A 72,089-nucleotide genomic window follows, 5' to 3' on the forward strand; every position below is an offset into this window, starting at 1 on the left:
AAGTGACTTAATTTTTATTTTTAAAGTTTGACCAAAGTTTTGTACCTTGCACCAGTACCTTGCATCAGTAATTATAAGATCTGTTTATACACATTGTTCAGGTTCAGATATATGCTTGTGAGTTTTCTCCCTGCGGAGAAATTATCACCCCAGTTATATACTCTCATCCTCCTGCCACTAAGTTACATCCTCCTGCCACTAAGTTACATCCTCCTGCCACTAAGTTACATCCTCCTGCCACTAAGTTAAAAGAAACTTGGCACTTGCATAATAAAAATGTATTATAGAATTATTATTTTTAATTACAAATCACTAAATAGCTTAACCACGAATATAATAAAACTTCATCAGAGATGTCTTCATCGTCATGATTCATCAGATAGAAATGAATATGAAAATATAACTTTGTTAGCTCATCAGACCATATATGATAGGTCAATGAAGGTGAGACAGAAGTAGCAGCTGTGTGTAGCTGTGGAGCCTCAGCTGCACTAGTGTTGACATATTAGCATAGTCTCTGTGGTACCAATATATTTTCTTGTCAGTGTTTCCAGTGGTGATTATGTTTTATCTTGCTGACCTTGATCCTTGTATTATCTACAATCGTGTGACATCTTTTACCTTTATGAGCCATTCACGATCTATTGACACCTTTCACACTGAATTCTTTAAAAAGACCAAAATATCTAAGGCTCAGAATGGTCAACTGCCTCACATGAACCATTTCTCTCCTGTAGCACACTGCATTCTCCTGTATAATCAAGGCCCACATCTATCTCTTTTTAGTCTGGAGATAAAATAGTTAGTAAAAAATATCGTGCAAGACCCTTACATTCAAAGCAACATGTTAGTCGTGTGCATGAACACTACGAGTGTCATCTTCTACGGCTCTTAGATACTGCTCGGGCAAACTTACCTAATCATGTTGTAAGATTATACCATTAAACAGTATGTGTAAATAGATACATTACTACCTTCTCTTTAGTATTGTACTATTGCAACTATTATTTTCACAGAAAAGCTAAACCCACCTTCTCCTTATAATAAAGTACAGTATAAGGTCTTTCCGATGCCTTAAAAATCAAGCAGAATCATTGCCTACACAACACAAATTTTGCCATTTTTATTGTTTCCAAAAAATTGCAGTACATGTATAGAATTTTATATATCAATGTATAAACATGAGACTTTTTACTTACTTGTACTGGTAGCAGTTATCATAAATTGATTATGTAATTATCAATAAAGATAAACACAAATTCTAAACAGTGTACAAATAAGAAACCAGAAGATAACTGCTACACAAAAACTATTAATTAAATCAAAATTATCACTAAGGTTTGGTCAGCCAACAGGTTAAATTTTAAGCTTCTAGCTACAATTTACTAATAATTTTGAGAGTTGGGATATGAAGACATTCTAGTAAAAATTTTGCATTTAGCATGCATTAAGAGTCCACAAGAAACTTAAACAAGTGACCAAATATTCTGGAGGTGAATAAGAATATGTAGAAAATGAATCTTAAAATAACATATCTGGGAAAAATATTTTAAAATTCAGCACTCGATAACATCAAAGACTTTACACTCACACTGCACAGGCAAGCCAAAACTAATTCCCAAATAAATTCTGTGAGATTATATTTAAGAACAATATCTGAGAGTCTCAGAAGAGGTGATGTTTCACTCTGAGGAACCTCACTCGTTGGCCACAGTCCAGCCCATTCAGTACTACCTCGAGTTAACCTCCTGTATCAGTATTTCTACAATATATTTATTCATTAATAAACTTTTACTTATGCATTCTCACGTTAAGAACATTTTTACAATAAAGAAGTTAAGGGCATTTTTATAGATATACATTCAGATCTTTAGCCAATCAGGGAGGCTTCGCAGAGTTGTAAAATGGGATGCACGCTCGTTCATGCATAACAGTGGGCTGTATTTGGCTAGAGTACTTTAAACTGGGTCTCAACAGCTTCTTATAATATTCACAAGTGGTTCATTTATAAATCATATATGTTGAAGTATAAGCAAGCTCATTTCTTTAGAAACAAAAACAAAAATAGCAAACTAAGAATATTACAAGAAATGGTAAATGCAAACCAACAGTCTTTTTTTGCATCTTGATTGTTTACGTACAGTATGATGTTCGAGCTCATTTTATATAGTGGCAGATAAAGGCTAGAAAGTATGCTTTTACCATCAGCAGTGATGAGACACCAGGCAATAGTGGCAAGTGTGCACTACAATCTGTTGTAGGATGCAAACTCTTCAGATGTACAAAGCCAGAAGCACAGCCCCTTTGTATTATTACTGCAAATGACCTGACATCACCATACAAGCAACTTTTAGTTTCAAAGCCCTGACCAAACACAGTCCTCTTTTATAATGAAAAAGTTAAGTTATAAGCATGCCATGAACTACATAATTGATACAAGCTTTATCATGTGGTCTTAATGCCTCTGACTGCTATGGCAGAATTCAAATATATCCATGATACTAGTAAATATTTCTCAGAATTAACAGCAGAAATACATTAACCCTTTTATTGATTTTAGTATGTATGTATGTATGTAGTATATATATATACATGTATATATACTCCATTATTTTGTCCAACCCCTGTATATATATATATATGTCATGCCGAATAGGCAGAACTTGCAATCTTGGCTTAAATAGCAATGCTCATCTTGCCATATAAGACAAGCGAAAATTTGTGTATGTAATAATTTCGCCAAAATCATTCTGAACCTAACGAAAAAAATATATTTAACTGTGTTTTGTATTAAATTATCATAAGCAAATCTAAAATACATATATATATGTCGTGCTGAATATGTAAAACTGGTCAATTAGCAAGAACTCATTTAAAATTAAGTCCTTTCTAAAATTTTCTCTTATACGTTTGAAGATACATATTTTTCATTAAAGTTAATGTAAAAATTTTTAATTTTGCTCCAAAAGAATCTTAGAAAACTTACCTAACCTTATTATAACAAGCGCAATTTATTTTAGCCTAACCCAACTAAATATATTTTAGATTTGTTTACAATAATTTAATACTAAACAAACACAATGAAATATATTTTTTTTCGTTAGGTTCAGAATGATTTTGCCGAAATTATTGCATACACAAATTTTTGCTCATCATATATGGCAAGGTGAGCGTTGCTATTTAAGCCAAGATCACAAGTTTTGCCTATTCGGCACGACATACATACATACATACATACATACATACCAATATATTTATTTTGATAAGTAGTTTCAATCTACCGATAAGTACATATTTGCATAATTAAGAATGGCTGTGATACTCAACACAAATCTTCAGATGTGGATTCAATACAGCCATTTTCCTTGTTTCAAGTGTGAGAAAAGCTTTAAAGTACTGTGCCACTTTTACACATATATAACTATTTGTGGTTAAGAGTTAAAATGTCTACATTATTGTTTTTTAAATCAGTTTCAGTCCACATGATTAGCTGTCAGTCCTCTAATTCAGTTGCAAAAGAAGAATGCATTGTCATTACTGTAATTTCAAAGCGAACCAGAGACAGAGTGATAAAGTAATAGTACACAAAGTATATTTTGACATGGTATAGCTAAGGAATAGAAACAACAGAGCTTGTATCTATATCAAGAGATGTATTTTCAATGTATCAACATGGAAAAGGAAGAAACAATGAAATTATTTGGCCTTCCATTGCTCTTTCATTAAAGCCCCATTTTTGACTGGGTATAAATTATTTATCAATATAAGAATGTGGTAGCTCCCTCACCCACCACATAAGTATTGTCAACATATTTTCATCTGTAATAAACTGGAGGAGACTGGACTAGATTCATCCTACCTTTTCCCCAGAAAAAGTCATATTAGTCATAGATCGGGGATCCATGCATACCTAAATCCCAGAAAGAAAGCACAAGCCCATTATAGTATATGAGTTATGAGTTATGTTATGTAAGCAAGAAGCATAAGGAGTGGAACAGTACAAAGACTGAGAGCGAGAGTGAGAAAATATTTGTTGATAAATAAGGAATGCCGTTGTGCAATGAGTAATCTTGCATGACACAGTTCAAGGTACCTATGTGAAATTCTTGTCTGCAACATTAAAGACTATAGCAAGTTCACATGTATATATATATGTAGTATATAAAAACAAAATAGCATCACCAAAACAGGCTAAACAAGCAAACATTAGAGTGGTGTTCAGGGAACCTACACAACTCATCCTTGAGTATGCAGTGTCCGTTTGGAAACCCTTGCCAGATATGAAACACAAACCAAAACTAGAGAGAGTAAAAAACAAGTGCATCAAGATGAGTGCTTGCATCGAGGGTAAGAAAGGGTTCTTGATCCAAGAAATTAGAGTTCTCCCCTTTCTTAGACTGAACATGATTACCTTCCATTCCTCAGGTGCTGTATGGATTTAGCATTTCCTCGTTAATAATAAAAATAAAAATAATAATAATAATAATAATAATAATAATAATGAATCAAACAGAAAGTGGAGACATGATTCATGAACAGAAATGTTATTTTAGTGCCAGGAATGTCTACATTATTTATTTTGCACACTATTTTTAAATTGGCATTTTTTAATTTTGTGTAAAACTGGCCAAATTACCATCTGTGCACTTTATAACATAGTTGTAATAGTTAAATGGGCAGTTTCTTGTGCTCAAACAACAGAACAGAAGGCATACTAGTGAAATAGCTAAGAATTTGGTTAAATGGAGCAAGGGAATTAATTTAAAATAGGGCTCAAAGCAGGCAAAATCGATTATGCATAAATTACTCCCAGACCGCTAACTTTACACCTGCATAAGTCCTTAAGTCTTCCATCAAATTTTGTACTTTTGGTGCCATTATCACTGCCTCCAGCCTCCTTGCTGCAATCTTTAAAACCCATGCTTCACACCCCTATAAGAGTATTGATACTACTATATTTTGATGCATTCCCATTTTGCCTCCATGGATAACATTCTGTTTCCATAGATGCCTCAATGCACCACCCACCTTTTCCCCCCCCTTATCAATTCTATGGTTCACCCCATTTTTCAGAGACCCATCTGCTGATGAGTCCAGCCTTCCATTACCTAAATTTTTTGTTACCCTCATCACCTTCCTCTTTCCTAAGAATGTTCACTTTCAATTTCCATCTTGTACATACCCTCCCAATTTTTTCCACAAACTTTTGCAACTTCTCTTCCGAATCTCTCTAAAACCACCACGCCATCGGTAAAAAGCTACTGTGACAACTCACACTCTTTTTTATATTCTTCATCTTTTAATCCCACCTCTCCCCAACACCCCTAGCTTTCACTTCTTTAAGAACCCCTTCTATAAATGTTACACAACCATGGTAACATCACACATCCCTAAGGCCTATTTTTACTGAAATATAATCTTCCTCTCTCCTACATGGCCTAACCTGAGCCTTGATATCCTCAGAAAATTGTTAACTGCTTTAACCCCTTGACTGCCGCAACCCCAAATCCTGAGGTGTCTCCTGGTGTTGCAAAATTTCTGAAAAAAAAAAAATCTTTTGAAATGATAGAGAATCTTTTCCCGATTGTAATGACACCAAAAGAACAAAATTTTATAGAAAACTGACGGAATTACACTCTCGCAAAGTTAGCAACCTCGGTGATATTTACGAATCGGCGATTTTGCCCACATTGAGCCCTATTTTTGGCTAATTCCATTGTTCCAGTCGACCAAACTCATAGCTATTTCTTTAGAACTCAATTTTTTCTATTAATTAAGCACAAGAAACTGCCCATTTACTGATTTTAACTACTCAATAACGTGGTCAGAAATTTGCAATTTGGCCAATTTTACGAAAATTAAAAAATATGACAATTTCAAAATAGGGTCCAGAATGAACAATGCAGACATTCCTGGCTCTAAATAACATTTTCTTTGTTCATCAGTCATATCTCCAGGCCTCTTTGATATTACTCTTGCTTTCTATTTTGAATTTTTATTCAAACAAAAAATAGAAGACTTACTGTTATGCAGACTACTGCAATATTGTAATAATTGTATAAATGTCAACCCATTCATGACTGCATATTAGAATGGCTACTTGGACATTTATTGGAAAATGACATCATTTGTTTACTTTTGAACATTGGCAAAAATCAAACATTTCCCCGACTTTGAGCTCCACTTCAAGGTTTTTTCATAATAAAACCAATCAAAATCACCTCTATTTCTATAATATGTTTTCCATTCTATCAAATGAAACCAAGAAAACGAGAATACAACCATAAATACTATACGAAAATAGACCACAAAGTCGGCATTTTAATTAAATAAAACGTTCGTGTTTTTTTTCTCATTATGCACTGCGTGCTGCAGGATATTTTTTATATGGTGCACACTGACCACACAGACGTATTCTCTCACATGTGGGCCTACCAGCTTTCTCCTGCTTGATTTGAATCCGCTAGAATTTATGAGTATATATACGTCAAACACGGTGGTTCGTAAGACGTATATATACGACTGAAACAGTCAAAGGGTTAGGTAACCTACCACCTATTCTAAACACTTGCAACATCTGCCACACTGTTCTTATCTACCCTATCATATGCCTGTTCTCAATCCATAAATACAATGAAAAGTTCCTTACCTTTATTTAAGCACTGCTCACTTCAATGTAAATGCTTGGTCAACACATCTGCTACCCTTCCTAAAACCTCCTTGTTTCTCTGTGATCCTACTCTCTGTTGTAACTATAATGTTTTCAATAATAATAACTCTACTGCTGAGTATATGTATTCAAAGTATACACAACAGTGAATATACAGTGTATGTACATAAATACAAAATGCATGAATACATATGCATATTCAAGTGTATGCATGTACTTACATACATATACACATGCATGCTTTTTTTTTCAACCAACCAACCATATCCCTCGAAGGCAGGGTGGCCTAAAAAAAAAAAAAATCTTTTTAAATTTAATATGCCCACACATACATTTTTTTTAACATGCTGGCCGTCTCCCACCAAAGTAGGGTGACCTGAAGAAGAAACACTTTCATCATATACACTGTCACTGTCTTGCCAGAGGCGTGCAGATACAACAGTTCAGATGTCCCTCCAAACAGCAAATATCCCAAACCCCTCCTGTACTTCCAACTTTCAGGACTCTAAGTCTTGCTAACTGAGTACATACATACATATATACATACACACAAATGTGTACATAATCGTATATTTTGCTGAATTAGAATTTTATCATCGTCCACCACTACTAGTTTTCTTTAGCATTCATCAAGATAGAAGGGCCTGGGTATATGGAATAAAGCCCTTGGATACCTTTCCCAGATTGCAAAGAAGTTAAAATGGGATCCAGATCCTGAAAGAATCCAAACACTTCATATGACAAAAAGAAGAAATACTAAAAAGCTTTATTTGAAATAGGAATATACAGAATACATGATTAAAGTGAGGGAGAAACTGTATGAAATTTAATACACATCCAACAATAAAATTACAATAAAAGCTTAGAAACAGATTTGTGCTCTATTCTTTTCTTCCTACTATGTTGATTTTTATTCTCTTGTAATTTTTGAACAGTGTCTTCTTCCAGCTTCTTGAAGAATGTTTGTGAAGACCTGACTACGTTGTGCTGCTTCCCCTCCAACTGTGAAAATAAACAAAGTAGTAAAACACGCATAAAAACAAATTACGTAGACACATACGGTGCACTCCATGGGGAAGTGGAGAAGAATCCTTCCTCTGTAAACTGTGTGTGTCGTAAGAGGTGACTTAAAAACCTGAGAACAAGAAGATAATAACCCCTTCTCCTGTATAAATTACCAAATGTCAAACAAAGAAAAGCTTTATGAAAGCATTTCTTTTTTTCAGATTACCCTGCCTCAGTAGGAGACAGCTGGTGTATTAAAAAAATAATATACAGTACAGTGAAAACAACCATATATGAACACAGACAAGAAAATTTCCCTCATATGAAAATAGCACTAGTGAGGTTCTATCGAGATCAGTAATTACTATAATAACAATTTTAATCTTATGTATACAAATGATCTGCCAGAAGGAATGAAGAACAATGTGGATTTTTGCAGAGGCAAAAGTCTAGTGCAAGGTAGGAAATCAGAATGACTATAAAACCTGTCCTACAAGAATATGTAAACAAAGGAAATGATTATAGACTGACTGATAAAATCTTGAAAATAACTGACAGACAGCAGATCATCAATGGAAGACCACGTAAATGCAGTAGTGAGAAACTAAGTATGCTATGCAGGCAACCTTCTTTTAACATTATAAACAGGTTCCATAAAACCTGCTTAAAAACAATGGCTATAAAAACAGGAGATGGCCTCAGTCAATAAATACTTGTGCCAAAAATTTATGTTAATCATTTCATCTTACTCAACATATACTACTAATATATACTATAAAATATATAATATTTCACTATCATTCACTATTGCTGCCTTGCAAGAGGTATGTCAATACTACAGTTCAGCTGCCCCTCCAAACTGCAAATATTGTCATCCCTCCTTCAGAGTGCAGGCACTGTACTTCCTACCTCCAGGACTCAAGTCCAGCTCTCCAGTTTTCGTGAATCCCTTCACAAAATGATACCTAGGTTCACACTCTACGAGCTCCTCAAGTCCCAAAAACCATTTGCCTCCACTCACTCATATCTATTGAAAAATATTTTGTACATGAGGCCAGAAAATACTACAAGATAGCCAGTCTCCTAAAGAGTGTAATAATTAGCTGCTACCTGATGACTCTTATGATCACCCACTCATTAAAAAGAAAAAGTTCAAACAACATTTTCTTACATGCCCTGTATATACAACACCTATTTTCTCTGTTCCACGATTCTGTTGGCTTTCAACTGAGCAATTGTTCACTATGCTTGATGGTTTTACCGGTGCTCCACCATTATCGCCATTTTCATGCAACAAATGTGTAAGGGAAGGATGAATGATACAACATTTAGAGCTATATGAACGGGACCCTCCTGTACATGCCACTTAACTGCAGCATGTCCTCTATCCAGCCCACAGATCCAGGAGTACTTAGAAGTTTGAAAATAAAATATTGCTACAGTATTGCATGACTTTCTAAGTTTTAAAGAAAAATTTTTTAACACACCAACCATCTCCCACTGAGGCAGGGCGACCCAAATATGAAGAAACAAAAGTTTTTCTTCTTTTTGCATTTAGTAATTTACACTGCTTCGGCAGGAAACGGCAGACGTGTAAAAAAAAAAAAAAAATATACAGGAGGGGTTACTAGTCCCTTGCTCCTGGCATTTTAGTCACCTCTTATAACACACATGGCTTACACAGGAAGGATTCTTCTCCACTTTTCCCATGGAGTTTAAAGAAATTATAACCTACAAAACATTTCAGAAAGACTTCGTTAAACATGCATTTCATCACACTCTGCAATCCCAGGAAAGTTTAAATACACCTATACTGAGGATTGCCAATGTTTGCCAACTGTCATAATACAGGCACTGCTCCTGATATTGAAGGGTTCCATGCAAATTCAGAGAAAGCGGAAATGGCTGAGTTAATGAGCTAAACAATGTTCTTCAAGATCCAGTATTACATTTTATATCCTCTCTAATAATTAAGATTAACTTACCAAAGGTTAACATTTAAATACAAAACACTTACCATTTTCACTTGTCCTGATTTAACAGCCTTTTCTATGACTTTCATTGTGGATTTTGCGTCTAACTTTCCATCTGTTCCAGCTTTTTTCAACTTCTCTTGCAACTTCTTCTGCTGCAACTTGGACCTTTTCTTCTGGTGAGATTTCTTTACCCGGCGGTCACGCTTTTTATCTGTGCTTGTGTACTCGGTTTTCCCTCTTAGCTCGCCATGAACAGGCTCTGTCATAATACAACACAAAATTAATACAGAACAAACATGTACTAATTAGAGATGGGACAAGGCCAAATTTTTTGAAGATACTAATACTCAATTTTAGGCCGATACCAATAACAATACCTAAGGCTGTGACTAGCAATTTCTGTCCTTTGAACACTAAAATAAATTAGTTTTCAAGTACTTGGTATTATTAATTTCACTTGCATATTTAATGAGGAATATAGTTACTGCATGTAGTTTTGACCTTGATGTACCTAACAAGCTGGAATAAAGTGCAAGATAGGAAACACTTTTCAGGGAACCCCTGAAAAGTATAAATTTGGTCACTAAACCTCAACCTATGGTATACTCATGCGCCACATAACAACATTTCAGTCAATGATGAACCGCATATACAATCGTGGTGTAAATAAACCTACTGCGCTGTCAACTGTATAAAAAAATAACGTGTACAATTATGTACAGTACATAATACTTGATGATGAAAATAAACAACTATGTTACTGGTTTATGTATTTACTGTAGTGGACTTTTTATCGTTATTCTAGAGTAGCATTTCTCAACCAGGGTTCCCCAGAACTCTACAGCTCTGCAAGCAGTCACTAGGGGTTCCGAGAGAAACAATGATAAATAGGCTAATCATATATAAATTCATTTTTGAGTCATTTTTGTATTTAATTTTTATATTCGCAATTTTACTATACACGTACGGCATATTCTTGGAAAATTCGAGAGTACAGCCTCTCCTCACTTAGCGACGTAATCGTTTACCAACGACTCGGACTTACGACAGGCTCTCAGACCAGAATGCACACCTAAATATAGTGCCCACAAAAAAAATCTATACATTAACATTTTTTTGACAATAAAATGAAAAAATGCAACTTAATGTATGTACATGCACACCTACGATCCGACTTACGACCTGCTCGACATACGTCCACTCGACTTACGACCGTGCTGGACTGGGCTGGGCCGGCTGATGCACACTGCTGTACAATATTTGACAATACTCACGGCGGCAATGTGTCATGCAGGCAGCATCAGTTTGAGTAACCCTGCCCTATCAGCAGCATCATACTGTATTAACTGTACTAACTGGACAGTAGTAAATTTCACCATGGCCCCTAAGATGAAGTCTGAATCTTGCACTGGAGACTGTGGCAACAAAGGCTCTTACTCTCGAACTCTCTATTTGTTTTCACTGTTGCACATAAACCTGTCTGTATCTGTCTGCCTGTATATCTGTCTGTATCTGTGTGTGTCTGTTTATCTGTCTACTAGTGTGTCTTTCTGTCTACCTGTGTCTGTCTTTATGTCTACCTGTGTCTGTGTCTACCTGTGTGTCTGTCTTTCTGTCTACCTGTGTGTCTGTCTTTGTCTGCTTGTCTGTCTCAGAGCCACTCATTAAGAGTGTACTTGGTCTTGAAGACGCCATATTAATAATGATAATAACAATAATAATTTGGCAATTTTCTTCTTATTCTTTTTAGTAATCTTTACAGGAAAAGGGGTTACTAGCCCATTGTTCCCGGCATTTTAGTTGACTTTTACAACACGCATGGCTTACGGAGGAAAGATTCTTATTCCACTTCCCCATGGATATAAAAGGAAAAGTAATAAGACCAAGAACTATTAAGATAAAATCAAAGAAAACTCAGGTGAGTGTGTATAAATAAACGTGTACATGTATGTGTAGTGTGACCTAAGTGTAAGTAGAAGTAGCAAGACATGCCTGTAATCTTGCATATTTATGAGACAGACAAAAGACACTAGCAATCCTACCATCATGTAAAACAATTACAGGCTTTTGTTTTACACTCACTTGGCAGGACGGTAGCACCTCCCTGGGTGGTTATAGGAGGGTGGGGGCAGGAGGAAAGAGGAGTGATTGGTGGAATGATGAAGTAAAGGGTGTGATAAAAGAGAAAAAGGTAGCTTACGAGAGGTTTTTACAAAGCAGAAGTGTTATAAGAAGAGCAGAGTATATGGAGAGTAAAAGAAAGGTGAAGAGAGTGGTGAGAGTGTGCAAAAGGAGAGCAGATGAAAGAGTGGGAGAGGCACTGTCAAGAAATTTTAATGAAAATAAGAAAAATTTTTGGAGTGAGTTAAACAAGTTAAGAAAGCCTGGGGAAAGTATGGATTTGTCAGTTAAAAACAGAGTAGGGGAGTTAGTAGATGGGGAGAGGGAGGCATTAGGTAGATGGAGAGAATATTTTGAGAAACTTTTAAATGTTGAAGAAGAAAGGGAGGCGGTAATTTCATGCACTGGCCAGGGAGGTATACCATCTTTTAGGAGTGAAGAAGAGCAGAATGTAAGTGTGGTGGAGGTACGTGAGGCATTACGTAGAATGAAAGGGGGTAAAGCAGCTGGAACTGATGGGATCATGACAGAAATGTTAAAAGCAGGGGGGGATATAGTGTTGGAGTGGTTGGTACTTTTGTTTAATAAATGTATAAAAGAGGGGAAGGTACCTAGGGATTGGTGGAGAGCATGTATAGTCCCTTTATATAAAGGGAAAGGGGACAAAAGAGATTGTAAAAATTATAGAGGAATAAGTTTACTGAGTATACCAGGAAAAGTATACGGTAGGGTTATAATTGAAAGAATTAGAGGTAAGACAGAATGTAGGATTGCGGATGAGCAGGGAGGCTTCAGAGTGGGTAGGGGATGTGTAGATCAAGTGTTTACATTGAAGCATATATGTGAACAGTATTTAGATAAAGGTAGGGAAGTTTTTATTGCATTTATGGATTTAGAAAAGGCATATGATAGAGTGGATAGAGGAGCAATGTGGCAGATGTTGCAAGTACATGGAATAGGTGGTAAGTTACTAAATGCTGTAAAGAGCTTTTATGAGGATAGTGAGGCTCAGGTTAGGGTGTGTAGAAGAGAGGGAGAATACTTCCCGGTAAAAGTAGGTCTTAGACAGGGATGTGTAATGTCACCATGGTTGTTTAATATATTTATAGATGGGGTTGTAAAAGAAGTAAATGCTAGGGTGTTTGGGAGAGGGGTGGGATTAAATTATGGGGAATCAAATACAAAATGGGAATTGACAGTTGCTTTTTGCTGATGATACTGTGCTTATGGGAGATTCTAAAGAAAAATTGCAAAGGTTAGTGGATGAGTTTGGGAGTGTGTGTAAAGGTAGGAAGTTGAAAGTGAACATAGAAAAGAGTAAGGTGATGAGGGTATCAAATTATTTAGATAAAGAAACATAACTACTACTACCTCTTCTACTACTACTACTACTACTACTACTACTACAACTACTGATGAAATTAAGACATATGTGCGGCGTCTGGTTGTCTTTGTTGTGGACGTTTCGCCATCCAGTGGCTGGCTGGATGGCGAAACGTCTACGATAGGGATGCCCGGGTGTTGCGCATGTGTCTTAATTTCATCTTGTTGGTATTATATACCATTCCTGTACTACTACTACCACCACCTCTTCCTGCCTATATATAGCCGTCCTGCCCCACTTCTGGTTAATGTGACTGTCAATGGTCCAAGTCAGACCGAAACGTCGTCGTAAGCTTCTCTCTTTTATGTGCGGGTTATTTGAGTATTGGATATCAAATTGGGGAGGAGGAGTATGGAAGAAGTGAATGTTTTCAGATATTTGAGAGTTGATGTGTCGGCAGAAGGATTTATGAAGGATGAGGTTAATCATAGAATTGATGAGGGAAAAAAGGTGAGTGGTGCATTGAGGTATATGTCAAGACAAAAAACATTATCTATGGAGGCAAAGAAGGGAATGTATGAAAGTATATTAGTACCAACACTCTTATATGGGTGTGAAGCTTGGGTTGTGAATGCAGCAGCGAGGAGGCGGTTGGAGGCAGTGGAGATGTCCTGTCTAAGGGCAATGTGTGGTGTAAATATTATGCAGAAAATTCGGAGTGTGGAAATTAGGAGAAGGAGTGGAGTTAATAAAAGTATTAGTCAGAGGGCTGAAGAAGGGTTGTTGAGGTGGTCTGGTCATTTAGAAAGAATGGATCAAAGTAGAATGACATGGAGAGCATTTAAATCTGTAGGGGAAGGCAGGTGTGATAGGGGTCGTGCTCGAAAAGGTTGGAAGGAAGGGGTAAGGGAGGTTTTGTGGGTGAGGGGCTTGGACTTCCAGCAGGCGTGCATGAGTGTGTTTGATAGTAGTGAATGGAGATGAATGGTATTTGGGACCTGACGATCTGTTGGAGTGTGAGCAGGGTAATATTTAGTGAAGGGATTCAGGGAAACTGGTTATTTTTATACAACCAGACTTGAGTCCTGGAAATGGGAAGTATAATGCCTGAGCTCTAAAAGAGGGGTTTCGGGATATTAGCAGTTTGGAGGGATATGTTGTGTATCTTTATACGTATATGCTTCTAAACTGTTGTGTTCTGGGCACCTCTGCAAAAACAGTAATTATGTGTGAGTGAGGTGAAAGTGTTGAATGATGATGATGAAAGTATTTTCTTTTTGGGGATTTTCTTTCATTTTGGGTCACCCTGCCTCGGTGGGAGACGGCCAACTTGTTAAAAAAAAAAATAATCATAGGGAATATATTTAGCGAGGTCTATACAGCACCAGTGTGAATTATGTATTTGTGTACCAAAAGACAACCACAAGTTTCACATTAGAGAAGTTAATTTCATTATCTAAATTGGCTTCAAAAATAACATTTCCCTTGACTTATATATTTGTTCATATGACATTTTGCCTTGATTTATCTTATGTCTTTTCAGTATTGTCAATAAATGATTAAGTTATTGTAGTAGTTATTATCAGTTTTTGTTCTGTTTATATGTGTTATATATGATAATGGTTATTTATTTTTGTTTTTCTGTTTACAGATATGGTTAATTTTTTGGTATGAATGAAAACCTCTGTATGAGGTCTCTTGAACAAGCAGTTTGATTTCAATTTTTTTTTTTTTTTTTGCATTGTCACTAAACTTGGGAAAAACTAAAGTTATTTTTTGTTATACTGGTTATCAGAAAAATTTTATTATATTTTCCTTATGAACTTTAAGCTTATAAATGAGGAAGAAAGATATTAATAGTGATACATAATAATTTTTATGTAGGAGTTCCCCGAGACATGAAAATTATTTCAAGGGACCTGCAAAGGTAAAAATGGTTGAGAAACGCTGTTCTAGAGTGTACTTTTTCTACTCATAAAGAAAAAGTTTACCGCAAAACAGCATGTCATGTTACGCAAGCCACAGCCTCATATATCTTGTGTTTACTCCGTTTCATGACAGCTTCAGTTCTTGTGCTTGATTTAATCTTGTGTTGTTTTGGTGCATTTTCTGTTTACAAGCAAATCTATGATGAAAAAATCAAACAAGCTATATAGCCTAGGTGTGTAGTAGGCCATGCCATCTAGGTTTGTGTAAGAACACTTGATGATATTTGCAGAACAATGAAATTGTCTAAAGACTCATTTCTCAGAATGCATCCCAGTCATAGTGACAAATGACTGTACACTATTAAAAGATTTATACACACATTAAAATCTCACCTAGTATTTCTTGAGGAGCTAGAAGTGTGGCATCACTGGCTGTTACAGGAGTGGCTTCCTCCACATTAATAGCTGGCAAGTTACTCTGGATCTTCACCTCTGCACAAGTCTAAAATATATATTACTCTTAAGACACAGGAAAAGATTATGGAATAATTATTGCACATGTAAGATGCAATCTGCAGCTTGAATTCACATAAAAACAAAATGAATTAAGATTACAGAACATCAATGTTATTTAGGTATCAGACTGCTCTTTCCACTCAAATTTTCCACTTCTTTTTTTTTACTTGCCGGCACTCACACTGTAGTGTATTTAAATAAAAATAAAATACCTGTTTGGGTGTGTAATGGTAGTTGGCAAGGGCATCAAGCTTCATAAATAATTTATCCATCCTCTCTTTTATCTCCTTGTGTTCCTGAAGCTCTTCCTCTTCTTGCTCACCCTTCTTTTGCTGCTTCACATATTCCTATGAAATTATAAAATATTGGTAAAATATCCAACAGAAACAAAAATACTCCTTGTCAATATATTTAATGCATACAAGGTTCTAGTAAATGTCTATACTAACAAATGTGAATTGTTTTAAAATATCAATGACAATCTAAAGTTAATGGCAGATAATCAGAACAAGCCAGAACAATTCATAAAACATCCCTATAACAAATTATGTTAACTCCTTTATACAAAAACCTCCAGCCTTCTTGATATATACAAATATGTTGTCCCCTTTTCCCAGAGTTAAGTCACATCTTCCACCAAAATTCTAACTCTCCATTATCATACTCAATATCCCAAACCTAAGCAAAGACTCCCCATCATTCATACTCACTCACTCACTCACTCACTCACTCTCTCTCGCTCTCACTCACTCTCACTCTCACTCTCACTCACTCTCACTCACTCACTCTCACTCACTCTCACTCTCACTCACTCTCACTCTCACTCACTCTCACTCACTCACTCTCACTCACTCTCACTCACTCTCACTCACTCACTCTCACTCACTCTCACTCACTCACTCTCACTCACTCTCACTCACTCACTCTCACTCACTCACTCTCACTCTCACTCACTCTCACTCACTCTCACTCACTCTCACTCTCTACCCTCCTACTCCTCCCAAATTACATATATTTATATATCACACTCCATTATTATATCTTTCAAAGATTTCGTTTTTCTTGACTGCCTCTTCACATTCAGATCATGTAATAATTCATTATCTCTTGAAAGTATTACATGCAAAATGAGATACATATATGGATCCAAGAAAAAAGCTGTACATCTTAAGAGTTCCAAATAATAAAACTATATTTCAGTACAGCATTCTGTTACACACTTTCTTGCAAGATTGAAGGCATACCCTAAGTATGGAATATACATAATTAAGGGCTCCTTTTATTTGATCTCATCTTGGAGGCTGAAATGAGGACCAGACATATTACTGGCATTGTCATATATATGACTGTCCATGACAGTTCTGATTGGCAATTTTGCAACTTTCCAATGAACTGGTCACAGATTTGAATAAATCCTGAGCCTTGTATTCTGGGTTTTTAAAAAACACCCAAGAATTTCTCTGTGGAATTCCTACCATCATAAACATAACTGATAATAAAGGATAATTCATCTACTTGTGAAATTTCAGATGCAGAGTCTACACCAAAAGAGTAATATTTAGCAGTTTGTCTCAGTAAACTCATCTTAAAAAATTTAACTCCAATAACTTTCAATTAATATATTCATAACAAGTAAGTTTAGGCAATTAAGTAATACTTCCTGAGTCAACATTACTATAATGTTTGATACCTTCACACAAGAAAGGGTCAAAGTCTGTAATCAGCTTTAATAGCATCAAGTAATTACATGGCCAATGAGAGGCAGGATAAATTGTTCACTTGTACCCCAGAATGCTTCTCCTCAGAAAGTAATTTAATGACTAAAAATTCAAGTACATCTCTCTAGAATTCTGAACTATTTCTGCTGCTAAACAATTACTTTATGGTCAACTTTACTACAGTGGACCCCCAGATTTCGTAGTCATCGGATTTCGTAATGTTCGGAAATCGTAACGTTTTTTCGGCAAAATATTGGCTCAGTAATCATCACTGAGCTCGGTAATAGTCATCCATCCTGAACATGTCCGTGTGGCGACAGTGGTCTGACACACCATTTACAGCCAGTGTGCCATTGTTCATCAGCCAGTGAGGACGATCCCGCACATTCATACTATACATTTCGTATTACAGGTACCATTCAACTTACGACCGAGTTCGGTTCCGACAAACCAGTCGTAAGTCGAAATGGACATAAGTCGAATCTTACTACTGAACATCAACATCACATTTTTGTAATGACTTTATTTTATTGTTTTATTTTGGTATTTCATTTTTTATTTCACTTTTTATGCTGTTAGTACTGTATTTTATACTGTAAGGTTTAGGATAAACACTGTGTACAACACAAACAGTTGTTTATTTCCCAGAAATTTGGCATAGAAAACACGGTCGTAAGTCGAATGGTCATATGTCGAGCAGGTCGTAAGTCGGATGGTAGGTGTATTCTATTCTTTTTAGTGCTTGCAACTGCTAAATAAGCCACCATGGACCCAAAGAGAGCTTCTAGTGCTAGCCCTTTGGTAAAGGTGAGAAACACTATAGAATTTAAGAAAGACATCATTGCAAAATATGAAAGTGGAGTGCGTGTGGCAGAGCTAACCAGGTTGTATAGCTAATGTTATGCAGTCGATAATTTGTGAAAAGGCAAGGCAGTTGCATGATGATCTCATAAAGAAAATTCCTGGAACTAGTGCTGACGTTAGTGATTTTAAGGCCAGCAAAGGCTGGTTTGAAAGATTTAAGAAGCACAGTGGCATACACAATTTTAAGGCCAGCAAAGGCTGGTTTGAAAAATTTAAGAAGCACAGTGGCATACACAATGTGGTAAGGCATGGCGAGGCTGCAAGCTCTGACAAATATGCGGCTGAAAAATATGTTCAGGAATTCAAGGGGTACATAGAGGCTGAACAATTCAAACCCCAACAAGTGTTCAACTGTGACAAAACAGGCCTCTTTTGAAGAAAAAAAAATGCCAAAGAGGACCTACATCATGCAGGAGGAAAAGGCACTCCCAGGACACAAGCCAATGAAAGACAGGCTAACTCTCATGTTCTGTAGTAACACTAGTTGGGATTTCAAAGTGAAGCCTTTACTGGTATATCACTGAAAAATCCCAGTGTTTTCAAGAAAAACAATGTCGCCAAGAGTAAATTGTGTGTGATGTGGAAGGCAAACAGTAAGGCATGGGTCACGAGGGACATTTTCCTTGATTGGTTCAACGAAGTGTTTGGCCCCAGTGTGAAGAAATACCTCCTAGAAAATAAATTGGAACTCAAGTGTCTCCTGGTAATGGACAATGCTCCTGCTCATCCTCCAGACTTGGAAGAGCAAATGGTGAAGGAGTTTCGTTTCATCACGGTGAAGTTCTTGCCCCCTAGTACCACTCCTCTCATCCAGCCCATGGACCAGCAGGTCATTTCAAACTTCGAAAAACTGCACACCAAAGCAATGTTTCAAAGGTGCTTTGATGTGGCCTCAGACACTCACTTGACCCTAAGAGAGTTCTGGAAAGATCACTTCAGTATCTTCCACTGCATAAACCTTATAGTTAAGGCTTGGGAGGAAGTGACTTCCAGGACTTTGAACTCTGCTTGGAGAAAACTATGGCCAGAATGTGTCCAAGAGAGGGATTTTGAAGGGTTTGGGGCTGACCCTGACGAGCCTATGGTAGTTGTAGACAGTACTGTGGCATTGGGGAATTCCATGGGGTTGGATGTGAGTGGCGAGGATGTGGAAGAGTTGGAGGAGGACCACAATGAAGAGCTAACCACTGAAGAGCATCAAGGCCTTCATCAGCAACAGCAACAGACCACAGCTCAGAAAACTGCTTCAGACGAGGTGGAAGAGAGATGGAGGAAGGTGCCTTCTTCAAAGATTAAGGACATTTGTGCAAAGTGGATTGAGGTGCAAACATTTACGGATGAGCTTCACTCTGACAAAGCTGTTGCAAGCCGTGTTGGCAACATGTACAATGACAATGTCATGTCCCATTTTAGGGAAATTTTAAAGAAACGCAAGATACAGACCGCTCTGGAACACTTTTTTGAGTGACAGGGGTCCAGTGACAGTCCTAGTGGCATTAACAAACAAAGAGGGGAAGTAACCCCAGAAAAGGACTTGGTACCTGAAGTCTTTATGGAGGGATTCCCCTTCCAAACAATAGTAACTCCTCCACCCTCTTCCCTCCTCCCGTCTTCCATACACTAAGAGGAATCTTCAATAAAGGTAAGTGTCATTTTATTATTGTTTTATTCTACATGTTTCATTGATTTCTGTGTAGGTAAATGTATATTTCATGTAAAAAAAATTTTTTTTTTAATACTTTTGGGTGTCTGGAACGGATTAATTGGATTTGGATATCGTCAGATTCAGGTTCAATCACTCACTCTGGAATGGATTAATTATGATAACCGGGGGTTATACGAGGTAAATGTGAAGACAAAAACACGTTATCTATAGAGGCAAAGAAGGGAATGTATGAAAGTATATTAGTACCAACACTCTTATATGGGTGTGAAGCTTGGGTTGTAAATGCTGCAGCGAGGAGACGGTTGGAGGCAGTGGAGATGTCCTGTCTAAGGGCAATGTGTGGTGTAAATATTTTCAGAAAATTTGGAGTGTGGAAATTAGAAGGTGTGGAGTTAATAAAAGTATTAGTCAGAGGACAGAAGAGGGGTTGTTGAGGTGGTTTGGTCGTTTAGAGAGAATGGATCAAAGTAGAATGACATGGAGAGTGTATAAATCTGTAGGGGAAGAAAGGCGGGGTAGAGGTCGTCCTCGAAAAGGTTGGAGGGATGGGGTAAAGGAGGTTTTGTGGGCGAGAGGCTTGGACTTCCAGCAAGCGTGCATGAGCATGTTAGATAGAAGTCAATGGAGACGAATGGTTTATGGGACCTGACGATTTGTTGGAGTGTGAGCAGGTAATATTTAGTGAAGGGATTCAGGGAAAGTGATTATTTTTATACAGCCGGACTTGAGTTCTGGAAATAGGAAGTACAATGCCTGCACTTTAACCCTTTGGGGGTTTCGGACGTACTAGTACATCTTACGACCCAGGGTTTTTGACGTACTAGTACGCCTAAATTCTAGCGCCCCCAAATCTAGTGAGAGAAAGCTGGTAGGCCTACATATGTAAGAATGGGTCTATGTGGTCAGTGTGCGCAGTATAAAAGGAATCCTGCAGAACACAGTGCATAATGAGAAAAAACTTTGACTGTGTTTTTGGATTACAACAGCGACTTTGCACTGTATTTTCGTATGGTATTTATTGTTGTATTCTAGTTTTCTTGGTCTCATTTTATAGAATGGAAGACATATTACAGAAATTGAGATGATTTTGACTGGTTTTACAATGAAAAGTACCTTGAAATTGAGCTCAAAGTAGCAGAAATGTTCGATTTTTACCATAGTTCAAAAGTAAACAAATCATGCCAAGCGTCCAATACACATCAACTGGCGAGTCTAATATTCTTTCACAAGTGCGCTGATATTATTTATACCATTTCTACACTAATGCAGTAGTCTGCATAACAGTAAATCTTATTTTTTTTTTTGTAAGAATAAAAATTCAAAGTGGAAAGGCAAAGAAATATAAGAGGGGCCTGGGGATGTGACTAATGAACAGAGAACTTGTTATTTTAGTGCCAGGAATGTCTTTCTTGTTTATTCTGGACCCTATTTAGAAATTGGCATCTTTTGAAATTTGTGTGAAATTGGCAAAATTGCTAAATTCTGACCACTTTATTGGATAGTTGAAATCGGTAAATGGGTGGTTGGTTTCTTGTACTCATTCGATAGAAAAAATGGAGTTCTAGCGAAATAGTTATGATTTTTGTCGACTAGTACACTGAAATTGGCCGAAAATAGGGCTCAAAGTGGGCAAAATCGCCGATGCGTAAACACTGTCGAGACCGCTAACTTCGCGAGAGCATAATTCCGTAAGTTTTCCATCAAATTTCATACTTTTGGTGTCATTATGATCGGGAAAAGATTCTCTATCTTTTCATGTGAAAAATAATTTTTTTTTTTTTTTTGAAATTTGGCTGACCCTGAGAACAAGTCTCTGAGAGGACCTGTCGACCCCCAAAGGGTTAAAGAAGGGGTTTGGGATATTGGCAGTTTGGAGGGATATGTTGTGTATTTTTATATGTATATGCTTCTAAGCTGTTGTATTCTGAGCACCTCTTCAAAAACAGTGATTATGTGTGAGTGAGGTGAAAGTGTTGAATGATGAAGTATATGTATTTTCTTTTGGGGGATTTTCTTTCGGTGGGAGATGGCCGGCTTGTTAAAAAAAAAAAAAAAAAAAAAAAAGGGGTCCACTGTATTTACATTTGTCTTGCTGATCAAATTCAAGACATGGCTTTTATATAGTTCTGATAGTTCTGGTACTTTTAAGATTAACCTGTCATGTAAGATGACAGATTAATCTTAAAAGTATCTATTTAGATATTGTATGCACTTATCTTTACTTTCCTGAGCTCTTAATAATTTGTATTTCTGCAATATATTCTTTCCAGTTTACGAGACCTGAGACTGGGTTTCTGGGTCAGTGATCCCGAGAACTGTTACAAAATATAACAAGAAATTAACAGACAATGTGTACTTTACATATGTGCAATAAATTCTCGAATACAAAGCACTGGTGCACAGCCTTCTGGTGAGCATGTGCACAGAGCTGAGACTACTAACCTAAGAGACTGTGTAAACCAGATCTCTCATTAATACACGACTGTAGAAAACAAAGTCATGCTATGTATCAAAGAAGGATAAAGAACAAGAAAAGATAAATTTTAACTGAACAGCAAGTTGAGCCACAGACACATCAGGAAATACTATTTCAGCACAATAGAATGAAATCCAACAACAGAGAGAGATCACCCTTCTCCTCTTCTCTCCTCTCTACACACACACACACACACACACACACACACACACACACACACACACACACACACATCAATCAAATAACTGCTGCAGCATATGGGAGATTGGGAAACCTGAGATTGGCATTTAGACATCTGAGTAAGGAGTCATTCACGACATTGTACACAGTGTACGTAAGGCCTATACTGGAATATGCAGCGCCAGTATGGAACCCTCACTTTGTCAAACACGTCAAGAAATTGAAGAAAGTGCAAAAATTTGCAACATGATTAGTCCCAGAACTGAGGGGTATGTCTTATGAGGAGAGGTTAAGGGAACTCAACCTGATGACACTAGAAGATAGGAGGGATAGAGGGGACATGATAACAACTTATAAAATACTAAGAGGCACTGACAACGTGGACAAGGAACAAATGTTTCAGAGATGGGATACAGAAACACGGGGACACAACTGGAAACTGAAAATCCAGATAAGTCACAGGGATGTTAGGAAGTATTTCTTTAGTCTTAGAGTTGTCAGGAACTGGAATAATCTGGAGAGTGAAGTAGTGGAAGCAAGTTCCATAAATAGCTTTAAGAAGAGGTATGACAAATATTATAGAGCAAGGAAAGAGTGAATTAGTATCAACCAGTGAAGAGGCGGGGCTAGGAGCTATGACTCGACCCCTGCAACCACATATAGGCGAGTACGTACATGTACATCTCACTCTCTCTGTATACTATTTACGTCTGGCCCATACTGGAGTATGCAGCACCAGTTTGTAACCCACACCTGGTCAAGCACATCAAGAAATTAGAGAAAGTACAAAGGTTTGCAACAAGATTAGTCCCAGAGCTAAGGGGATTGTCCTATGAAGAAAAGTTGAGGGAAATCGGCCTGACGACACTGGAAGACAGGAGGGTCAGAGGAGACATGACGACGACATATAAAATACTGCACGGAATAGACAAGGTGGACAAAGACGGGATGTTCCAGAGATGGGACACAGAAACAAGAGGTCACAATTGGAAGTTGAAGACTCAGATGAATCAAAGGGATGTTAGGAAGTATTTCTTCAGTCATATAGTAGTCAGGCCATGGAATAGCCTAGAAAGTGACATAGTGGAGGCGGGAACCATACATAGTTTTAAGGCGAGGTTTGATAAAGCTCATGGAGAAGGGAGAGAGAGGACCTAGTAGCAATCAGTGAAGAGGCAGGGCCAGGAGCTATGACTTGACCCCTGCAACCACAAATAAACGAGTACACACACACACACACACACACACACACACACACACACACACACACACAAAAAAAAAAAAAAAAAAAAAAAAAAAAAAAAAAGTTTTAAGAAGTATGACAGGGTCCACGAGGCTAAGAGGGATTAAATCTGAAGAGAGGCAAGTTAAGAGGAAAGGTCAGGATCTGAGAATCCACCCCTGTGACCCCTAACAAGTGAGTACAAATGGGTGGCTACACACATACAAGAGAAACTGCTTCTGTACCTGTGTAGGCTCTTTAACCCTAAACTGTCCAAACGCAGATCTACGTTCACTCGCATAGCGCTCCGGACGTAGATCTGCATTTTATTTTACATGCTTTCAAATGTAAAAAAATATAGATCTATGTTCGGAGTTCTACGCAAATGAACGTAGATCTATGTTTGGACAGTTTAAAGGTTAATATCCCAAAGCCTAAAAATTATTATTACATTGATGGGGAAGCTTTAAACTTTTTTTTATTTTTTTTTTAACAAGTCAGCTGACTCCCACCAAGGCAGGGTGACCCAAGAAAGAAAATCCCCAAAAAGAAAATACTTTCATCATCATTCAACACTTTCACATTACTCATACATAATCACTGTCTTTCCAGAGGCACTCAGATATGACAGTTTAGAAGTCCCTCCAAACTGTCAATATCCCAGACCCATCCTTTAAAGTATAGGCACTGTACTTTCCATTTCCAGGACTCAAGTCCAGCTAAATCTATAATAACCGGTTTCCCTGAATCCCTTCACTAAATATTGCCCTGCTCACACTCCAACAGCTCTTCAAGTCCCAAAAACCATTTGTCTCCATTTACTCATACCTAACAAACTCAAACACACTTGCTGGAAGTCCAACCTTTCTAAGGACGACTCCTACCCCGCCTTCCTTCCCCTCCAGATTTATACGCTCTCCAAGTCATTCTACTTTGATCCACTCTAAATGACCACCTCAACAACCCCTCTTCAGCCCATTAAACTTATAGGGATCAAACAGTCCCTGAGAAAATGGTAAACAATCAGGTATGATCCAAGGAAAGAAAGCTAGATCCAATGCCTTGGATAAAGAGCTCACCAGCATCAAGGCCACTTAAGAGGCACACAACTCTAAGTAAATATTACTTGCCATTCCAATATTTTCATCTTATATACCTTATCAAACCCTACATCAGACTGGATCATGAGCAACCCTCTCTTCCACACCATCTCTTGATGTCTCTTCACACCCTCATCACATTTTACTCTACATTTTTACCTTTGGTCTGTATCTGCTTACTTCAATCTTTCAGAAATTCATTGCTTCACCCTTATTTTACACATACACTTGTTACTATTTCATTTAATAACTAACTCTAAAACTTACTTCTTCATATATCTCAGCTAAACTCTTCTTATTCTTCTCTTGATCAAGAAGCAGCTTCTTTTTAAACTCATAGGGATCCTGTGTTTGTTTCACTTTCCGTTCGACGTCATCCCAGGCCTTAATGCGGATGCGATTCATGATTATTTTTTCAATTTGTGAGGTTGTATCTTCAGTGATAACTGGTTCTGAAAGTAAACAGCATATTTATAACAATTATAGCAAAATTTACCTGTCACAAATGATAAATATTTTGGTGAAAATCTACATGCAAACTTGAAGAGGAAAACAAACTGCTTCAATAAAGAGCATCAAACTCTGAAAACACCAAAATTAGTGTATAATTAAACATGTTAGATAGGAGCTGAGTGGAGATAAGTGGTTTTTAGGCAACTGACAAACTGTTGAAGCATGAGCAAGACTTGAGTCCTGGAGGAGGGAAGTAGAGAGCCTGCACTCTCAAGGAGGGGTTTGGATATTTGCTGTTAGGAGGACATTTGACTGTCATATCTGTGCACCTCCTAGGTAGTAGGTTGGTAAACAGCAACTGCCCAGGGAGGTACTACCATCCTGCCAAGTGAGTGTACAATGAAAACCTGTAATTGTTTTACATAATGGTAGGATTGCTGGTGTCTTTTGTCTATCTCATAAACATGCAAGATTTCAGGTATGTCTTGCTACTTCTACTTGCACTTAGGTCACACTACACATACATGTACAAGCATATATATACACACCCCTCTGGGTATTCTTCTATTTTCTTTCTAGCTCTTGTTCTTGTTTATTTCCTCTTATCTCCATGGGGAAGTGGAACAGAATTCTTCCTCCATAAGCCATGCGTGTTGTAACAGGCGACTAAAATGCCGGGAGCAAGGGGCTAGTAACCCCTTCTCCCGTATAAATTACTAAATTTAAAAGAGAAACTTTCGTTTTTCTTTTTGAACCACCCTGCCTTGGTGGGATACGGCCGGTGTGTTGAAAGAAAGAAAGATCTGTGCACCTCTGTCAAGACAGTGATGGTGGGAATGATGGTGAAAGTGTTTCTTTTTTGGGTCACCCTGCCTTGTTGGGAGATGGCCAGTGTGTTAAAAAATTTTACATTATTCATGACAAACCATTCCCATCAACATCTCTCTTTCTTAAAGGTGCATTAGATTTACAGCCTATCAACTACATGTGAATCATTAAGATTAAAGGTAGGGCCTTATGCAAAATTGCATAATCTTCCAGACATTTATCTGCCACCTAAAAATTTTAAATATTTTGAAAGAGCACTGAACATGTTTGCTAGCAAAAGAAAAAATCATGTGCAGTTTGACTGAATTATTTAAAACATGCACAATGTACTTGTACTAAGATATAATGTGGGAAGGCTGAGGACAACCCCAACCAAAATTTATAAAGGAGAAAGCAGAAATGAATAACAAAGAAAAAAATAAAAATACTGAGAAGATAGAAAGACAGGCTGTGAAGGTGGGGGTGAAAAGAAAAGAAAGAAGATGAGGAGAAAGAAAGGGAAGAGGAAGGGAAAGGGTTTGCAGTAGCAGTATTAGTAGCAGCATACTACTATATGAGCACACTACTACCTCCCAACCAGTCATCTGGTCTTCTATCTCACCTGATAATGATCTAGGATAGAGCAAAACACTGTTTAAAGTTTCCCTAGTTGTGGGTTACTTGTGAACTGTTCCAGCCATGCTACTGTGACTTTTATTCTTAAGAATATAATCTTTCTTCTTTCAACAAACCAGCCATATCCCACTGAGGCAGGGTGGCCCAAAAAGAAAAACGAAAGTTCCTCTTTTTAAATTTAGTAATTTATACAAGAGAAGGGGTTACTAGCCCCTTGCCCCCGGCATTTTAGTCGCCTCTTACAACATGCATGGCTTACGGAGGAAGAATTCTGTTCCACTTCCCCATGGAAATAAGAAATAAACAAGAACAAGAACTAGAAAGAAAATAGCAGAAAACCCAGAGGGGTGTGTATATAAATGCTTGTACATGTATGTGTAGTGTGACCTAAATGTAAGTAGAAGTAGCAAGACGTACCTGAAATCTTGCATGTTTATGAGACAGAAAAAAGACACCAGCAATCCTACCATCATGTAAAACAATTACAGGTTTCCGTTTTACACTCACTTGGCAGGACGGTAGTACCTCCCTGGGCGGTTGCTGTCTACCAACCTACTACCTAGAAAGAATATAATCATTTAGCATAAATTTTCAAGTTAAATGAACTTACTTTGCCTTGCAACTATATCATATTCCATATGCTCCTCCAGTGCAGAGTTTTCTGGACGGTCAGTACTTAAAGCCTCTCCACGTAAGTACCATGGCCTCTCACTTATATTAGCATCTTCTAGAGTTTCAATCACCTTGAGTGCCTTCTCTCGTTCCATCTCAAAAGTTGACTTAGCCTAAGAAAAATGTTACACATATTATATCTTTTTCTTAACCAAATATAGTGTTCCAGGAATGTAATATCTTCAATTATGCATACAAACATCATATACAGCCTCTCCTCACTTAACCCATTGACTGTTTAGGTCGTATATATACGTCTTACGAGCCACAGTGTTTGACGTACATCTACTCATAAATTCTAGCGGCTTCAAATCAAACAGGAGAAAGCTGGTAGGCCCACATGTGAGAGAATGGGTCTGCGTGGTCAGTGTGCACCATATAAAAAAAATCCTGCAGCACACAGTGCATAATGAGAAAAAAAAAACTCTGACTGTTTTTTTTTAATTAATATGCTGACTTTGTGGTCTATTTTCATATAACATTTATGGTTGTATTCTCGTTTTCTTGGTCTCATTTGATAAAATGGAAAATATTATAGAAATACAAGTGATTTTGACTGGTTTTACTATCAAAAGAACCTTGAAATGGAGCTCAAAGTGGGGGAAATGTTTGATTTTTGCCGATGTTCAAAAGTAAACAAATGATGTCATATTCCAATAAATGTCCAAGAAGCCATTCTAATATGCAGTCATGAATGGGTTGACATTATTTATACAATTATTACAATATTGCAGTAGTCTGCATAACAGTAAATCTTCTATTTTTTGTTTGAATAAAAATTCAAAATAGAAAGCAAGAGTAATATCAGAGGGGCCTAGAGACGTGACTGATGAACAAAGAAAATGTTATTTTAGAGCCAGGAATGTCTGCACTGTTCATTCTGGACCCTATTTTGAAATTGTCATATTTTTTTCCTTTTCGTGAAATTGGCCAAATTGCAAATTTCTGATCACGTTATTGGGTAGTTGAAATCGGTAAATGGACAGTTTCTTGTACTCAATCGATAGAAAAAATAGATTCTAAAGAAACAGCTATGAGTTTGGTTGACTGGAAAAATGGAATTGACTGAAAATAGGGCTCAAAGTGGGCGAAATCGCCAATTCGTAAATACTGCCGAGGTCGCTAACTTCGCGAGAGCGTAATTCATCAGTTTTCCATCAAATTTCGTTCTTTTGGTGTCATTACAATCGGGAAAAGATTATCTATCATTTCATAAGAAAAATATTCTTTTTTTTTTTGGAAATTTTGCGACACCAGGAGACACCTCAGGATTTGGGGTTGCGACAGTCAAAGGGTTAACAACAAAGTTCTGTTCCTAGACCACGTCAGTAAACGAATTCGTCACTAAGTGAGGAGCATACTACAGTGGACCCCCGCATACCGCACACATCGCATACCGTACAATCCGCATACCGCTCGCTTTTTTCGCAAAAATTTTGCCTCGCATACCGCCCAAAAAGCCGCTCACCGCTCTTCGTCCGAGACGCGTCCAATGTGCGGCCTGAGCCACGCTCACATGTTCCGCCGGTGGCATTGTTTACCAGCCAGCCTCCGCGGTAACATCCAAGCATACAATCGGAACATTTCGTATTATTACAGTGTTTTTGGTGATTTTTTCTGGAAAATAAGTGACCATGGGCCCCAAGAAAGCTTCTAGTGCCAACCCTACAGCAATAAGGGTGAGAATTACTATAGAGATGAAGAAAAAGATCATTGATAAGTATGAAAGTGGAGTGCGTGTCTCCGAGCTGGCCAGGTTGTATAATAAACCCCAATCAACCATCGCTACTATTGGTGGTACAGCTGCTGCTGCTGTTGTACCACCGTCAGCTGCTGCTGCACTGTCAGCTGCTGCTGCTGTTGTACCACCGTCAGCTGCTGCTGCTGCTGTAGCACCGTTGTTGGTGTGGCTTATTGAGAATACCAAGAAACAATTAACCCCAGAGGATTTGCCACCCAGGATAACCCAAAAAAGTCAGTGTCATCGAAGACTGTCTAACTTATTTCCATTGGGGTCCTTAATCTTGTCTCCCAGGATGCAACCCACACCAGTCGACTAACACCCAGGTGAACAGGGAAAAATGTCTGGAACTAGTGCTCATATTGGTGAATTTAAAGCCAGCAAAGGTTGGTTTGAGAGATTTAAGAATCGTAGTGGCATACACAGTGTGATAAGGCCTGTTCTGGAAGAAAATGCCAAACAGGACCTACAGTACTCAGGAGGAAAAGGCACTCCCAGGACACAGTGTCTCATCAGTCATTGCTGCATCTTCAATAAAGGTAAGTGTCATTTATTCTTCATTTAGTAGAGTAGTACATGCACAATATATATTGTGCATGTACTACTCTACTATTGTGCATGTATCCTTCTCTTTGTGTGTAGGAAAATGTATATTTCATGTGGTAAAAATTTTTTTTTCATACTTTTGGGAGTCTTGCACGGATTAATTTGATTTCCATTATTTCTTATGGGGAAAATTCATTCGCATACCGAACATTTCGCATAACAGTCAGCCCTCTTGCACAGATTAAAGTCGCTATGCGGGGGTCCACTGTATAATGGTAGTGGGTTTCAGTCAACCATCTTTGATAATGTTGTAATGTCACCTTTGCATCATTAATAACATTTTATATATATTTTTATATGCTTATACAGTAGTGTACTGTATATTGTAATAAACATAATGGAGGAAATCAGTGTACATTATTTAGGTATGCATACTGGTCAGAGAGCCCGTCGTAAGTCCGAGTCGTCGATAAATGAGTATGTCGCTAAGTGAAGAGAGGTTGTACTTGCACAAACCAAAATGGACACTAAAATTATGATTAATTGCTTACTGGTTGGTTCCCATTTCTAAAAGAACAAAACATGGGCTATCTCCCACGTCAATTATTATTTACTTATCATTTTCATAAAGTGTTGTACTTAGTTCAAGGTTTCATCATTAGACAGGTGTGCATGCAGGCGTGTAAGGCTATTTTTGCGTGTGAATGCATATACATACGTGTCTCAGTACTGCATACGTTTTACCCTAAAACTGTCCAAACGTAGATCTATGTTTGCGTGTGTAGCGCTCTGACCTTGATTTTCTCCATAAGAAAGAATGTAAAAAAAACATAGATCTACATTCGGAGCACTACATGAGCGAACATAGATCTATGTTTGGACAGTTTAAGGGCTAAAAACTTAATTTAAAAGTAGACAGAACCATGACACAATGAAAGTTAGAATATGGTATATGAATTAATATTTGTGGCTACTGTATTATCATTAAATATGCATGCCATACCTCCTTTTTTTTGGAGCCCAAGATGTGAACCTCTCCTTCATCATGACTTGAATCATCTTGTTTCAGAAGTTTCTCATCATTAGTTTGACTTCTACCAAAGTTGTCCTGGTCTTCTTCATCTTCTTCAACATCCATATTGTGGTCATTCAATGGCTCTGACATTTTCTTTGACTTTTTTCTTTTATCTTCATCATTTGATACATCAAAAAATGCATCATACATGACACCTTCCTGCACAGAGAAATGAAGCGCCATATCATAAAAATATTACAAAAGAGTACACAAATATAGATAACTACGTAAAACTTAAGTATGAACATTCTTACTCTAGACTCAAGAGCATTGTGCTCAAAATGTTAATGAATTTATCAGAAATTAAGATTTCAAACAATCATACGGGAGCAGAGGAATCCAAAAGGAATAAGAATATGCACTGCAATACTAAGTAATTACAGTACATACATATATGTCATAACGGTGCATCTCTGGCAAAACAGTGATAGTATGAATAATGGTGAAAGTGTTTCTTTTTTGGGTCACCCTGCCTCAGTGGGAGATGGCCAATGTTAAAAAAAAAAAATTGTAGCTACAGGTGCAGCTTGTGGTGTCATGTTTTTCAGAAGAGCATTTCAGTTATCATACAGATATTCAAAGTTTCTAATGATTGTAGCACTTAGTACCTCCTATTCTTACATATGAACATAAGAATGGAAAAGCCCTGCAGTAGGCTTTATTGGTCCAAGCTAGGCAAGTCCTTCTTAAACCCAACCATTCTTACTCATATACGTATACTGCTCAGAAACTGCTTAGCCAACCAACTCCGGGTTAGCACCCACTCTCCATTGAAGGACCTGCAACTACCACCTGCAGCAGCAGCCTTATGACCGTCCTCTTGCGCAAAAAAAAAAAAAAAAAAAAAAATTGCAAGTAGTATGCCTTCTTCCAACTCAGTGGAATGCCGGTGCACAGCTGGTATAACAATGTGCAACTGACAGGCAGAAGGTGTACCTATCTTATGAATCTAATGCATTCAAGAATAACACTACATACACACACACACACTTGTTTAACTTGTGCCAAAGTGGATATGCCACCTACCTTTAAAAACCCAACCTCCCCCACCACTCTCCCAACCCTTTCCCATACCTCCATCCTTACCCATCATTCTTCCTTCCCCATCTTACCAAAGCTCTGGTCAGAACCTTGTATCCTATTCACTTTTTTAAAACAGTGACCGTATGCCAAGGTAGGATAACCCCCAAAAAATTAAAAATATTTTTGCCATCACATATTTAATTGCTGTCTTGCCAGAAGCATAACCCAAAAAAAGAAGAAACATTTTCACCATCACTCATTCAATTGCTGTCTTGCCAGAAGCATACTGACATCAAGGGTCAGATGACCCACCAAACTCCAACATCCTCACCTTTTGGGAACAGAAGAGAAAAGCAAATTTGAATCATAGTAATTTCCTAAAGTAGCAAGTAGTAGTAAGGAACAGAAACGAGAGAGAGGAAGTATGTCTAAATGCTCTATAAGTGTCTGCATAAGCTAATGAGTAAACCTGCTAACATATGTAATATAGTAATTCAGATGACATGTGCAGTACTTACCTCTCCCTCACTTTCATCAGAAATGTCTTCCATGAAGTCGATCTCTTCAGAATCCATATTATAGTTCTGACCAATGATATCATTGTCAGCCACCCATTCACTTTCTCTAAGCTTGAAAAATTTAGTGTCAACCTCCGTATTTCCAAATTTTTGAATGCTCTCACTTTCTTTTCCTTTTTCTTTTAATTTTTTAAATGCCAACTCATTACTGACATCATCATCATTACCATCATCAGCATCTTCCTCTTCCTCATCATCTGACTCTTTTCCCTCTGGAGCTATCAACTCATCAAAATTGTCTTCTTCATCATCACTGCTATTATCAAAGTTAATATTCAGTCCAATATCTTTCAACCCTTTGGCATTTTCAAAAATATCTTCATTATCACTGTCTTCATTACTCGGTTCATCATTGTCTTCAGAGTTATCCATAAGTAAATCATTATCATCTTGGTATACATTGTTATAATCTTCCTCATCATCACTGCTGTATGTAATGCTCTCATCCGGAGCTCCACTTTCAGCAAGTGATAGTCTACCATACTTAGCCAAACTACTAAGTTTAGCCACCATAAAACAAAGGTTTACTTCATCCAGTCCCTGGAAATCATCTGGAGCAGCCAATAGACTCTTATTCTGTAGCTCCACCAATTGCCAAATCTGAAAAACAATACCAGTGAATGAAAGCAGATCGTCAATAACATTCAGTGTTATTATTCTGATGAAGATAATTTTGCATATTTCAGTTTAACATTTTAAAGATTCATCAATCTATCAGAATACAAGAACAGAGGAACATGTGCTAGGATTTCTAGACCAAACTAAGTAGGTCCAATCAAATTCAACATTCCTACTCATGTATTTGTCTAACAGATTTATAAACCTACTGTACTCAAAGCATCTGTTTCAATGAAGCATCTTGGCAGTATGCTGCATTTATCCAACTCCTGGAGGGATTGGTACCAAACCTGCACACAAAAATCCCTCCCTATGAAAGCAAAAGACTCGGCAGGAGATGTAACATTCCCCCAATGAAAAGCTGGGGAGCCATGAGTACACTGAGAGACAACACAATATGTGTCCAGGGCCCAAGACTGTTCAACTGTCTCCCAGCATACAAAAGGGGGATTACCAATAGACCCCTGGCATCTTCAAGGCGGCACTGGATAGGCACCTAAAGTCAGTACCTGACCAACCGGGCTGTGGTTTGTATGTCAATTTGTGGGTGACCAGCAGTAACAGCCTGGTTGATCAGACCCTGATCCACCATGAGGCCTGGTCTCAGACTGAGCCATGGGGGCGTGGACCCCCAAAACCCTCTCCAGGTAAACTCCGGGTAAACTCTACTGACAGACCAGTGCTTTCTTAACTCTTTGACTGTCGCGGCCGTATATATACGTCTTACGAGGTACCGTGTTTGACGTATATATACTCATAAATTCTAGCGGATTCAAATCAAGCAGGAGAAAGCTGGTAGGCCCACATGTGAGAGAATGGGTCTGTGTGGTCAGTGTGCACCATATAAAAAAAAATCCTGGAGCACGCAGTACATAATGAGAAAAAAAAAACTCCGACCGTTTTTTTTAATTAAAATGCCGACTTTGTGGTCTATTTTCGTATAGTATTTATGGTTGTATTCTCGTTTTCTTGGTCTCATTTGATAGAATGGAAAACATATTATAGAAATAGAGGTGATTTTGATTGATTTTACTATAAAAAGAACATAGAAATGGAGCTCAAAGTAGGGGAAATGTTTGATTTTTGCCAATGTTCAAAAGTAAACAAATGATGCCATTGTCCAATAAATGTCCAACTAGCCATTCTAATATGCAGTCATGAATGGGTTGATGTTATTTATACAATTATTACAGTATTGCAGTAGTCTGCATAATAGTAAGTCTTCTATTTTTTGTTTGAATAAAAATTCAAAATAGAAATCAAGAGTAATATCAGAGGGGCCTGGAGACATGACTGATGAACAAAGAAAATGTTATTTTAGAGCCAGGAATGTCTGCATTGTTCATTCTGGACCCTATTTTGAAATTGTCATATTTTTTAGTTTTCGTGAAATTGGCCAAATTGCAAATTTCTGACCACATTATTAGGTAGTTGAAATCGGTAAATGGGCAGTTTCTTGTACTCAATCGATAGAGAAAATGGAGTTCTAAACAAATAGCTATGAGTTTGGGCGACTGGAACAATGGAGTTAGCCGATAATAGGGCTCAAAGTGGGCGAAATCGCCGATTTGTAAACAGCGCCGAGATCGCTAATTTCGCGAGAGCATAATTCCGTCAGTTTTCCATCAAATTTCGTTTTTTTGGTGTCATTACAATCGGGAAAAGATTCTCTATCATTTCATAAGAAAAAAATTTTTTTTTTTTTTTAAATTTTGCGACACCAGGAGACACCTCAGGATTGGGGGTTGCGACAGTTAAAGGGGTAAATCCTTTCTAAATCAATATTCATTCAACTAGAATCTATTTTTACAAATTCTGTCTGTTAGATATTTTCAGCACTTTCTCTCTATCCCTTTTAATGATTCATATTTTCCATTTATATATGTATTTCAAACATTTCTTTTTTTTCAACAAACCAGCCATATCCCACCTAGGCAGGGTGGCCCAAAAAAGAAAAATGAAAGTTGGTAATGGGAATGGTTCGCCACGGATATTGTTTATTTTTTTTTAACACACTGGCCAACTCCCAAGAAGGCAGGGTGACCCAAAAAAGAAGCACTTTCACCATCATTCACACCATCACTGTCTTGGCAGAAGTGCACAGATAAGACAGTTCAAATGTCCTCCAAACAGCAAATATCCCAACCCCTCCTTCAGAGTGCAGGCTCTCTACTTCCCACCTCCAGGGCTCAAGTCTTGCTCATGCTCGATCAGTTCGTCAGGTCCCAAAAAACCGCTTATCTCCACTCAACTTCTATCTAACATGTTTAATTATACACTTATTTTGGGGTTTTCAGAGTTTGATGCTCTTTCAAATTTAGTAATATATACAGAAGAAGAGGTTACTAGCCCCTTGCTCCTAGCATTTTTGTCGCCTCTTACGACACACATGGCTTACAGAGGAAGAATTCTGTTCCACTGCCCCATGAAGATAAGAGGAAATAAACAAGAAGAACTAGGAAGAAAATAGAATAAAACCCAGAGGGGTGTGTGTGTGTGTGTGTGTGTACTCACCTAATTGTACTCACCTAATTGTGGTTGCAGGGGTCGAGACTCAGCTCCTGGCCCCGCCTCTTCACTGATCGCTACTGGATCCTCTCTCTCTCTGCTTCCTGAGCTTTGTCATACCTCTTCTTAAAACTATGTATGGTTCCTGCCTCCACTACTTCACTTGCTAGGCTATTCCACTTGCTGACAACTCTATGACTGAAGAAATACTTCCTAACGTCCCTGTGACTCGTCTGAGTCTTCAGCTTCCAGATGTGACCCCTTGTCCCTGTGTCCCCTCTCTGGAACATCCTATCTCTGCCCACCTTGTCTATTCCCCGCAGTATCTTGTATGTCGTTATCATGTCTCCCCTGACCCTTCTGTCCTCCAGTGTCGTCAGACCGATTTCCCTTAACCTTTCCTCGTACGGCATTCCCTTGAGCTCTGGGACTAGCCTTGTTGCAAACCTTTGTACTTTCTCTAACTTCTTGACGTGCTTGACCAGGTGTGGGTTCCAGACTGGTGCTGCATACTCCAGTATGGGCCTAACATACACAGTGTACAGTGTCTTGAACGATTCCTTATTAAGGTATCGGAACGCTATTCTCAGGTTTGCCAGGCGCCCGTATGCTGCAGCAGTTATTTGGTTGATGTGTGCCTCCGGTGATGTGCTCGGTGTTATGGTCACCCCAAGGTCTTTCTCCCTGAGTGAGGTCTGTAGTCTTTGTCCACCTAGCCTATACTCTGTCTGCGGTCTTCTTTGCCCCTCCCCAATCTTCATGACTTTGCATTTGGCTGGACTGAATTCGAGAAGCCAGTTACTGGACCACATGTCCAGCCTCTCCAGGTCTCTTTGCAGTCCTGCCTCATCCTCGTCCGATTTAATTCTTCTCATCAACTTCACGTCATCTGCGAACAGGGACACTTCAGAGTCTATTCCTTCCATCATGTCGTTCACATATATCAAAAATAGCACTGGTCCTAGAACTGACCCCTGTGGGACCCCGCTCGTAACAGGCGCCCACTGTGATACCTCTTCACGTACCATGACTCGTTGCTGCCTCCCTGTCAGGTATTCCCTTATCCATTGCAGTGCCCTTCCTTTTACGTGTGCCTGATCCTCCAGCTTCTGCACTAATCTCTTGTGGGGAACTGTGTCAAAGGCCTTCCTGCAGTCTAGGAAAACGCAATCTACCCAACCCTCTCTCTCGTGTCTTACTTCTGTTACCTTGTCATAAAACTCCAGGAGGTTTGTGATACAAGATTTGCCTTCCATGAACCCATGCTGGTTTTCATTTATAATCTTGTTCCTTACCAGGTGTTCGACCACTCTCCTCCTGATAATCTTCTCCATGACTTTGCACACAATACATGTCAGAGACACAGGTCTGTAGTTTAGTGCCTCGTTTCTCTTTCCTTTCTTAAATATGGGGACTACATTAGCTGTCTTCCATTTCTCAGGTAGTTGCCCAGTTTCAAGGGATGTGTTGAAGATTGTGGTTAGAGGCACACACAGCATCTCTGCTCCTTCTCTAAGGACCCATGGGGAGATGTTGTCCGGTCCCATCGCCTTTGAGGTGTCAAGGTCGCTTAAGAGCTTCTTCACCTCCTCCTCAGTTGTTCGTATGTCATCCAACACTTGTTGGTATATTCCCTCTTGATGTTCCCTTCTGTTCTGTCTTCCCACAGCCCTTCCTGTCTCTACTGTAAAAACTTCCTTAAATCTCCTGTTCAGCTCCTCACATACCTCCTGATCATTTCTTGTGAGTTCTCCACCTTCTGTCCTTAATCTGATCACCTGGTCTTTGACTGTTGTCTTCCTCCTGATGTGGCTATACAACAGTTTCGGGTCAGTCTTGATTCTCGATGCTATGTCATTTTCATACTGTCGCTGGGCCTCCCTCCTTACCTGTGCGTACTCATTCCTGGCTCTGCGACTGATCTCCCTATTTTCGTGTGTTCTCTGCCTTCTGTACTTTTTCCATTCTCTATTGCACTTTGTTTTTGCCTCCTTACACCGTCGGGTGAACCAGGGGCTTGTTCTGGTCTTCCCGTTGTTACTGTTGCCCTTGGGAATGAACCTTTCCACTGCCTCCTTGCATTTTGTTGCTACATATTCCATCATTTCATTTACTGGCTTTCCTGCCAGTTCTCTGTCCCACTGGACCTCCCGCAGGAAGTTCTTCAACCCTATGTAGTCCCCTCTTTTATAGTCAGGCTTTTCCCATTCTACTCCTGTTATTCTCTCCACTTGCAGCTCTACTATGTATTCAAAGCACAGAACCACGTGGTCGCTAGCTCCTATGGGACTCTCATACTTGATGTCCTCAATGTCTGAGCTGCCCAGGGTGAACACAAGGTCCAATCTTGCTGGTTCATCCTCCCCTCTCACTCTGGTAGTGTCCTTAACATGTTGGTGCATGAGGTTTTCCAGCACCACGTCCAACATCCTGGCTCTCCATGTTTCGGGACCCCCATGTGGCTCCAGGTTTTCCCAGTCAATCTCCCTGTGGTGTGTGTGTGTGTGTGTGTGTGTGTACTCACCTAGTTGTACTCACCTAGTTGAGGTTGCGGGGGTCGAGTCCGAGCTCCTGGCCCCGCCTCTTCACTGATCATCATTCAACACTTTCACCACACTCACACATTATCACTGCTTTTGCAGAGGTGCTCAGAATACAACAGTTTAGAAGCATATACATATAAAGATACACAACATCCCTCCAAACTGCCAATATCCCAAACCCCTCCTTTAAAGTGCAGGCATTGTACTTCCCATTTCCAGGACTCAAGTCCGACTATATGAAAATAACCGGTTTCCTTGAATCCCTTCACTAAATATTACCCTGCTCACACTCCAACAGATCGTCAGGTCCCAAGTATCATTCGTCTCCATTCACTCCTATCTAACACATTCATGCACGCTTGCTGGAAGTCCAAGCCCCTCGCCCACAAAACCTCCTTTACCCCCTCTTTCCAACCCTTTCGAGGACGACCCCTACCCCTCCTTCCTTCCCCTATAGATTTATATGCTTTCCATGTCATTCTACTTTGATCCATTCTCTCTAAATGACCAAACCACCTCAACAACCCCTCTTCTGCCCTCTGACTAATACTTTTATTAACTCCACACCTTCTCCTAATTTCCACACTCCGAATTTTCTGCATAATATTTACACTACACATTGCCCTTAGACAGGACATCTCCACTGCCTCCAACCGTCTCCTCGCTGCTGCATTTACCACCCAAGCTTCACATCCATATAAGAGTGTTGGTACTACTATACTTTCATACATTCCCTTCTTTGCCTCCATAGATAACGTTTTTTGACTCCACATATACCTCAACGCACCACTCACCTTTTTTCCCTCATCAATATTTATTATATATATATATAAATATATATATATATATATATATATATATATATATATATATATATATATATATATATATATATATATATATATATATATATATATATATATATATATTCTCCATGGAGAAATGGTCCAGAATTCTTCCTCCGTAAGCCATGCGTGTCGTATGAGGCAACTAAAATGCTAGGAGCAAGGGGCTAGTAACCCCTTCTCCTGTATATATTACTAAATTTGAAAGGAGAAACTTTCGTTTTTTCTTTTGGGCCGCCCCACCTTGGTGGGATACGGCTGGTACGTTGAAAGAAAGATATATATATATATATATATTTTTTTTTTCAACAAACTGGCCGTATCCCACCAAGGCAGGGTGGTCCAAAAAGAAAAACGAAAGTTTCTCTTTTTAAATTTAGTAATTTATACGGGAGAAGGGGTTACTAGCCCCTTGCTCCCGGCATTTTAGTCACCTCTTACAACACGTATAGCTTACGGAGGAAGAATTCTGTTCCACTTTCCCATGGAGATAAGAGGAAATAAACAAGAACAAGAACTAGAAAGAAAATAGAAGAAAACCCAGCAAGGTGTGTATATATATGCTTGTACATGTATGTGTAGTGTGACCTAAGTGTGAGTAGAAGTAGTAAGACGTACCTGAAACCCTGCATGTTTATGAGACAGAAAAAAAGACACCAGCAATCCTACCATCATGTAAAACAATCACAGGTTTCCGTTTCACACTCACGTGACAGGACGGTAGTACCTCCCTGGGTGGTTTGCCTGGAGAGGGTTTCGGGGGGTCAATGCCCCCGCAGCTCAGTCTGAGACCAGGCCAGGCCAACCTACTACCTGGATATTTTAATCATATTACCCCCTAATTATACACCTTTGTTAAGAGGGTAAGTTCCTCACTTTTGCTATACAGTATAACCTTCTAACCCTTAAACTGTCCAAACAAATTTACGTTCACATGCGTAGTGCTCCAAAAGCAGATCTACATTTTTTACATACTTTCAAATATAACAAAAAAAAAAGTACATCAAAGGTTTTTTTTACACGTTTTCAAATGTAAAAAAAAAAAAAGATCTACGTTTTTTTACATACTTTCAAATGTTGGAAAAATGTAGATCTATAGTTTGGACAGTTTAAAGGTTATTAACAAACCCCTTTAATGGATTTTGGAAACTATAGATCAATTATTTTTTTATACCATGCACACTCACCACACAGACCATTCTCACATGTACAGGCCAAAATTTACCACACACAGCTTATCTAAGGGAGCTGAGCTCAAAATATAAATCTACATAAGAGACAGTGAAAGGGCTAATTAAAAATATATCTCAAACAACTCCTCATTCCTGCCCCATACATTTCAAGATAATGCCTCCAGCATTTAGGAAGGTAATAGGATTGTTCCCACAAAGTGTCTTGCTATCTAACCTGTTAACTATATCTTCTATCCAACCCCAGGGAAGCACCCCTATCTCTTACTTAACTTGTTACAGAATGCACTGTCTGTGTACAGTAATTACTTTCATTGGATATTTTTTTTGTCTTGTCTCCTTATAAGTAATTAAACTTCAATCATTCTACAGCAAAGGGAAATTTGTGGAACTTTGAAGCAGCAGGTGTAGAGAACACCTGCTGCTTCAAAGTTCCACAACTTCCAGTTTCATACCTTATCCACCAACCACTTTCCACAGGTTTCTGTACCTAACCTTTCCCTGCCAAACCATTTTAGGGTTTTCTTTTTCTCCAACAATGCTTTCTTCACATATTCTTATCATGAAATTAACTTTTTCATTGTCACACCCCTAAAATAAAAAAAATTAAAAAAAAAAAAAAAAAAAAAAAGAATCTTCTGAAATAGTAGAGAATCTTCTCCTAGAGGGACTAGAACCGAACTTGCAAACGAAAATCACTCACAACGAAAGCAAAAGACTCGGCAGACGATCCAACATCCCTCCAATGAAAAGCAGGGGTGTCACTAGCATGTTAAGAGACAATACAATAAGTGTCAGGGGCCCGAGACTGTTCAACTGCCTCCCAGCATACATAAGGGGGATTACCAATAGACCCCTGGTTGTCTTCAAGCAGGCACTGGACAAGCACCTAAAGTCGGTACCTCACCAGCCGGGCTGTGGCTCGTACGTTGGATTGCGTGCAGCCAGCAGTAACAGCCTGGTTGATCAGGCTCTGATCCACCAGGACGCCTGGTCACAGACCGGGCCGCGGGGGCGCTGACCCCCGGAACTCTCTCCAGGTAAACTCCAGGAAGATGAAAACACCAATAATACAAAATCTGAGAGAAAACTTATGGAATTATGCAGGCACAAAGTTGGCAGTCTGGGTTCAATTTACACACCTACTATTATGCCCACTTTGAGCCCTATTTAAGCGAATTCCATTGCTCAGTCTGACCAAATTCTTGGCTATTTGGCTAGTATGCCTTATGTTATACTGTACTGACTGAGCACAAAAAAACACATATTCAATTATCAGCACTACAAAATAAAGCGTATGGAAATCAGCAATTTGGCCAATTTTACACAATATTCAACAAATTCCAATTTAAAAACAGGGTCCAATATGAACACTGTATATATTCCAACCATTAAAGCACCCTATCCTTTGTTTATTCATCAAGTACCTACACCTCTCCTATATTACACTTGCCCACCATTTTGAATCCAACAAAAAATACAAGTTTTACCCAATCTCTCGGATTAATAAAATATAACCAAGAATGATTATCATGGTTTAGGGCATCCCAATAATTGAAGGAGACCTAGTAAAAACTCATAAAACAAAGTCCACAGGGAACACTTACTCTGCTTTAGGAAATTTGTCTAAAATTAAATATTTCTGCTAATTAGAGCACTATTTCAAGCTACTTCCAGTCCTGAAACTGACTGAAACCATCTCAATTTCAGTAGTATTATGTCTTCTACTCTATCTGTTGATGCCAACAGGCAGAGCAGAAGACATTCTAGAAAACTCCTCAAAGTTGCTATTTTAAACTGAATACAAAGTCAGAGGTTTCTTTTTCCCATCATACAATGCATGAGGTAGGATTTTTTTATAATGTGTCTACTAACTGCTCAGAACCATTCTCTCATGTCAAGGTCAAAATTTACTACTCACAGCATATTTGAGGGTACTGTGATTAAAGTGTAGATCTAAGTGAGTGACACTGGCATCAATAATGTAGATTTATAAGAGACAGTGAAGGGGTTAAATTAATAAAAAACTTTTTTAAGTATCCTCAATATATTCACAAAAATGTACCAAACTTGTATGGGTCATACAGAACCAAGGTACCCTTAGTAAGTAATGATCAGCAATGCCCAACTAACACTACTCACAGGACAGAGGTCTACTGATCACACTATCCACTAGTCTATGTTTTTTTTTTTCATTTATGCATACTTTTAATGATTTCTTTTCTCCATACCCCCTTTATTTGAATATAATGTTCTTACCTGTTCAGTATCAAGTCCATCTGTGTAGAGTTGAGGAAGTGCATCCTTAGGACTGGGAAGATTATATTTCCTTTCCTCTTCTTTCAAAAAATTGTATACTCTCTTGGTTTGCTCCACCCAAGCTTCTCTCAGATTACTGTTAGGTCTAGAACAATGAGAAAATACAATACAAGAGAACCAAAATATAATATGATCTGCATATAGCATATATGAGGAAATTTCCAAATACACGTACTGTACTGTATGCTCAGTAGCATCGGAGTAAAGACACTGGTTTTGCTTTATATTTCAGTTAGACCCAAGTATTCCATCTTAACCTTCAACAAATAATAATAGTACTGTATATGTAATATAAAAGGTAAAATATATTAAAATTACAAACCATAACTGCCAGTACAATGGGCACTCAGTTACACTAACTATACACGGCAGTGGCTCAGCTGAACCTTATATAAGGCTGTATAGTTAATAAGATATACATACAAGATTTTTAACCCCGAAGGACTAGCAACCCAGGATAACCCAAGAAAGGCAGTGCATCATTGAGAACTAAATACATCATGGGTTTGGTGTAATTTTCATATAATACATCATTATATTTTGTCCAAAAATACCTCATTGAAAAAATATATCTGAACATCTTTCCCTAACAATAATACTGCATAAAAATCCACATTTCTTGGGCAAAATTGTCTGCCATGCCTTGGTACAGCAACATAACTCATCATAAACTCTTCCACCTACTTGCTGCTACGTGAACCAAGACAACAAGTGTAAGGAAACATGCCCAACATTTTGACCTGTGTTGGGGTGAACCCAGACCCTTCAGAGGTGAGCCAAAGGAGCTATAATGGAAATATAAACACATAAGCAGTACAATGTGATCCTTTATTGACAATGTTTTGCCCACACAGTGGGCTTTATCAAGTCACTGTGTGGGCGAAACATTGTCAATAAAGGATCACACTGTTCTGCTTACCTGGAGTTTACCTGGAGAGAGTTCCGGGGGTCAACGCCCCCGCGGCCCAATCTTTGACCAGGCCTCATGGTGGCTCAGGGCCTGATCAACCAGGCTGTTACTGCTGGCTGCACGCAATCCAACGTACGAGCCACAGCCCGGCTGGTCAGGTATAGCTTATGTGTTTATATTTCCATTGTGTCAGTATTTCACACTATTTATTTCCAAAGGAGCTATAACTTGAGCCACAAGCCACCATAGGTTGCTGAAAATAAGTCACACTGTCTTGTTATCATAGGTAATTTACACTACGTATTAAAACTGTACTGGTCAGGGACTGAGCCATGGGGACGTTGACCCCTGGAACACCCTCCAGGTATGTGGACTTGTACGTAAAAAAGCTTACTTACATACTTACTCATCCATATATCTGACCAAGACGCCAAGCCTGGATGACTCACTGATGTCGGTGACATGCAAATGCACATGTAACTAGATGGATGGTTATATGGAGAACCAAGGGGGAAAAAAATCTGGTGTCAAGCAGGTAAATCCAAGACATTGTTCCAGAGTATGAAGCAGAGCTCTTCTCCAGGCTGAGGGACTGACCACCTCAAAACTACATCTATGAGGATGATGGACTGAATACATTATCTTCACATCCCTATGCTTCTGTTGCTTCCTCTGTTTTAACATATTCAATGGTACCCTGTGGCCTGATGGCTAAAGCTCTCGTTTCACCTGGCGAGGGTCCGAGTTCGATTCCTGGCGAGGGAGCAAACATTGGGTGTACAGTGGAACCTCTACTTGCGAGTTTAATCCGTTTCATGACCTTGCTCGCAACTGGATTTGCTCGTTTGCAGAGTCAATTTTCCTCATTTAAATTAACTGAAATGCAATTAATCCGTTCCAGTGGAATTCTGTACGTACTTCAATAATTTCACTAATATTAACTCTATGGCTTATTTATCTATCTCACTTCATCTAATATGACATAATAAACAGCTAATTGCTGAGAAGTGAGCTCCATTATTTATGCTTAGATTTCTTTCGTTATTATTATTATTATTATTATTATTATTATTATTATTATTATTATATAAATAATTTGTAGTTTTTATTCACACAAAAAATATAAGATTTACTGTGACGTCATTTGTTTATACTGAAACAGCCAAGCAATGGACCATTTCTCCTAGGTTGAGCTCTATTTCAGGGTACTTTTCGTCGTGAAAGCAATCAAAATCATATCTATCTCTGTAATGTATCTTCCATTCTATCAAATGAGACCAAAAAAAACGAGAATACAACCATAAAAACCATTCAAAATTACCACTAAGGGGTGGCTAATTGCTGAGAAGTGAACTCCATTATTTATGCTTAGATTTCTTTCATTTTTGGTGTACATTAAGAAGCATCTTTCCATCATACATTGCCTAAGTTTCAATAATATAGTCCAACAAACAAATGAGATACAATTCCCGAGATCAAGAGCAAGAGTCCCTCACCAGTGTCAAGGAACCTGCCTTGAGGTCTGCTCGCTTGTGGAAATTTTGCTCGCGTATGGAAGCAAAAAATCGGCCCATCGACTGCTCGTATTTGGAAAAACTGGCACGTGGACACGCTCGCAAGTAGAGGTTCCACTGTATTTCTTTACACCAATTGTCTATATTCACCCATCAGTAAAATGGGTACCTGGGTGTTAGTGGACTGGTGTGGGTCGCATCCTGGGACAAAACTAACTAAATTGCCAAAATGTTCAGCATATAAAGGGGCTTTCTACATAGTAATATGTCATTGATGTCAGCTAGATAAGATTTCGTTCGAATTTTTAACCTCAGAGGGTTAGCCACCCAGGATAACCCAAGAAAGTCAGTGCGTCATCGAGGACTGTCTAACTTATTTCCATTGGGGTCCTTAATCTTGTCCCCCAGGATGCGACCCACACCAGTCGACTAACACCCAGGTACCTATTTGCTGCTAGGTGAACAGGACAACAGGAGTAAGAAAACGTGTCGAAAAGTTTCCACCCGCCGGGAATCGAACCCGGGCCCTCCGTGTGTGAAGCGGGAGCTTTAGCCACCAGGCCACCGGGCCACCAGCTATGGCCTGTATACCTTGTACATGTAGAAATAAAGATATTATTATTATTATTATTATTATTATTATTATTATTATTGAGGACTAATGTGCAGGCGAACAGTTTAGTAATAAAGATACCTAACTACTGCACCTGTGTCTTATTTATCAACCAATATAAATGAGTGACTTTACTTGTTAAAGTACCAACCTTAGATAATCCTCAGGATTTTTTAATAAATCCGTAAATCCCTTACAAATGTCTTCAAATTTTGCTTTATTTGCCTTCATTTTTCCATCTGTTGTCCTTCAGTTACTGTAGTCTAGGCTATAATGAGCCCTAATATTTGGAGTCCGGGTTTATACACCCAATGTGGAAGTATAGTAAAGAAGTATTCTTTCTTCTTCAGGATACGGGTATTTTGCTTAGATATTTCTTCTTCTAATAACTGCACAATAAGACCACGCGTATCACCTTGTTATTGTTTGGGGTTAATAGGGCCACTAACATCTGACACCGTAATGTAGATAAGTGCTTCAGAGAATCTTGGAAAAATTGGTGGACTGATCATATCTATTCCAGGCTAAAGGACTGACTACCTCAGGCTCCTTCTGTTCTTCACCATTCTCCTTTGTATGGACTGATGAAGCCACTGTGTGGCGAAACGTTTCCTCAATAAGGATGCCCAAGTGTCGCACATGAGTCTAATTTATCTTCTTATACCGTAACGAACCCAACCTATCGGTGTCCGGCAATGAAGCTTCGTTCAAATCGGCAGTAGTGAGACTTGAGGGAATGTTAGCTGTGTGAATCTCACACACCTAGGTGATTTGTACTATGTCTTCCATTTATTTTTTTGTTTAGCTAAAGCAGAATACTATGAACAACAAGAATAATCTATATGTCATTGTATAAGTCAGATAAAGCGACATATTTCTATTGGGGTCCTTTATTCCGTTGGGTATTGAAGTGATGGGTTCCCCATTACACTGTACATTAGAAGTATTTACCCTTTTCAGTTTACTTTTCGTGCCAAAGATTATGCCTTCTGGTTTCCCGATGTGCAGCGATAGTTTGTTGTCTACTAACCATTTGCTGCGGGGCTCTAGTTCTAGTGATAGTACATTAGCTATATTTTGTACTCACCTAATTGTATTCACCTAATTGTGGTTGCAGGGATTGATACTCACCTCCTGGCCCCGCCTCTTCACCGAGTGCTACTAGGTCCTCTCTCTCCCTGCTCCATGAGCTTAATCATACCTCATCTTAAAGCTATGTATGGTTCCTGCTTCCACTACCTCACTTGCTAGGCTATTCCACTTCCTGACTACTCTATGAGTTTACCTGGAGTTTACCTGGAGAGAGTTCCGGGGGTCAACGCCCCAGCGGCCCGGTCTGTGACCAGGCCTCCTGGTGGATCAGAGCCTGATCAACCAGGCTGTTGCTGCTGGCTGCACGCAAACCAACGTACGAGCCACAGCCCGGCTGGTCAGGAACCGACTTTAGGTGCTTGTCCAGTGCCAGCTTGAAGACTGCCAGGGGTCTGTTGGTAATCCCCCTTATGTATGCTGGGAGGCAGTTGAACAGTCTCGGGCCCCTGACACTTATTGTATGGTCTCTTAACGTGCTAGTGACACCCCTGCTTTTCATTGGGGGGATGTTGCATCGTCTGCCAAGTCTTTAGCTTTCGTAGTGAGTGATTTTCGTGTGCAAGTTCGGTACTAGTCCCTCTAGGATTTTCCAGGTGTATATAATCTTGTATCTCTCCCGCCTGCATTCCAGGAAATACAGGTTCAGGAACCTCAAGCGCTCCCAGTAATTGAGGTGTTTTATCTCCGTTATGCGCGCCGTGAAGGTTCTCTGTACATTTTCTAGGTCAGCAATTTCACCTGCCTTTCAAATTCAAAGTTTATTCTCTATAAGGATTACAATGCTGAGTTTACAGAAATTTGGTTATTGTGTGGTTTACATGTAGTAAAATTGTGATTACAGAGTGTACCACTAGAACGCTTAGCATGGCTAGGCATTTCGGGCACCTTGAAAGGTGCTGTTAGTGTGCAGCAATATTCCAGCCTAGATAGAACAAGTGACCTGAAGAGTGTCATCATGGACTTGGCCTCCCTAGTTTTGAAGGTTCTCGTTATCCATCCTGTCATTTTTCTAGCAGATGCGATTGATACAATGTTATGGTCCTTGAAGGTGAGATCCTCCGACATGATCACTCCCAGGTCTTTGACGTTGGTGTTTCGCTCTATTTTGTGGCCAGAATTTGTTTTGTACTCTGATGAAGATTTAATTTCCTCGTGTTTACCATATCTGAGTAATTGAAATTTCTCATCGTTGAACTTCATATTGTTTTCTGCAGCCCACTGAAAGATTCGGTTGATGTCCGCCTGGAGCCTTGCAGTGTCTGCAATGGAAGACACTGTCATGCAGATTCGGGTGTCATCTGCAAAGGAAGACACGGTGCTGTGGCTGACATCCTTGTCTATGTCGGATATGAGGATGAGGAACAAGATGGGAGCGAGTACTGTGCCTTGTGGAACAGAGCTTTTCACCGTAGCTGCCTCGGACTTTACTCTGTTGACGACTACTCTCTGTGTTCTGTTAGTGAGGAAATTATAGATCCATCGACCGACTTTTCCTGTTATTCCTTTAGCACGCATTTTGTGCGCTATTACGCCATGGTCACACTTGTCGAAGGCTTTTGCAAAGTCTGTATATATTACATCTGCATTCTTTTTATCTTCTAGTGCATTTAGGACCTTGTCGTAGTGATCCAATAGTTGAGACAGACAGGAGCGACCTGTTCTAAACCCATGTTGCCCTGGGTTGTGTAACTGATGGGTTTCTAGATGGGTGGTGATCTTGCTTCTTAGGACCCTTTCAAAGATTTTTATGATATGGGATGTTAGTGCTATTGGTCTGAAGTTCTTTGCTGTTGCTTTACTGCCCCCTTTGTGGAGTGGGGCTATGTCTGTTGTTTTTAGTAACTGTGGGACGACCCCCGTGTCCATGCTCCCTCTCCATAGGATGGAAAAGGCTCGTGATAGGGGCTTCTTGCAGTTCTTGATGAACACGGAGTTCCATGAGTCTGGCCCTGGGGCAGAGTGCATGGGCATGTCATTTATCGCCTGTTCGAAGTCATTTGGCGTCAGGATAACATCGGATAGGCTTGTGTTAACCAAATTTTGTGGCTCTCTCATAAAAAATTCATTTTGATCTTCGACTCTCAGTCTGGTTAGCGGCTTGCTAAAAACTGAGTCATACTGGGACTTGAGTAGCTCACTCATTTCCTTGCTGTCATCTGTGTAGGACCCATCTTGTTTAAGTAGGGGCCCAATACTGGATGTTGTTCTCGACTTTGATTTGGCATAGGAGAAGAAATACTTTGGGTTTCTTTCGATTTCATTTATGGCTTTTAGTTCTTCCCGCGATTCCTGACTCCTATAAGATTCCTTTAACTTGAGTTCGATGCTTGCTATTTCTCTGACCAGTGTCTCCCTACGCATTTCAGAAATATTGACCTCTTTTAGCCGCTCTGTTATTCTTTTCCGTCGCCTGTAAAGGGAGCGCCTGTCTCTTTCTATTTTACATCTACTCCTCCTTTTTCTTAGAGGAATAAGCCTTGTGCATACATCGAGTGCCACCAAGTTAATCTGTTCTAGGCATACGTTGGGGTCTGTGTTGCTTAGTATATCTTCCCAGCTTATATCGGTTAGGACTTGGTTTACTTGGTCCCACTTTATGTTTTTGTTATTGAAGTTGAATTTGGTGAATGCTCCCTCGTGACTAGTCTCATTATGTCTGTCTGGGGCTCCACGCATACATGTCTGAACCTCAATTATGTTGTGATCTGAGTATATTGTTTTTGATATGGTGACATTTCTTATCAGATCATCATTGTTAGTGAAGATGAGGTCTAGTGTATTCTCCAGTCTAGTAGGCTCTATTATTTGCTGGTTTAAATTGAATTTTGTGCAGAGATTTAAAAGCTCGTGTGAGTGTGAGTTTTCATCAGAGCTGCCTCCTGGTGTTATTACTGCAACAATATTATTTGCTATATTCCTCCATTTTAGGTGCCTTAAGTTGAAATCCCCCAGGAGGAAGATGTTGGGTGCAGGAGCTGGAAGATTTTCCAGACAGTGGTCAATTTTTAACAGCTGTTCCTGGAATTGCTGGGATGTTGCATCCGGAGGCTTGTAGACTACCACAATGACTAGGTTTTGGTTCTCGACCTTTACTGCTAAAACTTCCACTACATCATTTGAGGCATTAAGCAGTTCTGTGCAAACAAGTGACTCTGCAATGTACAGGCCAACCACTCCCCCCCTTTTGCCTGTTCACTCTGTCACATCTGTATAGGTTGTAACCTGGGATCCATATTTCGTTGTCCAAGTGATCCTTTATGTGGGTCTCAGTGAAAGCCGCGAACATTGCCTTTGCCTCTGCAAGCAGTCCACGGATGAAAGGTATTTTGTTGTTTGTTGCTGGCTTTAAACCCTGTATATTTGCAAAGAAGAATGTCGTCGGACTGGTGGTATTGTTGGTACTGGGGGGGGATTTTTTTTCCGGCATTAGTATCTGTATCTGTTGGTTTGGAGTGGAGGCCATCGACTGTGGTTCCACTCCAGGAATGACTGGATTTGGTGTACGATTTCTGCCATATCCTGCCATTTTTTTTTCCTTCCTGGCACTAAAAAACCTCTCTTTGACTCATAATCTAGGTCTTCAACTTCCAATTGTGACCCCTTGTTTCCGTGTCTCTTCTCTGGAACATCCTGTCTCTGCCCACCTTGTCCATTCCGCGCAGTATTTTGTATGTCGTTATCATGTCTCCCCTAACCCTCCTGTCCTCCAGTGTCGTCAGGCTGATTTCCCTCAACCTTTCTTCATAGGACATTCCCCTTAGCTCTGGAACTAACCTTGTCGCAAACTTTTGCACTTTCTCTAATTTCTTGACGTGCTTGATAAAGTGCCGGTTCCAAACAGGTGCTGCATACTCCAGTATGGACCTGACGTACACGGTGTACAGTGTCTTGAACGATTCCTTACTAAGATATCGGAACGCTGTTCTTAGGTTTGCAGGCGCCCATATGCTGCAGCAGTTATCTGGTTGATGTGTACTTCCGGAGACATGCTCGGTGTTATACTCGCCCCAAGATCTTTCTCCTTGAGCGAGGTTTGCAGTCTTTGGCCACCTAGCCTATACTCCGTCTGCGGTCTTCTGTGCCCTTCCCCGATCTTCATGACTTTGCATTTGGCGGGGTTAAATTCGAGAAGCCAGTTGCTGGACCAGGTGTCCAGTCTGTCCAGGTCTCTTTGAAGTCCTGCCTGGTCCTCATCTGATTTAATTCTCCTCATTAACTCCACATCATCTGCCAACAGGAACACTTCTGAGTCTAATCCTTCCATCATGTCATTCACATATACCAAAAATAGCGCTGGTCCTAGGACCGACCCCTGTGAGACCCCGCTCTTCACAGGTGCCCACTGTGATACCTCATCACGTAACATGACTCGTTGTTGCCTCCCTGCCAGGTATTCTCTGATCCACTACAGTGCCCTTCCTGTTATATGCGCCTGATCCTCTAGCTTCTGCACTAATCTCTTGTGAGGAACTGTGTCAAAGGCGTTCTTGCAGTCGTGTGTGTGTGTACTCACCTATTTGTACTCACCTATTTGTGGTTGCAGGGGTCGATTCATTGCTCCTGGCCCCGCCTCTTCACTGATTGCTACTATGTCCTCTCTCTCCCTGCTCCATGAGCTTTATCATACCTCGCCTTAAAACTATGTATGGTTCCTGCCTCCACTACTTCACTTTCTAGGCTATTCCACGGCTTGACTACTCTATGACTGAAGAAATACTTCCTAACATCCCTTTGATTCATCTGAGTCTTCAACTTCCAATTGTGACCTCATGTGTCTGTGTCCCATCTCTGGAACATCCCGTCTTTGTCCACCTCGTCTATTCCGTGCAGTATTTTATATGTCGTTATCATGTCTCCCCTGACCCTCCTGGCCTCCAGTGTCGTCAGGCCGATTTCCCTCAACCTTTCTTCGTAGGACAATCCCCGTAGCTCTGGGACTAGTCTTGTTGCAAACCTTTGCACTTTCTCTAATTTCTTGACGTGCTTGACTAGGTGTGGATTCCAAACTGGTGCTGCATACTCCAGTATGGGCCTGACGTAGATGGTGTACAGAGTCTTAAACGAATCCTTACTGAGGTATCGGAACGCTATCCGTAGGTTTGCCAGGCGCCCGTATGCTGCAGCAGTTATCTGATTGATGTGCGCCTCGGGAGATATGCTCGGTGTTATACTCACCCCCAGATCTTTTTCCTTGAGTGAGGTTTGCAGACTTTGGCCATCTAAACTATATTGTGTCTGCGGTCTTCTTTGCCCTTCCCCAATCTTCATGACTTTGCATTTGGCAGGGTTAAACTCAAGGAGCCAGTTGCTGGACCAGGCTTGTAGCCTGTCCAGGTCTCTTTGTAGTCCTGTCTGATCCTCATCCGATTTGATTCTTCTCATTAACTTCACATCGTCCACAAACAAGGACACTTCTGAGTCTATCCCTTCCATTATGTCGTGTGTGTGTGTATGTGTGTGTGTGTGTGTGTGTTTGTGGGTGAGTGTGTGTGTGTATGTGTGTGTTAGTTACCATTTTGTCCTAGGCACATGTCAATTAGACACTTGGCCTGTTGTATATAAGAGTGTGTGTGTGTGTGTGTGTGTGTTAGTTACCATTTTGTACTAGGCACGTCTATTAGACAATTGGCCTGTTGTATATAAGAGTGTGTGTGTGTGTGTGTGTGTGTGTGTGTGTGTGTTAGTTACCATTTTGTCCTAGGCACATCGATTAGACACTTGGCCTGTGTGTGTATGTGTGTGTGTGTGTGTGTGTGTGTGTGTGTGTGTGTGTGTGTGTGTGTGTATGTGTGTGTGTGTGTGTGTATGTGTGTGTGTGTGTGTGTGTGTGTGTGTGTGTATGTGTATGTGTGTGTGTGTGTGTGTGTGAGTGTGTGTGCATGTGTGTGTGTGTGTGTACTCACCTAGTTGTACTCACCTAGTTGAGGTTGCGGGGGTCGAGTCCGAGCTCCTGGCCCCGCCTCTTCACTGATCGCTACTAGGTCACTCTCCCTGAGCCGTGAGCTTTATCGTACCTCTGCTTAAAGCTATGTATGGATCCTGCCTCCACTACATCGCTTCCCAAACTATTCCACCTCCTGACTACTCTGTGGCTGAAGAAATACTTCCTAGCATCCCTGTGATTCATCTGTGTCTTCAACTTCCAAATGTGTCCCCTTGTTGTTGTGTCCCATCTCTGGAACATCCTGTCTTTGTCCACCTTGTCAATTCCTCTCAGTATTTTGTATGTCGTTATCATGTCCCCCCTATCTCTCCTGTCCTTCAGTGTCGTCAGGTTGATTTCCCTTAACCTCTCCTCGTAGGATATACCCCTTAGCTATGGGACTAGTCTTGTGCAAACCTTTGCACTTTCTCTAGTTTCTTTACGTGCTTGGCTAGGTGTGGGTTCCAAACTGGTGCCGCTTACTCCAATATGGGCCTAACGTACACGGTGTACAGGGTCCTCAACGATTCCTTATTAAGATGTCGGAATGCTGTTCTGAGGTTTGCTAGGCGTCCATATGCTGCAGCAGTTATTTGGCTGATGTGCTCTTCAGATGTGCCTGGTGTTATACTCACCCCAAGATCTTTTTCCTTGAGTGAGGTTTGTAGTCTCTGGCCCCCTAGACTGTACTCCGTCTGCGGTCTTCTTTGCCCTTCTCCAATCTTCATGACTTTGCACTTGGTGGGATTGAACTCCAGGAGCCAATTGCTGGACCAGGTCTGCAGCCTGTCCAGATCCCTTTGTCGTTCTGCCTGGTCTTTGATCGAATGAATTCTTCTCATCAACTTCACGTCATCTGCAAACAGGGACACTTCGGAGTCTATTCGTTCACAAATATCAGAAACAGCACTGGTCCTAGGACTGACCCCTGTGGGACCCCTGTGGGACCCCGCTGGTCACAGGTGCCCACTATGACACCTCGCCACGTACCATGACTCGCTGCTGTCTTCCTGACAAGTATTCCCTGATCCATTGTAGTGCCTTCCCTGTTATCCCTGCTTGGTCCTCCAGTTTTTGCACTAATCTCTTGTGTGGAACTGTGTCAAACGCCTTCTTGCAGTCCAAGAAAATGCAATCCACCTGTAGTGATACTGCTCCTGTGGGGAGCAGCAACAGGATAATACTACACCACCTCTCGGGGCCCTTAACAACAACAACAGTTTGGTGTGTGTCATGGGCGCCAACACATGGTGTGTGATTCTCTTCTTTTATACCAATATATTAGTGATGCAGATTACATGGTGAGTTTAAATATGTGGCTTGTAGTTATAACTTTTCTCTTGACATATGCAAGACATCACCATCCCTGTAGAAGCAGTTATTAGATGTACTAGTCATTATATTTTGTTGTTGCAGAAGTACTATGAAGATTCTATGTTCAATAAAGCCTAGAGATAAGGCCTGTGTTTCTATCACAACACCACCCATCCCTCTCTCTCTTGTCTTACTGCTGTCACCATGTCATAGAACTCTAGTATTCAAAGTTTATTCTCTATAAGGATTACAATGCCGAGTTTACAGAAATTTGGTTATTGTGTGGTTTACCTGTAGTAAAATAGTGATTACAGAGTGTACCACTAGAACGCTTAGCATGGCTAGGCATTTCGGGCAGACTTAGTTTTATTCTTAATTGTAAAATATTACAAATTATGAGGTAAGTTGGTATTATGGCTAAGTGACTAAATACTAGTTTGTGAGTTTAGCAATGTAAATGCTTTTGTTTTGGCACAGTACATAGTTTCAGTATTGGAGTATCACAGGATTCATTATTTTAATATTGAGATTAATATTTCTGTTTATGGTCAAATGAGTCAGTGAGTGTAAGTGTGAACCACCAGGTGGTATTCGTGTAGTTAGTTGACAGGGTGTATCAGGGAGATAAGATGTTTTCTAATGGTAGTTTTCAAGGTGATGAATGTGTCTGCAGTTCTAGAGTTCTCAGGTAGGGTATTCCAGATTTTAGGGCCTTTGATATACATTGAATTTTTGTAAAGGTTTAGTCGGACACGGGGAATGTCGTAGAGATGTTTGTGTCTGGTGTTATGCCTGTGGGTTCTGTCACAACTATCAAGAAAGCATTTTAGGTCAAGGTTGATATTAGAGTTTAAGGCCCTGTAGATGTAGATTGCACAGTAGTAAGTGTGGATGTACTGAACAGGGAGTAAGTTTAGGTCTATGAAGAGTGGGGGGGGTGTGTTGCCAGGGATGGGATTTAGTGATTATTCTTACTGCAGCTTTTTGTTGGGTTATTATTGGCTTTAGGTGTGTTGCTGCAGTTGATCCCCAAGCACAAATAGCATAGGTGAGGTATGGATAAATAAGTGAGTGGTATAGTGTGAGAAGGGCATTTTGCGGCACGTAGTATCGTATCTTGGAGAGGATCCCAACCGTTTTGGATACTTTTTTGGTTATATGCTGGATATGGGTGCTGAAATTCAGGTTGTTGTCAAGGTATAAGCCTAGGAATTTGCCCCCATTATTTCTGGTAATTAGAGTGTTGTCAATCTTAATGTTAATTTGTGCATCTCCTGCTCTGCTACCAAACATAATATAGTAGGTTTTGTCAGTGTTAAGCGTAAGTTTATTGGCTGTCATCCAAGTCGATATTTTGATCAGCTCCTCATTCACAGTGGTGTTGAGGGTGGCAAGATTAGGGTGAGAGATGACATAAGTCGTGTCGTCAGCAAAGAGAATGGGTTTCAGGTGTTGGGATACGTTTGGAAGGTCATTGATGTATATGAGGAAGAGCAGGGGACCAAGGACACTTCCCTGCGGAACTCCAGTATCAAGTGGCCGTGTTGCTGATGCTGTGTCTTTAATGGTGACATACTGATACCTATTAGTAATGTAAGATTTGAAATAAGCAAGCGCATGGCCTCGTATACCGTAGTTAGTTTTAGTTTAATATGTTTATTATGCCGTAATGATCAAGTTTGTGGAGTAGGATGTCGTGGTCTACTGTGTCAAAAGCTTTTCTTAGGTCAATAAAAATTCCTAGTGGATATTCCTTATTTTCCAATGCTGTGTAAAGCAGATCTAGCATTTTTATGATTGCATCATTAGTGCTTTTATTTTTCCTGAATCCAAATTGGCAGGGGTTGAGTATGTTTTGAGCCGTTATAAATGAATACAGTCTCCTGTGCACGAGTTTCTCAAAGATTTTGGATAGCAATGGTAAGTTAGATATTGGCCTATAGTTGTTTAAGTCTGTTGGGTCACCACCTTTATGTATTGGTGTAACTCTTGCCATCTTGAGTAGTTTCGGGAAGGTGCTAGTCTCTAGTGACTTGTTAAAGAGTAATGAAATAGCATGCGAAAGGACATGGGCCGTTCGCTTGTACAGTAATGATGGGACATGAGACAGATTCCCCGAGTTATTTTTAAGTGACTTTATAATCTCGGTGACTTCCGTGGGCTCAGTTGGTGCAAGATAGAAGGAATTAGGGAAATTCCCATCTAGGTAGTCCCCGGCATGGGCATTGGTATGTGGGATTTTACTGGCGAGATTAGATCCTATGGTTGAGAAGAAGTCGTTTATCTTGTTAGCTGTGTCAGTGGGATGTAGTGGTGTTTCATTAGGTTTAGTTAGGACAATATTCTTGGTTTTTCTCAGTTTGTGGGGCCCTAGAATCTGAGAGAGTGTTTTCCAGGTCTTTTTTATATCTCCTCTAGTGTCTGTGAATCTACTGGAGTAGTATAGTTGTTTGGCTTTCTTTATTACTTTGGTGAGAGCTGATAAATAGTGTTTAAGAATATATTTGTGTATTAAGCCTTGTCTATATTGCTTTTCATATTGGTGTTTCTTGTCAATGGATTTCAGAATGGTGCTGGTTAGCCATGGGCAACCAAGCCGTTTGTTTGTGATCTGTTTTGTTTTTATAGGAAAATGTTTGTTGTATAGTCCCTGAAACCATGTTGGCTGCTGTTGATGAGATCATTCCTTTCTAGGTGTTCCATCACTCTTCTCTTGATAATCTTCTCCATGACTTTGCATACTATGCATGTCAGTGACACTGGTCTGTAGTTTAGTGCTTCATGTCTGTCTCCTTTTTTAAAGATTGGGACTACATTTTCTGTCTTCCATACCTTAGGCAATCTCCCTGTTTAGATAGATGTATTGAGTATTGTTGTTAGGGGTACACATACCGCCTCTGCTCCCTCTCTCAGGACCCATGGAGAGATGTTATCCGGCCCCATTGCCTTTGAGGTATCTAGCTCATTCAGAAGCCTCTTCACTTCTTCTTCGGTTGTGTACTGTGTCCAGCACTTGGTGGTGTGCCCCACCTCTCCGTCTTTCTGGAGCCCCTTCTGTCTCCTCTGTGAACACTTCTTTGAATCTCTTATTGAGTTCCTCACATACTTCACGGTCATTTCTTGTTGTCTCTCCTCCTTCCTTCCTTAGCCAGATTACCTGGTCCTTGACTGATGTTTTCCTCCTGATGTGGCTGTATAACAGTTTCGGGTCAGATTTGGCTTTTGCTGCTATGTCGTTTTCATATTGTCGTTGGGCCTCCCTTCTTATCTGTGCATATTTATTTCTGGCTCTACGACTGCTCTCCTTATTCTCCTGGGTCCTTTGCCTTCTATATTTCTTCCATTCCCTAGCACACTTGGTTTTTGCCTCTCTACACCTTTGGGTGAACCATGGGCTCGTCCTGGCTTTTTCATTATTCCTGTTACCCTTGGGTACAAACCTCTCCTCAGCTTCCTTGCACATTGTTGCTACATATTCCATCATCTCATTAACTGGCTTCCCAGTTAATGAGATGATGGAATGAGGAACTTCCTGAACCTCGTCCAGGAAGTTCCTCATTCCCGTGTAGTCCCCTTTCTTGTAGTTTGGCTTCATTCGTCCTGGCCTTCCTGCTTCCCCCTCCACTTGTAGCTCTACTGTGTATTCGAAGCTTAAAACCACATGTGTGTGTGTGTGTGTGTGTGTGTGTGTGTGTGTGTGTGTATGTATGTGTGTATGTATGTATGTGTGTGTGTGTGTGCACTCACCTAATTATACTCACCTAATTGTGGTTGCAGGGGTCGAGACTCTGCTCCTGGCCCCGCCTCTTCACTGATCGCTACTAGGTCCTCTCTCTCTCTGCTTCCTGAGCTTTATCATACCTCTTCTTAAAACTATGTATGGTTCCTGCCTCCACTACTTCGCTTGCTAGGCTATTCCACTTCCTGACGACTCTATGACTGAAGAAATACTTCCTAACGTTCCTGTGACTCGTCTGAGTCTTCAGCTTCCAGTTGTGACCCCTTGTTCCTGTGTCCCCTCTCTGGAACATCCTATATTTGTCCACCTTGTCTTTTCCCCGCAGTATCTTGTATGTCGTTATCATGTCTCCCCTGACCCTTCTGTCCTCCAGTGTCGTCAGTTCGAGTTCCCTCAACCTTTCCTCGCACGACATTCCCCTGAGCTCTGGGACTAGCCTTGTTGCAAACCTTTGTACTTTCTCTAACTTCTTGACGTGCTTGACCAGGTGGGGTTTCAGGCTGGTGCTGCATACTCCAGTATGGGCCTAACATACACAGCGTACAGTGTCTTGAACGATTCCTTATTAAGGTATCGGAACGCTATTCTCAGGTTTGCGAGGCGCCCGTATGCTGCAGCAGTTATTTGGTTGATGTGTGCCTCCGGTGACGTGCTCGGTGTTATGGTCACCCCGAGGTCTTTCTCCCTGAGTGAGGTCTGTAGTTTTTGTCCCCCTAGCCTATACTCTGTCTGCGGTCTTCTTTGCCCCTCCCCAATCTTCATGACCTTGCATTTGGCAGGATTGAATTCGAGAAGCCAGTTACTGGACCACATGTCCAGCCTGTGTGTGTGTATGTGTGTGTGTGTGTGTGTGTGTGTGTGTGTGTGTGTGTGTGTGTGTGTGTGTGTGTGTGTGTGTGTGTGTGTGTGTGTGTGTGTGTGTGTGTGTGTGTGTGTTTACCTGAGACTAACAGAGCACAGAACACTGGAGGTGTCTCAAAGATTGGGTGTTTGAACACTCTAAGATATAATGTTCCAGTGAATGGCCTGTCTGTCCACACACTTCGCATTTTATGTCATTGACATCTCCATATAAATCGTACTGCCAGAGATACTTAAAGCCTATCTTTAGTCTAGAAGAAATAACATCTTACAATCTACCAACCTTGTTACTTTCTCCATGGAAATGTTTGATTTTACACATTTCATTATGATAGATAATGGATCTGCTAGTTTCCGTCTGTACTTTTTACTTTCCTAGAGCTAGTTTTCTAGTTCCTTTCTGACAAGGTTTCGTAAACTCCTGTTTGAAAAAAACAAAGTTATACTCAACATTCTCTTTATATACTGCTTGTTTTGGGATATCATTAACTTTCTCGTGCTTCTGGAGGCCTTTGTGAAAGGGAATCCGCAAAAACTTAATTGTGATCCCTTTCTTAATAATTTGTGTATATCTGTGCCTGGCTTCATACACAAGCATACTACATTCAGGCCTCAAGTTACAAATACAAATACAAATTTATATTTCTTTGCAAGATTACATTAAGATTATGTGATTACAGTAATGAGTTGCAGTGCAAAGATAGCCACTATCATGCCATGGCATTATGGGCAGACTAAATTTAATGGCTTACGGACTATTTAATACTAGAGAAATTGAGCATAGTTTAAGTTGTACATCTGTTTTTTAGAACAAGTAATGAGGAGAGTCAGATATTTTGATAAATGCCTGACGGGGCACTGCCCATATGGGCCAGTCGATTTGCCACTTGACCGGTCCACTTCATGTCCACGACATGACAATAACAACAAAAAAAACTTGCAGAAAGAAATTTCGATGAATACTTACATACTTTACATTTTCCATTAGAATAAATCAAGCCCTAGAAAGCGTTAAAAATAAATTATTATAAGGTAAACTCCCAAAAGAATTGGGTAAAAAAATTTAATTTTTGCAACTTTCAGCAGTTATATTTCGATGTTTCATAGTATGAATTCCGTATTACAAACAGATGACAAGAAAATGCTCTTTTAACTCAAAGCTATCCAATTAATAAAAAAAAAATCGGCCACTCAGTCTATTTCAAAACAGTCCAAAACTAAAACTGTAGACATTCTGGCCACTAAAGCAACCTTTCCTCTCTCCATTAATCTTGTCTTCCCTTTTCCCTAGGCTCCTCCTATATCATAGTTGCCCTTCATACTAAATACATCATCACACTCCAAAAATCAATGTATTTCCCAATTTCTCGACTAATAAATCCGGACCAAGCATTTTGTAGATCTCAAGAGCTGTTGCCTAAATAGTTAAAAGCAAGCATATTTCATAGATTACTGGGGGGGGGATCTACAAGAATATAACCCCAAAAAATCTGCTTCTGTCTACTTTGATCCCATTTCATAATAATCTAAACAAACTTTTTCTCCACTTTTAGACCCATTACGTACCTCTGTGATCTGTAAATACCTTTGTAACTTGTCATGATTGTGACCAGACTTACCTGGAGTTCATTACCTTTGTAAATTGTGAGTTCATTACCTTTGTAAATTGTGAGTTCATTACCTTTGTAAATTGTGAGTTCATTACCTCTGTAACTTGCTCAGCTATCAAAACTTTGGAGTCCAGTCCCTGGACCAATTATGTACCTAGGATGGGTATGGGGTGCATAATAAACATATTAAACTAACTTTTAGACCGGCCAGTGCTAGTGACCGGCTTCAACCATAGCCGTATAAAAGTGTTCATACACTCGTAACTTAGTATACAACAAGTTAATATAGTTTGCCCAGAAACACAATATTATAACTATATTTTATTATTATTTATAGAATAAGATGTTTGACTATAGCTCCATTGCCAGTGAGTTTAGTGGTATGGAGTATATACACACAAATAAACAAATCCTTGGGGTTTATATTTTGAAAACCTGGTGAAAAAAAAACACATCTATAGTCACAACTATTGTAAATTCTCTTATCTAGAGAAATGAAGTAAAGCAAAAGAGAAAAAAAGAAGGCGGAATTAGAGTGAAATTTGTATTCTGGAAGGATGGTGGATGTGTGGCGTCGTCTGCGTCAGTCACCCCGGGAACACACTGGAGGGAGGTCATGGAGGTCAGTTCCTACAACATTTAAGGCTTTATTTACTATTATACGGTGATTTTAAGTAAAATTGATCATGTGAAGAAACGTTTTAGGTTCATTTCTCTTGGGGTTACACGAGTGTTAAATAATACTCGTGTGTTGTGTAGAGAAAATGTGTAAGATTTCTCCCCAAGTTGCTGGGTGACAATTTTTTTTTTAATCTCGGGAAATACTAGAGAATAAAAACTTGGATTGTAGTGCCTTTCAGGGAGGCTCTTGACCCAAGACAATTGAATTAACATCCCCCTTCGAAACAAACCAGAAATACCTCCCCCCATCCCCCAGCATTTGCCTTCACTAGCATTCAGTGACCACCTAAATTAAGCAGATAAACACTCAAATCATCTCATGACAGGCTCAGGGATAGACAAATTATCCTCTGTAGTTTGAGAATACCTCCGCTGTTCCTTCCTTGGCTTCCAGACTTGTTATTTTACAGGGCAGAGCAAATAATCCTCTAGCAAATTTCTGCCTGACCTCACCTACCAACAATCAATATTTGCACCAATAACTCGTTACAGTTGTGACCGGGTGTGGAAGTGTGAATTGCTCATTACACTATAATTTGTTCATGATTGTAGCCATGTATAAACGTAAGTAACCATTCTTACAGGATTCATTACCTTTGTAACTTGTGAGTTCATTACCTTTGTACCTAGTTCAGCTATCACAACTTTGCGGGCCCAGTCCCTGGACCCATTACGTACCTCTGTAATCTGTAAATACCTTTGTAACTTGTCATGATTGTGACTAGACCTACCTGGAGTTCATTACCTTTGTAAATTGTGAGTTCATTACCTCTGTAACTTGCTCAGCTATCAAAACTTTGAGGCCCAGTCCCTGGACCAATTATGTACCTCTGTAATCTTTTGACTACCACCCACAGGATGGGTATGGGGGTGCATAATAAACATATTAACTAACTAAAAAACCTCACCTACTGTTACGAGAACAAACATGTGGTCATTTTTCTCTTAACTCCCAGCTGATATGTTAATTCCTCTTTTTACTAATTTAGTTCTCTAAGGTAATGTCCTAATATTAACATCCTTGTCTACTATATTCCTAATATTAATGATTCAAGCCTCCCTAAATTGTTCCTAAGTCCAGACCCCTCAAGGAAGGTTCCTTGATGTTGGTGAGGGGCTCTTGATTTAGGAAATTGGATCTATGCTCCAGTTCCCCGAATTAAGCCTGAATGCCTTCCACATCCCCCCCAGGCGCTGTATAATCCTCCGGGTTTAGCGCTTCCCCTTGATTATAATAATAATAATCCTGAGTCCAGAATCTCATAAAATGCTACATTGAATCTAAGGGTTCATTTAAGTAGGGCAGTGCAAGACTTTGGGATTTATTAAGATGGTAAGGGCCTCTACCCTGTTCCAGGTATGCAAAATACTATACTCTTAATATTCACTAGCTGTCAGTGGGGGATTTGGGGTTTCCCCAAATTTCCATAAGTGTGGTGGGTGATAGATTAACAAGATTATTCCCTCATGTTTATGAAAATGTATATATTAGACCAGTCCAAAAATATATGTTAGTTTTGAAACTTCAAAGGAAGTGCACTCCACAATGTAATTTTGATTCCACTGTATGACCCTGTACTGTGTGCCAAAATTTGGACCATTTCATGCATATTTAAAGGTTGTGCAAAACTTCATCTTTGGTTTCTCTCTGTGATAGATGGCATCCTCAGCACCGAGTACACAAAGTACATCGGAATGGTGGTTAGTAGGATGTACCCTTGAGTTTTTCTCAACTTCCCAGCTTCCGACGTGAGGTGACGTACTTCGCATGTCACAATTCTTTCACTTGAAGCATAACCTATTCTCACTTTTCGTTGCCTTGATCTACATCCGGTTCTGGAACGAGGCTCCACGTGGCATGTAAGCCCCTCGCAATGACTTGTACAGTGGTCCCTCGTTTATCGTCGTTAATCCGTTCCTGGAAGTGCGACGATTATCGAAATGGATGATTTTCGAATAAATTTTCCCCATAAGAAATACAGTGGACCCCCGGTATTCGATATTAATCCGTTCCTGAGAGCTCATCGAATACCGATATCGAAAACCGAATCAATTTTCCTCATAAGAAATAATGAAAATCAAATAATCCGTGCAAGACACCCAAAAGTATGAAAAAAAAAATTTTGCTACATGAAATATTAATTTTACTGCAATAGAATAATTACAATAACAATAAAATAATTGACACTTACCTTTTAATGAAGATCTGGTGGTGATTGATGGGATGGAAGGAGGGGAGAGGTGTTAGTGTTTAGAAGGGGAATCCCCTTCCATTAGGACTTGAGGTAGCAAGTCCTTTTCCAGGGTTACTTCCTTTCTTTTAATGCCACTAGGACCAGCTTGAGAGTCACTGGACCTCTGTCGCACAACAAATCTGTCCATAGAGCTCTGTACCTCCCGTTCCTTTACGATTTGTCTAAAATGGGCCACAACATTGTCATTGTAATAGCTGTGTTAGGGTGATTTTCATCCATAAAGGTTTGCACTTCAACCCACTGTGCACACATTTCCTTAATTTTTGAAGTAGGCACAATGTATTCCACAACTGGTATAGGCTTCTCAGGGTTAGCCCCAAACCCTTCAAAATCTTTCTTAATTTCCATACTAATTCTCACCCTTTTTACCACAGGGTTGGCACTAGAAGCTTTCTTGGGGCCCATGGTGACTTATTTTGCAGAAACAAGCACCAAACACAGTGATAATATGGATAATATGGAATGTACCGAATGTATCCTTAGATGCGCGCACACTGGCTGGCTTGTAAACACTGGCACACAAGGGGCAGTTCAGGCCACATGTGGACAGGTCTCGTACGAATCGTATCGAATACCGAGGAAAATTTTTTGCAATATAATGCATCGAATACCGGATTTATCGAATACCAATGCCATCGAATGCCGGGGTCCACTGTAATGTAAATACAATTAATCCGTTCCTGACACCCAGAAGTATTAAAACAAAAAAATTTTTTACATGAAATATAGATGTAGTACATAAACAATACAATGGGACATGATATATGAAACATTAACAGCATAACACTTACCTTTATTGGCAATTCTTAGTGTATGGAAGACTGGAGGAGGAGAGAGATTGGATTAGTTACTGTTTGGAAGGGGAATCCCCTTCCATAACACCTCAGGTACTAAGTCCTTTTCTGGGGTTACATACTTCTCTTCTCTGTTTCTTAATGCCACTAGGACCAGCTTGAGTCACTGGAGTCCTGTCTCGCAAAAAAAGTGTCCAGAGAGCTCTGTTTCTGGCGTCTCTTTAAAACTTCCTTAAAATGGGCCAAGACTCTGTCACTGTACAAGTTGCCGATATGGCTTGCAACATCCTTCTCAGGGTGATGTTTCTCCATGAATCTCCATCCTACCCCACATTTCAAAAATCTCCTTAATTTCTGAAGAAGGCACTTTCTTCCATCTCTCTTCCTCCTCCTTTGCAGCAAGATTCTGAGCTGTGATCTGTTGCTGTTCCTGCTGAAGTTCTTGCAGCTCCTCAGTGGTTAGCTCTTCATTGTGGTCCTCCACCAACTCTTCTACATCCTCCAAACTCACATCCAACCCCATGGAACTCCCCAATGCCACAGTAGATTTCACAGTTGACATAGGCTCATCAGGGTCAGCCACAAACCCTTCAAAATCCCTCTTGTGGACACAATCTGGCCACAATTTTCTCCAAGCAACAACAGCTTCCTTGATTTCCTTTTTCTTTGCCAAGATGGAAGATATGGTTGTATGGGGTTTGTTATACATCCTGGCCAGTTCGGCCACACGTATGCCGCTTTCATATTGTTCAGTGATGTTTTTCTTAAATTCAATCGTATTTCTCACCTTTTTTACCAAAGGCTTGGCACTAGGAGCTTTCTTTGGAGCCATGGTAGCCTATTTAGCACTTGCAAGCACTAAAATGAATGGAATATTATGAAATATTTCGTATGAACAAGTGAGGGGACTGTCGCTCACTGGTAAGCAATGGTACACTGGCTGGGAAGGGAGGCCGAGGCAGCTCAGAGCCATGAGTACGTGTCCAGGACGAACGACGATTAGCGAGTCGACCGACCATTTGCAAGCCAATGTTTGGACAAAAATAACGCGATGATTTCTGAAAAGGACGACTATCGAGCCCGATGATTATCGAGGGACCACTGTACTTCCTCCAAACCCTTCGAGCATATCCAGACAAAGAGATCGTGAATGCTGCTACCATCACCTTTGCACGCCATCTCTGGTATCTGGCGGAGCACTTGGTTGGATGGGCATTCTTCGACGAGAAAGTGGACATTGCGATAAAGTGCAAGATGGTGACCAATCTCAAGCAGGAAAAGAAACCAGGGTGCCCCATTGCTTGCAAGGTGTAGCAGAGATCAGATTCAGACTGGAGGAGTTCGTGACTAAGAGGATACTGAAGATGTTTAGCATCATTGCTGAGGAGAGGAAGGGGAAGGAAAAAGCTTCCTTTTTGAATGAAGACCCCAAAACTTGGGAGATGAACACAGTGTTTCTGGAAATGAAGGAGTCTGCGGGCTCTTTGAAGGTAGTGAACGACACAGCAGAAAGAGCTGTTTCCCTTGTTCAGACCTTCAACGCGTTGCTGACCAAGGACAAGGTGCAGAAACAGTACTTTCTTTGCCTCATGGTGGATCACCGTCACCGCTTCCCTGCTCCGACCAAGGAGAGGCTTATGAAGGCGGGTGATTGCTGAATTTTGGAAAGACAGATTGAAGTTCCATCTTATTTCATCGTTCAAGTAGGCACAAGGAAGCATTATTATGAGCGAGCAAGTGGAGCGACGTCTTACTGGTGGTTGGTGTGACGAATGAGCGACCTGACACGACACGACCCGACACTACCAGATGCTTTTGAGAGGCTAATAACTTCTTCCCTATATAAGATAGAGACCCAATTCCTTTTGAATCTGATAGTCTCATGAAATAAATTATGTTATTAACTGTTTTGCTGAAATTCCAGGGAAACCCCCCAGAAAACCACGGTATTTGAGGGGATGTTTGGACAAATTTTGATGTTTGTTCAACTTGAGAAGCGAATTGTGTGAGATTTTCTGTTGTGACACTATGTTTTCTTTACTGAATTCAAAAGAAAAGATGGGAGAATACGATTAAGAATTTACATTAATTTTTTCAACTTTTAGTGGGAGCAATCAGCTAGGGAATACCACCCATTTTCAGTGATTTTTCAGTTGAATACATAGTCCGGTGGTTGGTGAAGGTCGATCAAAACTGACGATTTCTCATGCAAGAATTCATGACAAACATGTGCTTTATCTAAATCAAGTGGTACCTCCTCTTCAATGCACATATAATTAATCGCTTGCTCGTTTCACACACTTCAAATCGCTAAAAACTGGTTGATTCAGTCATTCTGCTTTCTGAGAAAATTGCAGCTATGCTATGTGAAAGAAGAACAAAAATTAAAATTTCTTCAGTTTCTCTTCTGTCGGCGAGAGACGCCTTTTTGCGCGTCCCCTGAAATTGAACGAAATTTCCTGAAAATTGGCCTGAACATTACTTAGGAACAGTGTAACAAAATAAATCTTGTGGTGCGAACAATTTCACAGCTTTATTTTTTGGGACCGGTCTCGTATATTCTATTACCTGGAGTTTACCTGGAGAGAGTTCCGGGGGTCAACGCCCCCGCGGCCCGGTCTGAGACCAGGCCTCCTGGTGGATCAGAGCCTGATCAACCAGGCTGTTGCTGCTGGCTGCACGCAAACCAACATACGAGCCACAGCCCGGCTGATCCGGAACTGACTTTAGGTGCTTGTCCAGTGCCAGCTTGAAGACTGCCAGGGGTCTGTTGGTAATCCCCCTTATGTGTGCTGGGAGGCAGTTGAACAGTCTCGGGCCCCTGACACTTATTGTATGGTCTCTTAACGTGCTAGTGACACCCCTGCTTTTCATTGGGGGGATGGTGCATCGTCTGCCAAGTCTTTTGCTTTCGTAGTGGGTGATTTTCGTGTGCAAGTTCGGTACTAGTCCCTCTAGGATTTTCCAGGTGTATATAATCATGTATCTCTCCCTCCTGCGTTCCAGGGAATACAGGTTTAGGAACCTCAAGCGCTCCCAATAATTGAGGTGTTTTATCTCCGTTATGCGCGCAGTGAAAGTTCTCTGTACATTTTCTAGGTCGGCAATTTCACCTGCCTTGAAAGGTGCTGTTAGTGTGCAGCAATATTCCAGCCTAGATAGAACAAGTGACCTGAAGAGTGTCATCATGGGCTTGGCCTCCCTAGTTTTGAAGGTTCTCATTATCCATCCTGTCATTTTTCTAGCAGATGCGATTGATACAATGTTATGGTCCTTGAAGGTGAGATCCTCCGACATGATCACTCCCAGGTCTTTGACGTTGGTGTTTCGCTCTATTTTGTGGCCAGAATTTGTTTTGTACTCTGATGAAGATTTAATTTCCTCATGTTTACCATATCTGAGTAATTGAAATTTCTCATCGTTGAACTTCATATTGTTTTCTGCAGCCCACTGAAAGATTTGGTTGATGTCTGCCTGGAGCTTTGCAGTGTCTGCAATGGAAGACACTGTCATGCAGTGTATATTGAGTTTTATCGTTGCATGATATGCAACCTTAGCCCATTATTTTACATTTGTTAAATAATTCAGGTGCTATTTTTTAGCTTAAGACTATTTACTTTGTTTTATACTTAATTCTAACTATAGATTCACTACAAATCTTATGATTACAAGCATTGATCCAGATACCAACCTCTTATTTAATGACTTAAATGAATCAAACAGTTACTGTAATTACTACACTGCAGAACAATCAAAGGCACTTCTCAGTGCCAACAACAACATAACTATCTTTAACTACAATATCAGATCTTTAAGCAAGCATTACGATGACCTCATAGCATTACTAAATTCCTTACATGCCAATATGTCCATCATTACACTAACTGAAACCTGGCTAAAGCCTGATACTACAGATGTCTATACCATTCCTGGTTACACAGCCATACACAACTGTAGGCCAGACCAACAAGGGGGTGGCACAGCCATATACTACTCAGACCAACTAGAATGTATCACTAATACTTGCACAAGAGATGAACATGGGGAATATATAATAGCCAAATTCAAATCCAAATACCTACAAAAACCTCTCACATTGATAAACATCTACAGAGTTCCACAGTCAAACATTAGCCAATTTAGTCAAAACCTAGGAAGTATGATAACTGATGCACGCATGAACAAAGATCACTTACTACTCTCAGGTGACTTCAATATAAATCTCCTGCAAGACCAGGACCCACACGTTACTGAATTCACAAACACAATGAGTAACTGTATGTTGCTACCAACAGTAACAAAACCTACAAGAGTTACAGAGACTAGTGTTTCCCTACTTGACCACATCTGGACCAACACCATATCCCCTTTAAAATCAGGCATAATTACAGATAATACCACAGACCACTACCCTACTTTCCTCATAACAACTCTTGGTAAATTACCCCAAGACACTACTAAAGTCACCTTCAGACTTCACAATGAGGCAGCCATTAATAACTTCACAACAGCATTAGCAAACATTGATTGGCACACTGAGCTAGAAATCAATACAGATATTGACGAATGTATTAATAATTTTCTAAAAAAGACTCAATACCTCTATAACAAGCACTGCCCTAAAAAAACTAAGCAGATGACAGCTAAGAGACTGAACAGTCCCTGGCTAACACCCAGCATTCTCAAATCCATAAATACAAAACACCAATATGAAAAACAGTACAGAATGGGTCACATAACCAGAGACCAAACAAAACGTTACTCGTCAATCCTAACCAGCCTGATAAGAAGGGCAAAAAAATTGTATTATGAGAACAGATTATCCAACTTACGAGGTGATATAAAAAAGACCTGGAAAACCCTATCAGAAATTCTGGGAACAAAAAAGATATCACGAAATAGCGAAATAAAATTAGCAAAATCAGATGAACCCCAACTCCCACCAACAGAAACAGCAAACAGACTCAATGATTTCTTCTCCACTATAGGACAAAACCTTGCCAATAAAATCCCAAGCTCAGATACCCCACCAAATGACTACCTCACCGGCAACTACCCGAACACACTGTTCCTAGCTCCGACTAACCCATACGAAGTCTCCCTTATTATCAACGCACTAAAAAACAAGGCAGGAGATTTAAATACCTTACCACCCTTTATATACAAAAAAGTGTCACAAGTGCTATCACCAATCATTGCAACACTCTTTAACAAATCCATTGAATCCTCCACCTTCCCTACAGTACTCAAAATAGCAAGGGTCACCCCGATCCACAAAGGAGGAGACCAAACAGAGTTGAATAACTATAGGCCAATATCCAACTTACACCCTCTCTCAAAAATCTTCGAAAAATTAATTCATAAACGAATCTACTCCTACCTTATCTCCCAAAACATACTCAACCCCTGCCAATTTGGATTCAGGCCTAATAAAAATACTAATGATGCTATTATACACATGCTAGAACATATATACACTGCAATAGAGAAAAAAGAAGTCCCACTGGGGATCTTCATTGACTTACGTAAAGCTTTTGATACAGTTGACCATGACTTGCTCCACGTAAAATTATCACACTATGGTATAAGAGGGCACTCCCTCAACTACCTCAAGTCATACCTCAGCAACAGAAGCCAATATGTGTACGCAAATGGGGCAAACTCTTCTGCACAACCAATTACAGTTGGTGTCCCACAGGGAAGTGTCCTTGGCCCTCTTCTCTTTCTCCTATACATAAATGACCTACCAAATGCTTCTCAATTACTCAAACCCACACTATTTGCTGATGACACAACATACGTCTTCTCCCACCCGAGCCCAGTCACGCTAGCCAATACTGTAAATACCGAATTACAGAAAATATCTACCTGGATGAGTACTAACAAACTTACACTAAACATTGACAAAACCTACTTCATTCAGTTTGGTAACAGAGCTACAGATGTCCCTCTTAACATAATGATAAACGGATCACCTATCACAAAGCTAACAGAGGGAAAATTCTTAGGAATCCACCTTGATAATAGACTCAAATTTCATACACATATACAACAAATTTCTAAGAAAATTTCCAAGACTGTAGGCATACTATCGAAGATACGGTACTATGCTCCACAGTCAGCCCTCCTGGCCCTATATCACTCTCTTATTTACCCCTATCTCACCTATGGAATTTGTGCATGGGGCTCAACAACAAGTAACCATCTCAGACCACTAATTACCCAACAAAAGGCTGCAGTTAGAATGATAACAAATTCTCACTACAGGCAGCACACTCCACCAATATTCAATACACTCAACCTACTCACCATACAAAACATCCATACTTATTACTGCACCTATTACATACATAGAACACTCAACTCTGATATTAACCCTCCCCTCAAACATCTCCTTGCCAACCTCAACAGAACACATGACCATAACACAAGGCACAGATCACTCTTTGATATTCCTCGTGTCCATCTCACGCTATGCAAAAACTCAATGCACATAAAAGGCCCTAAAATCTGGAATTCATTACCTGTTAATATAAAAGAAACACTACCTGTTTATAAATTCAAGTCTCTTCTCAAAGATCACTTACTCACCCAAAACCAAATAAATACTGAATAACTGAACCTTATAAATTGTATATCTTAAATGTTTCTCACAATTATATCACATAAATGTTAAACCTAAAACCCAATCTAACTTTATTATTTTTTAAATTCACTACCTAACAGAATACTCCATTCTACTGAATTTACAACAATGCATGCAACCATATGACCTGTCTTTGTAATACTCACTTGTGCTTTATAGTAATCAGTTTACATTAATGTTTTTCACTGATTTCATCATTGCTTAGTTAATCTTAAGTTAATTTTAAGCCAGCCCGTAATGCTATGCATAGTATAAGTGGCTTTGGCATGCTGCTCTTATCTGTATTTTTTTTTTGTACCTCTGTAAGTGTGCTCAAATTATAAATAAATAAATAAATAAAAAATAAGGGTATATCTGTGCATATTAAGGATCTAGCCAAAGTTGAAGCTTTTATGCAGTCACCTCTAGTTGTCAGTGATTAACCCTTTGACTGTTTCAGCCGTATATATACGCCTTACGAGCCAGTGTTTCAGACGTACATATACAGTGGACTTACGATATTAATTTGTTCCAGAAGGCTGTTCGGGTGCCGTTACCGAAGGAATTTGCTCCCATAAGAAATATGGAATATTGTAAATTAAATTAGTCCATTTCAGACCCCCAAAAATACACTTACAGAAGCACTTACAAAAATACACTTACATAATTGTTCGAGTTGGGAGCCGTTCGTAAGTCGGGGTCCACTGTACTTAGTAATTCTAGTGGCTTCAAATCAAGCAGGAGAAAGCTGGTAGGCCCACATATGAGAGAATGAGCCTGTGTGGTCAGCGTGCACTGTATAAAAAAAAATACTGCAGCATGCAGTGCATAATGAGAGAAAAAACTCCGACCGTGTTTTTGGATTAAAACCCCAACTTTGAGGTGTATTTTCCTATAGTATTTATGGTTGTATTCTCGTTTTCTTGGTCTCATTTGATAGAATGGAAACCATATTACAGAAATAGAGATGATTTTGATTAGTTTCACAGTGAAAACAACCTTGAAATTGAGCTCAAAGTAGCGAAAATGTTTGATTTTTACCAGTGTTCAAGAGTAAGCAAATCACACCACACGTCCACTACACGTCAACTGGGGAGTCTAATATTCTTTCACTGGTGCACTGATATTATACCATTTTTACAATAATGCAGTAGTCTGCATAACAGTAAATCTTCTATTTTTTGTGTGAATAAAAAAACAAAATAGAAAGCAAGAGTAATATAAGAGGGGCCTGGAGATGTGACTAATGAACAAAGGATATGTTATTTTAGTGCCAAGAATGTCTGCATTGTTTATTCTGGACCCTATTTTGAAATTGGCATCTTTTTTATTTTGCGTGAAATTGGCCAAATTGCCAATTTCTGACCACTTTATTGGGTAGTTGATATTGGTAAATGGGCAGTTTCTTGTACTCAATTGATAGAAAAAATGGAGTTCTAAAGAAATAGCTATGAGTTTGGTCATCTGGAACAATGGAATTGGCCGAAAATAGGGCTCAGAATCGGCGAAGTCGCCGATGCCTATATATCGCCGAGATCGCTATCTTCGTGGGAGCATAATTCTGTAAGTTTTTGATCAAATTTCATACTTTTGGTGTCATTACCATCGGGAAAAGATTCTCTATCATTTCATAAGAAAAAAATAATTTATTTTTTTTTTTTTAAATTTTTCTACACCAGGAGACACTTCAAGATTTGGGGTTGCAACAGTCAAAGGGTTAAGTTTTATTCAGGTACAGGTACACATAAATGCAGTTACATAAATTATCATACATAGCAGCATGTGTAGATTACGTAGGATACCCAAAAAAAAAGTTAGTGACTTGTTTCCATTGGGAT

The 72,089-nt window shown here is 39.7% G+C and overlaps 2 protein-coding genes across 2 annotated transcripts in view; one reads left to right on the plus strand and one right to left on the minus strand.

Moving 5' to 3' along the window:
- Window positions 1-7,424: 7,424 nt before the first annotated feature.
- Window positions 7,425-45,768, minus strand: LOC128703320 (U3 small nucleolar ribonucleoprotein protein MPP10). The gene is made up of 10 exons (XM_053797944.2): window positions 45,509-45,768; window positions 42,261-42,405; window positions 32,238-32,897; window positions 30,625-30,855; window positions 27,273-27,447; window positions 25,034-25,218; window positions 15,753-15,887; window positions 15,418-15,526; window positions 9,693-9,910; window positions 7,425-7,672 (listed from the first exon to the last, which is right to left on the minus strand). Exons 1-10 carry the CDS (start codon window positions 45,586-45,588, stop codon window positions 7,520-7,522), a joined length of 2,091 nt encoding a protein of 696 aa, XP_053653919.2. The 5' UTR covers window positions 45,589-45,768; the 3' UTR covers window positions 7,425-7,519.
- Window positions 45,769-60,418: 14,650 nt separating this feature from the next.
- The window catches only part of Sc2 (trans-2,3-enoyl-CoA reductase Sc2), a 38,592-nt gene continuing 26,921 nt past the window's right edge, over window positions 60,419-72,089 (plus strand). The window contains exon 1 of the mRNA XM_053797943.2: window positions 60,419-60,518. Within this exon, the coding sequence (XP_053653918.1) occupies window positions 60,513-60,518 (6 nt within the window). The 5' untranslated portion in view covers window positions 60,419-60,512. The remainder of the gene's footprint in view (window positions 60,519-72,089) is intronic.

This window comes from Cherax quadricarinatus, chromosome 15, assembly GCF_038502225.1.
Source record: "Cherax quadricarinatus isolate ZL_2023a chromosome 15, ASM3850222v1, whole genome shotgun sequence".
Taxonomy (NCBI): domain Eukaryota; kingdom Metazoa; phylum Arthropoda; class Malacostraca; order Decapoda; family Parastacidae; genus Cherax; species Cherax quadricarinatus.

What these genes read in the sequence shown, in the direction of transcription:
- LOC128703320 (XM_053797944.2), bottom strand. Translation starts at nt 45,588, where the DNA reads ATGAAGGCAAATAAAGCAAAATTTGAAGACATTTGTAAGGGATTTACG. An exon ending in TAGCTGAGATATATGAAGAA is followed by an intron (nt 15,888 to 25,033) that starts GTAAGTTTTAGA and finishes ATAATTTCATAG; the next exon opens with GAATATGTGAAGCAGCAAAA. An exon ending in ACCATTACACACCCAAACAG is followed by an intron (nt 15,527 to 15,752) that starts GTATTTTATTTT and finishes TATATATTTTAG; the next exon opens with ACTTGTGCAGAGGTGAAGAT.